Here is a 68,326-nt window from a genome sequence, read left to right on the forward strand (position 1 = left end):
GTATGCATAGTACCATCCACCAAAACAGAGTTGCCTTGAAAAACAGATCATGGTAGGGTTGGAAGGGACTTTGCAGGTCTTGTAGCCTAACTCCATGCTCAAGCAGGAGACCCTATACCAATGATGGCAAACCTTTTTTCCCTTGGGTGCCGAAAGAGCGTGCGTGTGTGCTATCGCACATGCATGAGTGCCCAAACCTATAATTCAATGCCTGGAAAGGGCAAAAACAACTTCCCCATCCACCCAGAGGCCCTCTGGAGGCCAGAAACAGCCTGTTTCCAACTTCTGGTGGGCCCAGTAGGCTGGTGCTTTGCCCTCCCTAGGCTCCAAAGGCTTCCCTGGAGCTGGGGGAAAGTAAAAATTCCTTCCCTCATCCCCCCAGAGGCTCTCTGGAAGCCAAAAACACCCTCCCTGAGCCTCTGTGTGAGCCAAAAATCAGCTGGCTACATGTTGGACTTGAGCTAAGACAACAGCTCACATGCCAGCAGATATGGCTCTGCGTGCCACCTATGGCACCCGTGCCATAGGTTTGCCATCATTGCCCTATATTATTCTGGACAAATGGCTGTGCACCCTCCTCACGTAACAAATTATCCTACTCTTCCAGACTTCAAATACTACATCTAGAAAATTTGCAACTGCGTCATCTCCGAACTGATTTAACTGTTGTTCATAAAATCATACATCATAATGTACTCCCTGTCAATAACTACTTCACATTTAACAACAACAACACAAAGAGCATGTAATAGATACAAACTGAATGTAAATCGCTCCAAACTTCACTGAAGAAAATACGATTTCAGCAATAGAGTGGTCACCGCCTGCAACTCATTACATGACTCTGTTGTTGCTTCCCCCAACCCCAAAATCTTCAACCTTACATTATCTACAATCAACCTCTCCCCTTTTCTAAGAGGTCTGTAAGGGGCATACATGTGCACTTTTGTGCCTACTGTCCCTGTCCTACTGTCTTATTATCCTTTCTATTACTACATTCTACTTATGTTATGTTAATATGTACTGTAATACTATACTTGTGTGACCAATAAATAAATAAATAAAATTGTCTTGAAAACCTCTAGTGGTGAAGCACACACTTCAAGATGCAAGCTGTTCCACTGATTACTTGTTCTGTCAGGAAGTTTCTCCTGATTGATTGATTGATTGATTGATTGATTGATTGATTGATTGATTGACTGAGTTGAAAGGGACCATGTGGGTCTTCTAGTCTAATGTCCTGCTGGTGCAGGAGACCCTATAGAATAACCTCTGCTCAAACACCTTTCAGGAACACTTACAAAAGGAGAAGACAGTTAAAAAGAGATGAATCAGAAAACAGTGGGATACTAGCATTCTGAAGTCAAAATGCATTAGATTGCCATTTCAAATTTAATTCTAAAAAACAGGCCTGACTTTTCCTTGAGAAACAGGATAGAAATACATATTCTCCCCCCACCCATCCACCCACCCACCCACCCACCCACCAGACGAAAGAGCTAAGAATAGAGGATTTGTTCGTAGCAAGGATGGTTGGAGTTTATTTATTTTTAGTTATTTATTTTGTCAAGTATGTACTGGTGGTATACAGAGATATAACAATACATTTATATACATGATACTAGTAAAAGAGAAACAATAGGACAGGGGACGGAAGACACTCGTATACTTATGCCACCCCCCTTACTGACTTCTTAGGAATCAAGTCAAGAGTGGATCGTCTAAGGGGGTAGGTGATGATACTACAAAGTCAGGTAGTGAGTTCCATGCATCAACTACTCGGTTACTAAAGTTGTATTTCCTGCAGTCGAGTTTGGAGCGATTTACTTTAAGTTTGTATCTGTTGTGTGCTCGTGTGTTGCTGTGGTTGAACTGAAGTAGTCGTTGACAGGAAGGACGTTGCAGCAGATGATTTTATTAGCTATGCTCAGGTCGTGTTTAAGGCAATGTAGTTCTAAGCTTTCTAAACCTAGGATTGTAAGTCTAGTTGCATAGGGTATTCTGTTGCGAGTGGAGGAGTGGAGGGCTCATCTAGTAAAGTATCTCTAGACACTTTCTAATGTATTTATGTCCAAAATGTGGTGTGGGTTCCAGACAGATGAGCTGTATTCAAAGATTGGTTTGGCAAAAGTTTTGTATGCTCTGGTTAGTAGTGTGAGTTTACCGGAGAAGAAACTGCATAGGATTAACAACTCTTGAAGCCTTTTTGGTGATGTTGTTGCAGTGGGCTTTGGCACTTAGGTCATTTGATATGAGTATCCAGAGGTCTTTCATGAAATGAGGGTTGTCTGTAAGGTGTTGTTTGTTCAGCTTGTATTTGGTGTTCTGATTCAGTCTCTCCTGATCTTATTACACTCAATTTGGTGGGATTTATACAAGTGTGTAAAACTTGCCATTTTGTTTTTCTTCTTCCTCTTCCTTCTCCTCAAAAAATCAGTTGAGTTGCCTTGTTCAAAAATAAAAACCACTATTGATACAACTGTGACCTGGATGACTGAGAATCTTCATAGACGTGTGATGGCGAACCTATAGCACATGTGCCAGAGGTGGCACTCAGAGCCCTCTCTGTGGGCACATGTGCCGTTGCCGGCTGGTCTTCTGGTTTTCAGTGCAGCCGGTCTTCAGATGTACCAAAGCACCAGAAAATTGCCTGGAAAAGGGCCCCCAAAAGCTGTTATGGGTCCATTTTCAGGCCATTTGTGGACTGTTTGGGGGGGGGGTGTCAGGCTGGCTTTGGCCCAAAAATGGCCCCAAAACAGCTTGAAAACAGCCAAAAAACAGACATATGTGCACCGGCCAGCTGGTCTTCAGGTATCCAGAGCTCTGGCATGTGTGAAGATCAGCTGGCTGGCACACATGTGCATGCCAGAAATCCAAAGATCAGCTGGACAGCAAGCGCATTGGCCAACTGGTCTTCAGGTTTCTGGCACTCCGCGTGTACACATCCACACAATAATGGGCTGCTGGTTATGTGGACCAGGATGCAGCTTCAGTTGGAAAAATGGGAGCTGCGTACACAGCTATGCATGCGCGGAAGCAAAAATATCAGCGAAAATCACCAAAATCTCGCTCATGCGCACATCCACACACCAAGAGTTTGCTTGCTGCATCTGCATGGAAGCCGAATCTGTCACCAATGGGCATGCACAGCACGCTGGACACACATGTGCGCGCCAGCCTCGGAGGGCGCACCAGTCGTGCCAAAGACAAGCAGTCCTTCAGTGCATCCATACGTGCATTCCTGTTTGGGCACTCAGTGCTGAAAAGGTTTGCCATCACTGTCATAAGGCCCTAGACATCCATCTCTAGACAATTGTTATAAATTAGTTTTTCAATTTTCTTCCAGGCTGGTAAAATCAGCTTAGTCAACTCAGTGAATGAATTTGATTAGTAATTGTTGAGATTTTGTGAGGCTACAATTTTCTCAGTTCCTGCAAAACCTTCTGAACTTCTGAAAATGAAGAGCAAATGCCAATAGGCGCCTAATTCTCCATCATTCCTCTGAACTTCTCAACTAAACAAGCAGATTCTTGCCTAGGAAACCTCATGCCAGAATTCATTGTTTTTTCTGGATGTGATTTCCTTACACAAGAGCAATCAAGTTGTGGCGACACACATTACATTCATGTTCCGGATAGCCGTGTATAAGCTAGGAAAAAGTGGAACTTCTTTGTTTAATAGCAGTCTACTTCGTCCGTTCTTAAGAACCAAGAAGTGGTAATGGGTTTTTTTTGTTATTTATTCATTTTTCAATATATAAATCAATAAACTTTTTTAACAGTACAGTGTCATATATAGCATACGATTATTTACATTTATTTCTAAACATCTTTATTCCTCTGCTCTAACCAACCTATTCCAAACCTCATTAAATTCTGTTTCCTCTTTGCCTTCCATTTCCAAAGTGAGCCTGTATATCTCTGCACATTGAAGTATTTTATGTATAATCTTTTCATCACTTGGTGTATTTTCAAGTTTCCAGTATTCAACGTATACGATTCTTACTGCTGTTATTATTTGTAAAATGATGTACTGGATTTGTTTCTTTATCTTGTTGTTAATGATTCCTAATAAAAATAGTTCAGGTTTAAATTCTATTTAACATTTTAATGTTTATTTACATATGATTTAACACTTTCTCACTTCCCGCAGTGCTTCAGAACTTTTAAAAGTGAAGAGTAATGCCCATATTCTCCTGAGAAGCCAACTGGGTTGATAGAGTGAAATCACAAATTGGACTCTATTTTATCTGTAAAGTTTAGGATCCCTGCCTTCGTCAAAGGAGTAAGGGGAAATGCCTATTTTCTTTTATGTACACTGAGAACAGATGCATCAAAGACAAATTCCTTGTGTGCCCAATCATACTTGGTCAATAAAGAATTCTATTCTATTCTATTCTAAACTAGGTCTCTTAAAAACCCAGTAGCATCTGCACATTAACCTGAGTTAGTTTAACCAGTGAACTCCAGGCATTTAGTTGGCTTAGGATTCAGTGGCTTGTATATACCCAGACAATGGGCCAATTCAGCAATCAAGCATGTCGTAGGAACACAGCCAATGTTTGCCAATTTCCAGAGGGATAACTGTGGTCTGTTGAGGCAAACACAATAGACAGTGGAGGCTTTGTTCACACAAGATAATTATCGAGGGAGAGTCAAACTGCGGTTTGATCAAAACTGTCCAACATCGGGGGGGGGGGGAGTTGAATATGACACTCAAGTAAAAGTTCAGAGTCTGGGTTCTCACAACTCACGAGGGTGCAATGTGATCAGATTGCTCGGCCTTCGCTGTGCAGCACTCTGCTTGCAACATCTGACAAACCTGGTTTTTTGCAAATATGGATATTTTGCGACTTACAACCATCGGTTTGTTTAGCGAGAATATCACTAAAAAGTGGGGGAGGGACTTACAACAGGGCACCTCATACTTACAAACCTTGACTTGAAGTATCCCCAGTGATGGGGTCAGAACTTGGTCCCTTGGCAATTGCCTTGTTTTGCAACAGAAATTCTGATCCTGTTGTGGCCATTACTCAAGGACTACCTATAGACTCTGCGTTCAATAACACCCAAAGTTGGCTGAGGAATTCTGGGGGTTGAAGTCCACCAGTCTTAAAGTTGCCAAGGTTGGAGATTCTTGGCTTAAGCCATTCCCAAGTGATTTGCTTTAACAACGGTGGCAAAAAAAAGGTTCCAAAATCAGGTGAAACTCACTTAATCGCCTTGCTTAGCAATAGAAATTCTGGTCCTGTTGTGGCCATAAATTGAGGACTCCCTGAGCCCTCTGCATTCAATGATGAATGTGCCCTAAGGCCTGATCCTGCACAGCATTTCCTCTTTTATTTTTATTTATTTTATTTATTTATCAAGCATGTACAAGGCAGAAGGTATTGGTATAAACATAAACATAAGCAAAGTAGGTACAGGTAAATTTGGACAATACTTATTTATTTATTCGATTTTTATGCCGCCCTTCTCCTTAGACTCAGGGCGGCTTACAACATAGCAATAGCACTTTTGAGATCATCCAAGGGCATGGGGTGAGGTATCATCAGTACGCTGATGATACCCAGCTTTACCTCTCCACCACAAGTCCAGTCAGTGAAGCAGTGGAAGTGATGTGCCGGTGCCTGGAGGCTGTTGGGGTCTGGATGGGTATCAACAGGCTCAAACTCAACCTTGACAAGATGGAGTGGCTGTGGGTATTGCCTCCCAAGGACAATCCCATCTGTCCGTCCATTACCCTGGGGGCGGGATTATTGACCCCCTCAGAGAGGGTACGCAACTTGGGCGTCCTCCTCGATCCACAGCTTACATTAGAGAAACATCTTTCAGCTGTGGCGAAGGTTTGCCTGGTGCATCAGTTGCGGCCCTATCTGGACCAGGAGTCACTGCTCACAGTCACTCATGCCCTCATCACCTCGAGGTTCGACTACTGTAACGCTCTCTACAAGGGGATACCTTTGAAAAGTGTTCGGAAACTTCAGATCGTGCAGAATGCAGCTGCGAGAGCAATCATGGGCCTCCCCCGTTATGCCCATGTCTCATCAACACTCCGCGGCCTGCACTGGCTGCCGATCAATTTCTAGTCACAATTCAAAGTGTTGGTTATGACCTATAAAGCCCTACATGGCATCGGACCAGAATACCTCCGAGTCCGCCTTCTGCTGCACGAATTCCAGCGGCCAATTAGGTCCCACAGAGGAACAATGTCATTTGGCGGGACCCAGGGGAAAAGCCTTCTCTGTGGCGTCCCTGACCCTCTGGAACCAACTCCCCGCAGAGATTAGGACTGCCCCCACCCTCCTCGCCTTTTGTAAGTTATTAAAAACTCATCTTTGCTGCCAGACCTGGAGAAATTAACACACACACCCAATTGTCAAGGTTGGTGTATGGTTTGATTGGATTGTGTGATTATTTTAGTATAAGAGTTTAAAATTGTATTTTTAAAATTGTATTTGTACACTGTTTATGTTGTTGTGAGCTGCCTCAAGTCTTCAGAGAGGGGCGGCATACGAATCTAATAAATTATTATTATTATTATTATTATTATTATTATTATTATTATTATTATTATTATTATTATTAGCAAATTGCCCTCACAACCCAGGTCCTCATTAGGACAGTAAGACAGGGACGATAGGCACAATGGTGCACTTATGCACATCCCTTACAGACCTCTTTGGGATAGGGTGAGGTCGACTGCAGAGAGGCTAAGGTTAAAGTCTTGAGGGTATTGGGGAAGAAACCACAGAGTCAGGTAAGTGCACTTCACAGACTCCCAGGTGCCTGCCTCACTGGCCCTGCTCACGGCCGGCTATTTTTCTTCTTCTTACACGCTGCTGTTTTCCCACGACCGGGCCACCCGACAGGCAACCCCACGAAAGCCCAGCCCGTCCCCACTGAGCAACCAGCCAAAAAAACGCAGGAGGCAAATTGCTGCTCGCTGCAAAAGCAGGAAACAGGAAATCCAGCAGACGAGGCGAGTGTGTGTGCGAGCGCGCGCGGGCAAGAGGCAAGAAGGGAAGCCGGCGCGTGCAATGCAGGACGTGCAGGATAGGACGCAAGAATGGGGAGGAAGGGGGTTGTGAAGACACACACACACCGCGCGCGGTTGGCGCTTTCTGCTTGCTTTTCCCGGTTTTGCAAGGGGCAGCAGCAGTCCCGGGACACCCCCCCCCCGACCTATTCTCCGCGCCCTCTGCAAACTCGATTCTGGCCCCCACCCCGTGGATTTAGCCTGCCCCTTCCCGAGCACACGCTCCCCAACGTGGATCTGTCCCCAAACTCGGTCCTTTCTTCCAGGCAGCAATGCCGAACAACCCGATTCTATGCGCCACGCTGGAGTTTTCACTTCGGTGGATCCGGGACCCCCACTTCACCCACGCGCGCGAGTCTTACGTGGGGCTGCTTCCCTCCCCACGTGAGAAAACTGCGGATCGGGGTTTCGCCGGCGGTAGATTTCTCCTCTGGTCCCGGATTTATGGCCGCTGTCTCGCTTTAGGACGGCAAGGAAAAGTCCCGGGGGAAGTTTGGGGAGACGCTGCCTCCACGGGAGTTAAGGAGCCCCCGAAAGGACTCGGGCTCGCAAAAGCAACAGGACATCCACTCCCTCCAGGACAGGGAGTCCCTGGTTAGCGACCGTTCCAAGTTAAATAACGGTGGAAAGAAGTCTCGACTGTTGTTCACATTTAACGACGGTCGCAAGCATCTCTGCAGTCGCGACTTGGATTTAGGACGGCTGCACGATCCCCTTGTGTGACCTAACAAAGTCAATGGATTCACTTAACGACAGCCGCGTTTAACCATCGGAGTGATTTGTTTAACCAATGCGGCCAGAAAAGTCATAAAACGGGGCAAAACAAATATTGGAACCAATAGGGCACTTTAACAACAGAAAAGATGAGCTTAACTGTGGTGGTAAGTCCAGGCCACATACAATAGAATAGAATTCTTTATTGGCCAAGTGTGATTGGACACACAAGGAATTTGTCTTGGTGCAGATGCTCTCAGCGTACATAAAAGAAAAAGATACATTTGCCATACATTTACATTGTAAAAAACAAACAAAGCGTGCGTGAGTTGTGCAGCGGCCATAGCCGGGATAGGGGGAAAAGGGGTTACCTTCACCCACCCACCCACAAACATACACCCATAGTGCGATGCTGGTGGCGAGCTGCGGGTAATGGGAATTGGAGTCCCAAACTTCGGAAGGGTTTTGTGCTAACGTCGGGCACCAACACGGGATGGGTGGGGGAAGAAGAATCGGGACACGCGGGGAAATAATCGTCCAGTTTTGCATCGAGAAGAAAAATTAAGTTGGAACGAGAGTCGGGAGTCTGTGCCAACAAAGCATGTGTGCAACACAGCACAACCAGTTGCAAAGAAGCGACACCACCACCCCTTTCTCCAGCGGCGCCCCGTCCAGGCTCCTTTTTTTCAGAACAACGCAATTACAAGGCTGCTTTCAAAAATGCGAGGTGAACGCGAGTCAGCAACACGTGTGAATCCCAAAGATGCTTTCCCCCCTCCAAGAGGCAACTGGACTTTCCGAATTTTCTTGGAAGCCGTTTTGCTGCTCATCCAAGAAGTTGGGGGGGGGGGGAAGCACCTTTTGGATAAACCATGAACCATGACTGAGATTCTGAGAATCTCCAGAAACACGTGTGAATACATCCATCCTCCAGGCAGCTTTCGCTGATCCGCTTTTAAGCAACGTGTAAGCTCTTCGGAAGCACCGTGAGGGGCGGGTGCTAGTTCGGCCAACACGCCTAAACTTCAACGGTCCCCTTTTTCTCGATTCCCACGACGCCTCCTCGAACGAACCAACTCAGCCAAAACTTTATAAAGTTTTTAGCACGTTGCAACCACCTTTACCCGCGGCCACCTCTCCTCCGATTGACTCGGTCGGTTACGAACCCAGACGAGGAGGTCTGTTGGCACTTAAACAAATAAAAATAACATACATAGTTACACCTTTTTATCAATTGTTCAAAAATCCATTTCTTCTTCTGCCTTTATATCAGCCTCGATGGATGTTATTTTTAAGGTATATACGAATTAACCTGTATGTGATGTAGAGGAGAAAAATAAAAAAAGGGAAATAAAGAAAATAAAAGGAAGATAAAGTGGAACTTCTCATTTCCTCCCCCCCCCCCGCCACCCCACCCCGGCTTGGAAAACCAACCCTTTCAATCTCCCAAACTTTTCCCCCATTGACAAAGGAAAAAAAGGGGGGAAACGGTTGAGAAAAGAGACCACAGCGAGATGCCGCCCGCTATCTTGGGCACGCGCTTCTCCGCCGCGCATGCGCGCTCCCCGCTCCCCACCCTTCCCCGCGGGCCAAGCCCTTCGGCGCGACTCTCCCCGTCTTGTACCTTTCTCCCCCACCCTTCCCCTTCCTTTCATGGGCGGCCGAAGGAGGAGGGAGGGGAAGAGAGGAGAGTAGGCGGGGCCGCGCAGGCGCAGCGGGGAACGCTGGCGGATTTACTCGCTCCTGTGGCGCGCGGCGCCTCCGCCCCCTCGGCTCTCCTCAGAGACGCCTCAGCGGCGGCGGCGGCAACCGTTGGCCGAGCGGGGGGTCCTCTTTCTCCCGCGCTTTCCGGCTCCTTGTCTCGCCGCCAGCCGGCTTTTTCTCGGGCGTTGAGGGAGGAGGAGGAGGCGGTGGGACGTCTTTTGCTGGTCCGCCGGCCGGCCGGCTGGCCGCGGCGCCTCCCGCGCACCATGCCGCGCGTCGTCCCGGACCAGCGGAGCAAGTTCGAGAACGAAGAGTTCTTCAGGAAGCTGAGCCGGGAGTGCGAGGTGAGGCGGCGGGGCGGAAGTGGGGCGGCGGCGCTGGCTTTCCCGCTCCCATCATCCCCAGCCGGGATTCCCCGTTCGGTTAGTGAGTTCGGGATTCCCATCCTTCCCAGCTGGACTTCCTTCTGTGATCCTTGTTTCTTGCTCTGTCCCTGGGATTCCCATCATCCCCAGCCAGATTTCCTTCCCTATGCCGGATCCCAGTTCCCTCCAGTTTCTGGGACTCCCATCATCCCCAGCCGGATCCGCGGGATCCCTACTCGCATGGTAGGCTTGGGATTCCCATTATCCCCAGCCAGCTTTCTTTCTGTGTTTCTTGATGGAATTGCCATCATCCCCAGTGTCCCGGATCCCACTGCCCTCCAGTTTCCCATCATCCCCAGCTAGCCTCTGGAGGTTCTTTGTTTCATCTTTCCCCTAACCGTTTGATTTCTGTTCCCATCATCCCCAGCCAGATTCCTCTCTCTAGCCCCTTCCTCCAGCTCCTGGGTTTAAAATCCCATCATCCTCAGCTAACCCTCCCTCTGGCCATTCATTTCCATCTATCTCCACTTCTGGTGGAGATAGTCACTGGTTTGGAATCCCATCATCCCCAGCCAGCTTTCCCTCTATCTCCACTTCAGTCGCTGGTTTGGATTCCCATCATCCCCAGCCTTCCTTCTTTGCCCCTGGATCCATGGTTGGGTTTTGACGTCTTCTCTTCCCTCGCCAGTTTTTCTTTGACGCAACAACTACAGGTAGTCCTCAATTTATGACTACAATTGAGACCAAAGTTTCTGTTGTTGAGTGAGTTTTACACCGTTTTAAACTTGATAAGTGAATCGATCCAGTTGATAAGTTAGTAACCCAGTTGTTAAGTAAATCTGGATTTCCCCACTGACTTGTCGAAAGGACACGAAAGGGGATTGCGTGACCTTAGGACGCAGCAACAGTCATAAATATGAACCAGCGGCCAAGTGCCTGAATTTTGAAAATGGGTGACAAAGGAGATGCTGCAGCGGTTGTAAATGTGGAAAAAAACGGTCTTAAGTCACTTTTTCCAGGGCTTTGTAACTTTGAACAGTCACTAAATGCACTGTTGTAATCGGAGGACTGCCTGTGCCACTTCCCCTCCACCACAGGTTTTTGGTGTTTCATGTTCTCATCATGTCCAGCCAGATTTCCGGTGCTGCTTCTGGCCGCAAGCTTCTCCTTTTCCTCCTCCAACTGGTGCTCTCTAGACTTTCATTATCTTCAGCCGGTTATCTTTGGGCAGCCCCCTCATCTTCCTCCCGCTTGATGATTTGCAGACCAGTGAGCTGTTGATTCCCCAACATCCCCAGCCAACCTTCCTCCAGAGATGCTGGGCTTCTGCTCCCATCCTTCCCAGCCCGTCTTCCACTTTGTGATCAAGACGCCAGTCCTCCTCCCATCCTCCCCTTTCATCCCCAAAGCAGTCTTAATTGTTTAGCCCTGTAAACCCAGTCAGCCTCAAGCTATTGGGCTTTGGGATTGAACTCCCATCATCCACAGCCGCCAACAAGCTCTGCTCCAGGATCACTTGCCTTAATCTTTCCCTAAACTGGTGCTTTCCCGATTTGCAGAGCTACATGAGCCATGTGCGGAGAATGGCAGGGAAATGTCCTGCCTTTGGAGGAACCCACATCAGTTCCAGGGACTGGAAAGCCCCCTTCTCTTCCCCCAAGACTTGCTTTGGAAATCAGCCCTCCCTCCTCAGGCAGGCAGCTGTCCAACAGAAGTTGTGTTCTCCTCTGCAGTGTAAAGAAGAAACTGAGTGTCAGGCTCCCCCATCCTGCCATGCTCATTGGTTGAGGTCCTTGTGGATCGCAGTTCCACTCTGTCAGATAACAAAGCAGCTAGTCGGTGAAGTACAGGAGCATGCTTTTTCTGTTGCTTGGAAAACAGCTAATACAGTATTTATTTCATTTTGTCAACTACCTATTCGTAATATACATAGATATAACACTGTTTATATACATTAGGTGGGTACTAATAAGAGGGAAATATTAGGACAGGGATGGTAGGCACGCTGGTACACTTATGCATACCCCTTATTGACCTCTTAGGAATCGGGTGAGGTCAACAGTGGATAGTCTAAAGGTAAAGTTTTGGGGGTTTGGTGACAAAACTAAAGAGTCGGGTAGTGCGTTCCAGGTGTTAACTACTTGATTGCTGAAGTCATATTTTCTACAGTCAACTTTGGAGCGATTTACTTTGAGTTTGTATCTGTTGTGTGCTCGTGTATTGTTGTGGTTGAAGCTAAAGTAGTTGTTGACAGGAAGGACGTTGTAACAGATATTTCATGAGCTATGCTTGTCGAAGGCAACCTAGTTCTAAGCTTTCTAAGTGTAGGATTTCAAGTCTGATTGCGTAAGATATTCTGTTGCGAGTAGAGGATTGGAGGGCTCTTCTCGTAAAGTATCTCTGGACACTTTCTAATGTATTTATATCTGAAATGCGGTGTGGGTTCCAGACAGATGAGCTGTATTCAAGGATTGGTCTGGCAAAAGTTTTGTATGCTCTGGTTAGTAGTATGATATTACTGGAGAAGAAGCTATGTAGGATTAGGTTAACTCTTGAGGACTTTTTGGCGATGTTGTTGCAGTGGGCTTTGGCACTTAGGTCATTTGAGCGAGGATTGTCTCCAAGGTCTTGTTTATTTAGCTTGTATTTGGTGCTCTGATTCTTTTTGCCAGTGTAAGACAGAGCATTTGTTGGTTGAGATTTGGAGTTGCCAGATGTTTGATCATTCTGACATAAAGTCAAGGTCTTTTTGGAGGGTAGCAGTGTTGAAGAGTTTTACATCATCGGCAAAGAGAACACAGTTGCTTGCAATGTGATCGCAAAGGTCATTTCTATAGAGTATGAAGAGTGTTGGTCCTAGTACGCTGCCTTGGGTACACCGCTGTTAATAGGAACAGGATTAGATAGGGTGCTCCCTATTTGACCATGTTGTCTATTTGATAGGAACGCAGTTATCCAGTCATGTATGGGTCCAGAGATGCCGTAGGATTTCAGTTTTAGAAGTAGTTTATCAAGAGTCAAAGGCTTTACAGAAGTATATAAATTGCATCTATTGATTTGCCCTGATCGAGATGTGTAGTCCATATGTTTTTGCAGTGTAGGAGTTGCAGGTTACAGGATAATAATAGATATCCTGCTGGAAATGAACTGATGAAGGGAAGCATTTATTCTTCCTTTGTATTTTGCTGGGCTTAAAGCTGTGTGCAAGTATCTGTCTATCTAAAATCTTTGAACAAGTATTTTTATCCTATTTTTCTTCAGTTGAGAAAGCTTTGAGATTATTATTATTATTATTATTATTATTATTATTATTATTATTATTTAGATTTGTATGCCGCCCCTCTCCAAAGACTTGAGGCGGCTCACAACAACAGAAACAGTACAAATCCAAAATTAAAACAATTTAAAACCCATTAATATAAAAACAATCATACATCTCATACAAACCATACATAAAGCGGAAACGGCCCAGGGGAATCAATTTCCCCATGCCTGACGACAGAGGTGAGTTTTAAGGAGTTTGCAAAAGGCAAGGAGAGTGGGGGCAGTCCTAATCTCGGGGGGGGGTGATTCCAGAGGGTCGGGGCCGCCACAGAGAAGGCTCTTCCCCTGGGTCCCGCCAGACGATATTGTTTCGTCGACGGGACCCAGAGAAGGCCAACTCTGTAGGACCTAACCGGTCGCTGGGATTCGTGTGGCAGAAGGCAGTCCCGAAGATATTCTGGTCCGATGCCATGAAGGGCATCAATGCTTTTGAATGAACAGGTTGCCATCCTGTATCTGTGCAGGAAGAAAGTCCTGGTCATCTCCCAGAAATTGATGCCCTCCAGATGTGTACAGCTTCAATTCCCATCATCCCCGAACAGTCTAGCCAATCCTGTGCAGCTTGCAGATGATGATATTTGGTGCCCTGTGGAAGGTTCTGAAGTTGGGGAAGGTTTAAATTATAAACTGAAATGAAACCCCTCATGTATAAGATTTCAGCCCCATTTCCAAGTATTTTTACTTGGAAATAACCCCACTCCCCTCCCTTCCCCCATGCAGGAGAATTCTTGAAGTTACAGTTATATGATAGCATAAACCTCAAAGAGGGGGGAGGGGGTAAAGGGGATCCTTACTGAATTTAGGGACAGGAAGCTTCTTCCTGTTCCTGTTTTGTACACACAACTATCTGCAGGGCTCCATTCAGAAAGAAAAAAAATTACTTCTCTCCCCCATTCCATTAGAAACATGCACTGCTGTTGATTAGTTGGAAAGTTGAAGAAGGGCTACCTTCCTCTTCTGTACTGATTACTTTTAATGGATAATGATGTTGAAAAAAAGATCTGCTTTACAATCAGCTGTTGTGACTCAGTATAATTGATGAGACTATTTTGTAAGATAATAACAGTAACTTTCTACAAAGGTTAATTTGAAAGCAAGCTCTGCTGATTTCATTGAGTTTTATTCTATTTTAAATGGGTTTACAATTTTAATTTAAATGAATATGATTGGACATATTCATTGGAATATGAATATTCCACTCTTTACAATGAAAGAGTGATGTAAAATCCACTTCAGTTGTCTTGATATTATATGCACTAGAGCTATGGTTGAATGCAAGGATTATGCTTTTGCCATCCTTTTATTCAAAGGCTGGATAATGATTCCTGGAGAAAGATAAAATGGGATCCAATTTTTATGTCCTGGTATATATCTTACCACTTTTTATATATAATTGGTGTTTATTGATATTAAGTGAAACAAAAGTCTGTCTGCAATGTTGGTATATTTGTTGTCTATATATGACCCAGACAACTCATATTATATTTATCACGCATATTTATCACAGATTAAGCTCAATTTGAGATGATCCTATGGATAATGGAAGTAATCAGCACTAGTAAGCACCACATATTCCAGAAAATGTGTATTCTTATACCTTAAATGTGCAAAGTGACAGTAAAAAATATCAAATCCCAAAGTTGTCAAATTTAAAGTAAAAATTCACTTTCTAGCATAAAAGAACCAGATGCTATTTTAACATTTCTAACAAGAAAAATTAGAATGGGAACTTCCCTACAATATTTTTTAAGGTGTCATGTTGTAAATATGCCACAACTTCCTTATGGACACATTTTTCTCTAGTACTGTATATTCCTTATTTTATACACCCATGCAGCTTCTGTTTCTCTTTTTTCATTTTCTATTCTTAACATCCCACTCGTCTGTGGCATTTATTGCCTCGCATCCTACCAACACTCTTTTTCTTGCTGCTCCCCAGTTGAACGCGAGACACGTGCATATTATTGCAATACTGTATTGGGGGATGCGCATTTGCACTAATAAATATATATAATGAAATCAGTAAATCTACCATCTCCTAGGTTACTAGAAAGGATATTTATTTTAATACACCAATTACTGAAAAAGGGTTTAATATATCTCTTCATTTTCTGCTGGCAGTTATGTCTTATAATCTCCCTAAGAAAATGGCTGGAATTTTGTTTTTTATGGCTATAATCCCATCCTCTGACTGAAAAATTCTGTAACTTTAGAAGGGCAAGCCTCTCTTCGTGTATTTCTTTACTTCTTGGGCAACCATGTACTATTTTTTGTTCTTGACTCCAATAATATTTCTTTCCTTCTTACGGTTTCCTGCAGCACATGAATACAAAAGTGGTAAAGTAAAAATTGAGAATTCTGTTTCAAAAAATTGTGTTAATTTAAAGTTCAGAATGGGTAGTGTTATACTGTAACGATATTTCAGAGTATTGTCCTTGCTTGCCTTCCACAAAAGTAATATTCACATTCTAACCAACATCTGCAGGCTTTCCCTTATCTCTTTGCTGGTACTGTAAAACAGGCATGATTCAATTTTTGATTTAACTCCTGCTCTTTGCAGATTAAATATACTGGCTTCAGGGATAGACCACATGAAGAAAGACAGGCCAGGTTTCAGAATGCATGCCGGGATGGACGATCTGAGATAGTAAGTTTATGCATTTATATTTTTATTTAAGGTACTTGTGTCTTCAATTTGAATTGCTTGGTGACTCAGGACAAACTGTACAATTTCACTAATCTAACCCATTTCGTATGCTTTAGTTCTGAGCTGTTAGCATTGTTCTTTCTCTATCGCTATGGCTTTCCCTATCTGCTTGCTGCACAATGTGAGGGAATTAAGATACAGATTAGATAACTAAATCTTATTTGAAATAAAATTTGAATGTAAACTAATTAAATCCAATTTTTAAATTTAAATTGCATACTATACAGTACCACAATCAACGTGTTACCTCTTTTTAGAGTTTTTTGTTACAGTTGTTACATATAAAACAATTTGAAAAATATCCTTTAATTTTCCTTCCAATTCACATAAACTAGGAAAAAATGTCTATTTGCTTTTTCCCCCCTTTTCTGTCATTCATTTATTTAAGCAAGACATGATGACATTATTTATCTGTTTACTCATACTTTAATGGCTCATATTCCGCCCGCCCCAGGTTCCAAAGGCTTCCCTGGAGCCAGGGGAAGGCTAAAAACACCCTCCCCGTCCCCTCGGAGGCTCTCTGGAAGCTAAAAACGCCCTCCCAGAGCCTCTGTGCGAGTCAAAAAATCAGCTGACCGGCATACACATACACATTGGAGCTGAGCTAGGGCAACGGCTTGCATGCCAGCAGATATGGCTCCGCATGCCACCTGTGGCACCCATGCCGTAAGTTTGCCATCACTGTTCTAGACATTTGAGGTGGCTTAGAAAAGCATGTTCTTAATTAGCACTTTTTAAAAGTTTTTAAAAAACATTGAATCTCTGTCTCGGTTCAATTCCAATAGAGTAAAAATTGTATAAGAAGTCCAAACTAAATAAATATTCATACGCTATCCAAAACACTGATAACTTTCTAACAGGAAAAACCCTCATCACTAACAATTGCTAGGCAGAAAGGACTGAAAAGGGGCTTTGAAAGAGATAAATTCAAACTGTAATCTATTTTTTGTATCCATTGTGATGTTCAGGTGTACTTTTAAAACAACAGAGGATAAACGTATATTTTATGTTGAAGGCTGACATAGATACTTGTAAATGAAATTACTGAACATTCTGATAGCATATACTCTATGGAAGCTTTTATCTTTCACAAGAATCCTAATTAAACTAACTTTTGCTGAATTGTTATTCAGTAAGTAACATGGGACTTGTTTGTTTAACAATATTTTTCCCATTATAGATTGGCCTCTTCATAAGGTCTGTTTTATATAGCAGTAAGGTTGCCCCTCTACAGATCATGGATTTTACATGCTCTAAACAGTAAATATTTGTCCTGAATGAATTAGTTGCATGCTGTCTGCACTTTATTATAATAAACCACGGCATATTATGATAGAGCCTAAAGTTTAAACACTAAATTCTCACTACTGTATTATCAAGAGCCAAACTTAAAGAAGATCTGCATGTTTTTTTTCTAATTAACTCATCCTGTTTCAGCAGAACCTGAGAAACTGTAGTTAATCTAATTGTAGTTTAGATTTTGAATACAGATAGAAAGTACAGTACTACTATTAGAACAGTATGTTAAGAGTTGGCCCAAAGTGCATAGATTTCTCATTTGGATCCATAGTTTCCTTTAGTTCCAGATCAAGTGGTATAACAAGCATGCAGTAGCATTAATCCATATTCTCAGACTGTATTTGTTGCCTTCTCTATACTTGTATAAAGTGTAGGTTTTAAAAAGTAAAAGTAAGATAGACTATGTTCAACTGTTAAAATAAACAATATATGTAGAATTTTATGATAGTGTAAAGATTAGTCCAATTCTATCAGAATAAAATTTGTTTAATTGCACATATTATATCATATGAAGTACCTTAGAACAGTGTTTTTCAACCAGTGTGCCGTGGCACACTAGTGTGCCGCGAGACATGGTCAGGTGTGCCGCGAAGCTCAGAGAGAGAAAGAAAACAAGAGAGAGAAAGAGAAAGATTGAAAGAAAGAGCAAGAAAGAAAGAAAACAAGAGAGAAAGCAAGCAAGAGAGAGAAAGCAAGCAAGAGAGAAAGAGAACAAGAGAGAAAAAAAGCAAGAGAGAGAGCAAGAAAGAAAGAAAGCAAGAGAGAGAAAGAAAGCAAGAGAGAAAGAGAACAAGAGAGAAAGAAAGAAAGAGAGAGAGCAAGAAAGAAAGAGAGAGAGGGAGGGAAGGTGGGAGAGAGAAAGACATAGAGGGAGGGAGGGAGAAAGAGAGCAAAAAAGAGGAAAGGAAGAGAGAAAAAAGAAGAAGGGAGAGAAAGAGGGAGAGAGAAATAGAGCGAAAGGGAGGAAGAGAGAATTTTTTGTCCAAACTTTTTTTAGCCCCCCCCCCCTCAATGTGCCCCATGGTTTTGTAAATGTAAATAATGTGCCGTGGCTCAAAAAAGGTTGAAAATCACTGCCTTTGAAGACTGTCCATTGTCAAGAAAGCTTTATGGTATACTGTCTGAATTCTTTTACTTGAACTGAGTTTGAATGCAAGTAGTTTTTTAAACCTTGTTAGGACCAAAAGACAAGTTCCCAACAATTACTTCATTATGTTTGATACTAATAGAAAGGACTGATTTGTTCCTATGTCAGCGCTATCTTTCCAACCAGTCACACTCTCAAATTTGAAACCTCTTAAAGTTGTTTACAGAGTTCTAAGACAACAACTGTTTTGATAAGATAATCTGGAAGAATGCCAATTGGCTGAATGATTGGTGAATATTTTAATTTATTTTATGGACAAATTTCAAGACCATATGTCTTTACTATTTATTTAGCAGCTCATTCATGTGTTTTTAATGCAAAATTGGTAATAAAGATAGTTTGTTTGCTGCAGGCCTTGTGTCTAAAAATTTACACCAACAAATCCTCTGACCGTCTTTGCAAGTTGCAAGAAAGTAACATTTGAGTCTCACTTCAAATTTGTACTGCAGGCAAATTTGAATGTATTATTTCTGAGGCATTATTTCACTCGTGCCATTCCTCCATTTTTAACAAAGATCATAAGGAGATTCATCTTTATTCCACATGTCTTACAAATGTAGTCTTCTGAATACAGTGGGATTCTCTAATCTGTATTTTGATTCTGTCACTATGCACCTATAACAAAAGGATATTGTATAAAGTCAGCCCTAAGTAGGAAATTTGGGGGGGGGGGGAGAGAGAGAATTTCCCATTTCAGGCTTTATCAGCCTAAACCATGAGGCTCGCACTGTCTGTGACCCTTTTTCTTCTCCTTTGTGTACCATGTTACATAATGCCAAAAGTTCAGGCTTGGAACTTTAAACTAGCTTTGGACATAATCACTTAATTATCATACACTTTAAAGCATGGAAGTATTACATGTAAAGTTTATGAGCTCTATGAAGTACATTACATTGTATGCCGCCCCGAGTCCGCGGAGAGGGGCTGCATACAAATCTAAATAATAAATAAATAAATAAATAAAATTACACACTCCCCAGGTTCAAATTCCCCACAAAACTTTCCACACTAATAACAACGTAATCTATTTATTTCATACCCACTGTTCATTTGTTTGTTTCATACCTATTTACTGTCCTGAATCTCCTCTATAAGTTTCCCCACCCCATTACTTGTAGCCCCTGGCCACCAAAGTGCTCCCTTTTCCTAATGCAAGGACTTTAAATAAATCTCCTATCATTTCTATATTCATCTGAGCATAGATATACAGTACTTCTGTAGCGCATGGCTTAACTACATTCGGATTTGTCTTTTGCTGCAGCTAACACAAACTGAATGATTTCTGGTTCTTTTCATCCTTGCTCCTATGTCCAAAAATGAAAAAATGAAAAAATAGAATTAAAACTGGAAACAAAACTTTTTTTTAAAAAATGCAAAAGTTCTCTCTAGGTCAGTGTTTCCCAACCTTTTTTGAGCCGCAGCACATTATTCATGTTTTCAAAATTCTGGGGAACACTGAAGGGGGGGGCGGGGGGGCTAAAGAAAAGTTTGGACAAAAAAAATATCTCTTCCTCCATTTCACTCTATTTCTCCCTCCCTCTTTCTCTCTCTTCCTTCCTTCCCTTCTTTCTCTCCATCCCTCTTTCTTTCTTCCTCTCTTTTTTTGCTCTCTTTCTCTCTCCCTCCTTCCCTCCCTCTATGTCTTTCCCTCTCCCTCCTTCCCCCCTTTCTTTCTCTCTCTCTCTTGCTTTCTTTCCCTCTCTTTCTCTTTCTTTCTTTCTCTCATTCTCTCTCCCCTCCTTTTTCTCTCTCTCTCTTTCTCTCTCGTTCACCACGCCAGCAACAGAGAGAAAAAGAAAGAGCGAGAGAGAGCCGGAGAGAGAGTGGAGTGCGCAGCAGCCATCAGCCTCCTCGCCCTCCCAGACGTCCCCAGCGCCCGGCCTCGCGCCGCCTCCCGTTAGCCCGGCCGAAAGCCACACAGTCCCGGACTCCCGGATCGCTCGCTTCTCCGGCCAGCGCGGCGCTTTCCTGGGCAGATGGCTTTGCTGACCGGAGAAGCGAGCGATCCGGGAGTCCGGGACTGTGTGGCTTTGCGCCATGAAGAGAAAACGGCATCAGGGAAAAGTCGGCCGTTTTCTCTTCATGGCGCAAAGCCACACAGTCCCGGACTCCCGGATTGCTCGCCCCAAGGCAGGAGGCGGCGGCGGAGGAGAGTGGGCGGATCGGGCGGGCAATGGGGCAGGGTGGAGAAGCCAGGGGCGCGTTTGGCCGGAGGCACCGTGGGGAGGCAGGGGCAGGGAGGTGCGGCAGTAGGTGCCTCCGGCCAAACGCGCCCCTGGCTTCTCCGCCCTGCCCCATTGCCCGCCCGATCCGCCCACTCTCCTCCGCCGCCTCTCGCCGCAGCACACCTGACGGTGTCTCGCGGCACACTAGTGTGCCGCGGCACACCGGTTGGGAAACGCTGCTCTAGGTTTCTGATTCTTTGCATGTGCACTATTCTGTATATTTTGAAAATAAAAATTGAATGGGATCTCTATTCTTCTTCTCATCCTCTCTATGATACTATTACCTAAAGAACACCTTAAGGAAGTATTGAATCTCAAGGGAGGCTACTGATTTGTTTTCTTATTTACTGGAATCATATTGATTTAAGATAGATACACAATCACCTGACTTTGCTGTTAGAAAAGGTATTCTGGAAAATGGTTTTTTTCCTTACAAAGTCTGTTTTATTTTTGAATTGATTCCTAAAACACAATTATATGCATTTAAAGACTATTTATGTTTGCTTGGTTTCCTTTGGCATATAGTTTACTTTGATCCTGGCTTTCGGTTTTTGAAGAAACACCTAGAGCTGTATTTACATACATATATACAAATTCTTGACTTCGATAGAAAGGGGTTAATTAATATTTCTGGCAGCATATTTGGAACTAATGTTTTAATGAAAATGTTACTTTCAATATCTGCGTTCATTTTCCTTTCTGCTGTGGGAGTTCCTCTAGTCAGCTTGTGCAATATACTGTACATCAGTCTTGTGTTCCTCTATTTGTGTAAGTGATGGAAATTGACAGAAGTTTTAGTAAAGAATTCTCAACCTCCTGCTTGATATACTGTACAGCTGCCACATGATTCAAAGTAGTAAAGCAGAGATAAATCTAACTAAAATTGAAGACATTTTTTAATAAAATTGCCAACAGTAGGAAAATGTACCTTCTAATTTCAGTGCTAAAAAGTCATACAGGAATTTCAGACTGTACTTTGAATTTCCAAGAACAATTTATAATGAATGTATAAGTATCTTATTTTTCCAGAAACCTGTAGCAAATATTGTCAAAATGAAATCAGATGTTTGTAACTTGGTACTTAAGAAAAATGATGAGTGCATGTTTTGGACTTTTGAGTATTCTCTATGCAGTTCAGCTTTAAGACTCAAAACTGATGTAAAAATAAATGAGTGCTTGCATAATTTATGTAATGCCTTGCTCCCTGATCCTGTTTGTATTGATTTTTCTAAAAGGCTTTTGTGGCCACAGGAACCAATCTGTCTCTCCAGTTTTTTCCGGCCAGCTGGCAGGGGGAGCAGCGGCAAACACCAACCCGCGAATACGTTGACTTTGAAAGAGAAGGAGGCAAGGTAAGGACGAAGGGGATAGATGGCAGCCCTGTAGGTCTGTCTTCCAGAGGTTTTGAAACCCCAAAACTTTAAAGCATTATGTGGAATGAATGTGCTGTGTCTTACACATATCCATTTTTATGGAGACTTATTGCCTGAAACTCTGCTGTTTTCCAGCAAATTGTGTTGTGTGCAAAATGTTCTGAAGCCCCACATTATTGTTTCAGTAACAGTTCTGTAGATAAGTTTGTATCTGTTTATAAAGAATTCCCCCTCCCCTGCTTGTTAGGAGTGTGTTATCTCCAATGGCCTTTAGATGTTTTTTTTCATTACCAGACCTCGTGGAAAATTCATATAAACAATAATATCCTGAAGAACTGCAATGGTTTCCTCTGTAATTCTCCTTATGCTGAACAGTGAAATATACTTAGCAAGCAAAGATTTTGGTTGGATGTCAACAGATAGCAATGATGTGTTTGTTAGGGTATTTCTGACAGCATTCACAACTGTTGGATTCAGCGTAGTCAGCTTAACCTATTGCAGCTCATCTCCATAGATATGGGAAATCCTTATAGAAAAGAGTACATATTAGAAAAGACAGAGAATTATATTTGTTTTTCTTTTAAAAATAATCCTGCCCTGAATTTGAAATTATATGTATATTTTTAGAACCCCAAAATTCCCTTGGTCTATTGTCTAACATTACTATGTTTCGCCTATCAAAATACTTAGTGTGGTTACAGTAGATAAAATCTCCACAGAATGTATTTGATTATCTTTACCTAAGGTGAGCTACTTTTAACCTACTATAGGAACAAAATGAATTATTGCTCTTCATTATTGAGTACTGTAAAATGTAAAAGATAAATTTGCTTACAAATTTCCAGACGTGTGTGTGCTTTTTTAATACTGTACATGTATATTGCTCTGTTTCATCAATCATTTTTTAAAAATCAGAAGAAAACTCTTAATCTGATTTTTTTTCTATACACAGACTTCTAAAAGGAATTACATTAGGACAAAAAATGCTATTTCCCTTTGCACAGTGTTCCACTATTTAGCATTTCAGCCTTTTCCTTGTGCTCTGGAAATGGTCTGTTCTTATAAATGCGCTTGAATTACTGGAACAGGTCTGAATGTTTTGCACACCCTTCCAGTTTAAAAATGTGTTCCTTTTTCTTCAAGCTTCCCATTTTAACTTCACCTCTAGAAAAGTATAAAGTGTGTGTGTGGTGGGGTGTCGTTCAGTGACATATGATGTTTAATTTGTCACCAGTGCACATAATTAAGTTTGCTGGCTTTTCTATGCAGTCCTTCATAGTGTCCCAAAACCCAGTGGAGCCTTGTGTTGGTGTTTTCATGCTGCTTTCCATATTTTGGGTCTCTTGCTGTCAGGGAACCAAAAGACTATAGTGTCAAGTCGAAATTGTGAGCTAGTAACAGAAGAACTCTTAAAACACAATCACTTCTACTTTCACTTTTCCCTGGTATATTCAATTTGGATTTAATTTTTACATGGAAAACAACAGCCTCTCAATTTCTTTGCCCCAAATTCTTCTTTGGTTGCTGGCAAAGTACAACTAGCAGGCTTTGGTTTGGTGATGGATTGCATTTTTTTGGATTCTGGAGCAAAACTCTGCGTATTATAGATTGTATTGATGAGACATCCTTGTGTACTTTCGTAAGTTACCATGCTCATCGTTGTGATTGTAATTAATACTTTGAAGAACATTTTGTTAAATAAAAGTTTTCTTTTACAAAAACTAGTCTGCTAAGTACCACTTTTGAAATAAGCTTTTAAATTGGCAGTGTTAAGATTTAGAGGTACATTGCTTGTAAACATACTGTAATTGAACTTACTTTACAATTGCCTTTTTCATTTTTAGTGTAATTCGCTTAATTTGTTGTGGGATTTTTTAACTTTGTTTTAATCTCAGCAGAATAGAATAAACTACAAAGAAGCTCTGATTACTATTACTTTTCTTCCACAGTTTGACAAATTCCTGTAATAAAATATTAAGTGTTTTTATTCTTCATAAATATCATGAGACAATCATAGTGACATATCTGTTAATTTAGATTTTGTTTTTATTATTTATACAATATTATTTACTTTGTGGAAGAAGAAAGCAGCTAAAAACACACATTACAACATAATTGCCCTTTTGATATTTCAGAGATAAATATGTGATTTATGTGATTTATGTGATTTCCAACTGACATTAAGATGTTGCTTATTTGAATTAATAATGGAAATCAGCAGATTTTTTTAAAAAAAACTATAGTAATTATGGCACTTGTAATTTCATAGAACATTAAGTATGTCTCTTGCTGGTTCTTTTGTGTTTCTTTCATAGCATATTTCTTTTACTACCTGACAATTGAATACTCAAACGTTATCTTACCCAGTTTTATATGTGAGGACTTAAAAGAGTGATCCTTATGGGGGGGGTGAGAAATAATCCAGTGAATACAATTTTCCCCATTTTTGTGCACTCTGCCTTTAGCTATGGCTCATGCAGCAAGCAATTATTCTAACATAAAGAACAGTAAAGATGTAACTGCTTGCTACATAGTTTATATCTATATTGTATCATTTAGTTCTATGCCTCGTGTTTTCTAAACTTGACACATAGTCTAATGAATGGAATTGTTCATTTTAACAAAAGTGGCACATTAAAGCACTTGTGCTTGAATAGTTAATCTTGTAGAATTTATGTATACAACTTTATAATGTCTACCTGTCTGCCTCAGAATAGAATTCCTTCTGAATTAGAAATTTGGCTTGCAATTGTAGATGCACAATTGATATATTATTCCAAGTACTTTATCATAAACAGGAATGCAGGAAATGTAACTCCCTTTTTATGAAACTTTTGATCCAGCAGTTCCTCATCCACTTTTTAAAAACAGATGCAGCAGCTAAACTATTGCATGAGAAATTTTAAATTGTGAAACTTCTAAATACATAGATGGTGTGAATTGGAGTACCGTAGATTCACTAAAAATTCTGTTGATAAGGCGAATGCTTGAAAATTGCTGCTGAGCTACATAAAAACAAATGTGAAATAAATCATTATTTTTCTTCTGACTCATCATGGCCTGAAGCTTTACTTTGTATAATATGATCCAACCATAGTTTGCTTAAGTGTTCAGGTACCAAAGATAACATCAAGAGTAACTGATCAGCTTCCTGTGGCGGGTTGTCTGTGCTAAAAGGGAAATAGCTGAAGAGAGAAAGGTGATTAGGACGGCAACAGCATTAAAACATCAATACTTCCTTTTGCTTTTTATAGTTTAGTCTGTGAAATTACCATATTGTGCATAGCTGCTTGTTACATTTGGGGAAAATAACAGCTCTGAGAGTGAGAACAATTCTATCAGATAAAAGCCTACAAGAAAGACACCTTATAAATGTTCATCTCCCGAGGCTCTGCTTTTTTTATCACGAGAACTTTATCCAAAAGATGCTTTTTTAAGAGGCAACTGGACCATCTGATTTTTTCTTTGAGGACATTTTTCTTCTCATCCAAGAAGCTTCTTCCGTTCTGACTGGATGAATGAATCCTTCCATTCCCCACCATCCAGTCAGAGCTGAAGACGTTTCTTGGATGAGAAGCGAAACGTCTTCAAAGAAAAAATGACAACTTTACGATTTGTGGACTTCCATCTCTTGGAATTCCTCAGCCAGAATATAAGGTTTATATGATTTTGGGTAATACAGGTCCTGCCTGCTACGGATAGTCCCGAACATATGACCACAAATTCTGTTGCTAAGCAAGACAGTTTTAAGTGAGTTTGACCCCATTTTACAGCCGTTCTTGCCACAGATGCTGTCAGTCACTGCAGTTGTTAAATGAATAGCAGTTGTGAAAGGACTTTGCTTGTCAAAAGGGGATCACATGATCTCAGGACGCTGCAACCATCATAATTACAAGTCAGTTGCCAAGGGTCTGAATTTTGACCACATGGCCATGGGGATGCTAGCATGGTTGCCAAGTGCTACCAAGTGTGGAAAACGGTCATAGGTCCCCATTTCAATGTAATTGTAACTTTGAACACTCACTAAATGAATGGGTGTAAGTCAAGAACTACATGTATTTGAAAAGCTGGAATGGCTCTAATCCAGTGATGGCAAACTTTTTTTCCCTTGAGTGCTAAAAGTGCACATATGTGCATGCCCACATCCATAATTCAATGCCCCCATGTGCCCCACTTGCCCCGAGTGGAAAGTCGAGAGTGGGAGCACAGTTAGACTGGGCGGGCAGTGCGCCAAATTCAGGAATGAGACCTACAACTGCAATAGGATCGGTCCTGATCCTCCTTAATAACTCCACAACTTTTCACTACTACCAATCATGAGATTCAAAACTATTTCTAAGAGTTGGAACTTCAGTCACTGTGTCAAGTTTTCCTTTCAGCAATTCCAGTCAGGATTGAGGTGTGGAGAGAATGAACTTTGCAGGGTTCCTCGGTGCTTAATATTCTTCCCAAGGAATGGTCATCATCGCAAACTCTTCCAGTTTTAAAAGATCTGAATTTAAATCTAGCTTCTGTTCTGTTTAGTCCTTATGGGGTTTGGAAAATCCAGATAAATAAACAAAGAGTTTGGCAAGTATACATCTACATATGTTTGTATCCAAACTCCGTGATGAGTTATTTTGTGATTAGGCTTCTGTATTCTTCAAATTGGAATACGTGCTTCAGACTCTGTAGGAGCACAGATGTAGCATCTATATGTGACTCATTAAAGCAGCTGCACCGTTTCCATTAGGGGGTGGCTGCTGTGAAAACCCCCCAGAAGCAACTGCAAATCTGGAAACAGAAGTGGCTGCTGCAATGAATCAGAGACAGCTGCTGCTTTTATTCTGAAGCACTTGAACTGGAATATTGCATGGCTCTGTTGAGATTTAATACTATTGTTGGAAGCCTCTTGTGCGTTTAGAGAGAAATTGAGTAACATAATCCAAAATGAGTAGGCAATTGTAGTCTAATAGCTGTACTTGGTCTTTCCTAATTTCATCCCAGCGGGAGAGAAGAAGTATTAATTCAGCAACAGCAGTCTATTTTCTCTGTTAGGGATGCAGGAAGAAAAAGAGAGGAAAATGTCAGCGGCTTCATCATCCATTGTCATTTTTGTTGTTAGTTATGAAGTGGGGTCCAAGCCATCGCAACCCCTTCCTCCAGGCCTTCCTGTCCTCTACCATCCCCCAGAGCCCATTTGAGTCACACCGACTGCTTCAGTGACACCATCCAGCCACCTCATTCTCTGTCGTCCCCTTCTTCTTTTGCCCTCCATCGTTCCCAGCATTAGGCTCCTCTCCAGTGAGTCCTTCCTTCTCATTAGGTGGCCAAAGTATTTGAGTTTCAACTTCAGGATCTGGTCTTCTAAAGAGCAGTCAGGGTTGATCTCTAGAACTGACCGGTTGGATCGCCTTGCAGTCCAAGAGATTTGCAGGAGTCTTCTCCAGCACCACAGTTCAAAGGCCTTCATTGTTTGGCACTCAGCCTTCCTTATGGTCCAACTTTCACAGCCATCCATTGCAACTGGGAAAACCACAGCCTTGACTATTTGCACTTTTATTGGCAGGGCGATGTGGCTGCTTTTTAGTATGTTGTCTAGATTTGTCATACCTTTCCACCCCAGGAGCAAGCATCTTTTAATTTCTTGGCTGCAGTCCCCATCTGTGTGATCTTGAAGCCCAGGAAAATAAAATCTGTCACTATCTCCATTTCTTCTGCATCTAATTGACAGGGCTGGATGCCATGATCTTAGTTTTCTTAATGTTGAGTTTCAAGCCATCTTTTGCACTCTCCTCTTTCTGCCTTTACATGTCCCCATTCTTCTGCTGGTAGAAAAAAAGGTCTCCTTGCTCCTGTTGCAACAGCTTCATCTTAATTGTTTTTTAAGCCTTGCTGACTTTGTAAACAATCCTTCTCAAAATGACAAGAGAGGATCCCATCTGCTGCCTCTTCCGACCATAGAATAAAAGTTGGTCTTTTACTTCTTGTAAATTGCTGTCACTTGAGTGACATTGTTCCAAAGCTGAGCAGTATATTGGTTATTCCTGTGAGGTTTGTTGTCCAGATGTATGGCAGAATGCCAAGTGGCAATCACGGTGGTCTTACCATGAATAAGTGCTTAAGGGAAAACACTCCAATTCATTTGTAGACTTTTATTCATTCATTTCCACACACACACCCTCCTCATCTCATTGGGTTATAGACTCTCATTAATTTACAGATAAAGGAAGTAATTTTAATAGGGTTTAATTACATTTCTGTGTTAAACCATTCATAGAAATTGATGTTTCTTTGCTGGTTTCCATATTGTAATAATTTGCTGTGAAGATTAACATGATGCTACACCTTCAATTTTCAGCCTTCTTCCATCAGTTTTACATGCACATTTTGAAAAGTACAATATTTGGGAGAATATTTTAAAGAGAAACAAGAGTCACAACTTTCCTTGGGTTCATTACAGGTAGTATTTACAGCAGTTCATTTAGTGACCGTTCATACTTACACTGGTACTGAATAAAGTGACACCAATATTTCAAAGAGGTAAGTAAGGAAAAAAGGGTTTTGTCCTCCCAGACCCAGAAGTACTCAGCAAGCTTCCTAAACCCTCTGCACGCCCCATTTTTTGCAAAAACAGGGACGTTTTTACCTTCTCCCAGCCCCCCAAGAACATTTTGCAAGAGTCCCAAACCCTCTGCACACCTAATTTTTGCAAAAAAAATGAGATGCAGGGGCGGAGGCCACAAATGACTGTATTTGGTGTATAAGACACACCAACATTTTCACCCTCTTTTAGACGGGAAAAAGGTGCATCTTATACTCTGAAAAATATGGTATACAAGGTAACATTGTCATCTTTTGCAACCTTCTGATGAGCAAAGCCAATGGGGAAGCCAGATTCACTTAACAGGAATGTTGGGCTCAATTGTGATCATAAGTTGAGGTCTACCTGCATTACAAACTGATATAAGGGACTTGAATTTCTGTAATTTGTCATTGCTCTTTTAAACAGCTTAACCTGGGGACCTTAAAAAGCATTTGTTTATTTGTTTGTTTGTTGGATTTATATATTTGATTTACTTATTGGGTTTATATGCCATATGACTCATGGCTAGATTCATAAAGACACTAGTAGATGCTGCAAATTTTTGTGGTTCACATGATATACACCAGGAGAAGCAGACCTCTGAAAGCCCAGCATTAAGGAAAATGTTAGGTGTCTATTGTACCTAAGTTATAGTTCTGGATTTTCTACCTTGCAAGCAACCATGTTATGGACAAGGTAGGTATTACTCAACTAGCAATATAGTTTTTACATTTTCATGCTGAGTTAATGCACAAGAGCATAATTAAAGCTCTGCTTCCTTCATGGTTTTATGAATGGAAACTGGAGTGACAGTCCTGCATATTGGTCAGGCAGATGCTGCAGGAGACAAATTGTCTAGCTAGACAATTTTGTTTCCTCTTATGGATATACATACACACGCCCTAATTTTTTGAACATGTGGTTCATTTTAATTCAAATAGTTCTCGACGTATGACCACAAGTGAGCCCAGAATTTATGTTACTGTGTGAGAAACTTGTTAAGTGAATTGTGTCCCATTTTACGACTCTTCTTGCCACATTTGCTAAGTGAATCATGGCAGTTGTTAAATTAGTAACACAATTGGTACCAAAGATTTTGCTTGTCAGACAGTCGCAAAAGATCATCATATGATTCCGGGACACTGCGACCCTCATAAATATGAACCAGTAGTCAAGCATCCGAATGTAAATCTCGTGACCATGGGGATGCTGCAAAGGTCGTAAGTGTGAAAAATAGCCACAAGTCACTTTTTTCAGTGTCATTCTAACTTCGAACTGTCACTAAACAAACGGTTGTAAGTCAAGGACTATTTGTACGTTAAACTGCTTGAAGACCAATGTATTCTGAAAAGTTTATTTCAGAACTACTGGTACTTTTTACTGCCTGTAAGTCAACAGACAGGACCTCAGTAATTTAGCACCCTATTCTTTTGAGGTATTTTATCATCTCAGTGGCAGCGTTTATATTTTAAAATCTAGACAGCTTTAGAAAGGAGTGTTTGTAATTAGAGACCTGCTAAGGTTTAGACGGTTATGCCTGTCCCTTTTAAAACACTGATGGCAAGTTGCCCTTGTGAATAATGGATGTGGAGTTTTTTTGCCTTGGAATGTTTGTGATGTAAATAGTAGAGAACAGTTTTTGACCTGTCACAAATCAAAGTGCTCCAATGTGCTCTTGCTTGGCAAAAGATTTCAGGGTGTGACTTGTCAGTAGACATCTAATATATTGTTGTTAACACTGCTACTGTTGTAATTATAACGATGAGCATTATTTATTTTCCTAATAATGTTGCTGTTTATTATCGCAAAAGAGTGCCTGTCAGTGCTTTGAAAGATTTCTTCTAAGTCTGCAGCAAAGTTTTCAGTAAAGCTGATAAAAACAAGCCATTCTTTGTTACCAACGCAACACATTTTGTTCTATGAATGGTGCTTAGTAAAACTACAACATTAGAATGCCATTTCATTTGTCTAGTTAATAAGATGATTCAGAGTCAGTTGAGTTCAACCTTCAGGGTTCATTGCCATAGCTAATAAGCAGACAGACTGTTAATTTGTGTTCTGTGAATAGGACAAGTTGTATATGACGACATTTGAGAAGTGACTCACCTGAGTGTATTCTGTGGAAATGTATGTTAGACCTAGTTGCTGGGAATATGACTGAAAACAAATTCCAGTGCAGTGGTATGTTCTTACTATTTTACAGTTTCCATGTGGTGAGACTGACTATGCCGACTCACTAACTGAAGGCTGCTGATTGGTGAATTACATGCATTCAGTTGTGTTAGAAATGAGTCAGTTGGAAAGAAAGAAGGAAGGAAAGAAAGAAAGAAAGAAAGAATTGTGACAACTTTAGAATATATACACTCTAAACTACAGGTAGCTTTCTATAGAATCTTACATTATTAATAGCAGCTTAGTAATACTGGGGCCAAGTACTAAATTGGATATCAGAATGTAAATGTTCTTTTCATGTGCATTTGTATGTAAACATCATAACATAAAATACAGTTGATAGAGTGTCACACGAATTGGGTTTAATGGAATTGAAAGGCCACTGGTGGTGGGTAGCTCAAAGATAGAGAGATGCCATCTGAGAAACATTGGGATGCTCTTGAGACACTAAAATACGCTTGTTTCCCATCATAAGCCAGGAGTATCAATAAAGATATAATTCACATTCTCGGATTTTGTTAAAATATTCTGTAGGAGTTAAAGCTTCTGTAATTTATAACATTTTCTTTATAAGTTTTATATCTTACTGTATCTTACCTTAGCACCAAAAAAAAAAATAGGCCTGAGTGGATACTTAGTGAAATTGATGTGTAATCCAAGATACTACAATTTCAAATGGCTGACTTGGCTTGCAGTAGATTTTACTTCGTGCAAAGCAGCTGCTTGTTAAACATATAAGCTTCTAACCATCACTGTCGATTGCTTACTAGGTAATGATGTTTCTTTCAACGTCGTAAAGCATCCCATTTCTATACCGCTGAATAGTTGCCTATATCTTTGTGTGATAAACTTTGTACATCTAAAATGAATGGCTGTACTATTGTATGTAAATTTGCATTAATGGTGGAAAACAATTTGATAGAGGGTTTTTTAATGTTATCTCAAAGCTAAAATAGCTTGCCCTCTTAACAATTTGAATACTAGAAAATGACCAGCTATTGCATATTTGAATGCCAGGCTTCCAGAAAAAAATAATTGGTGTAGCTCATTCTAGCTCCCTTTTTACTTGGGAAGAAAGACAGAGAGAAGATTCTAGAAACCCTTGTCCCAGATTTCTACCCCAGCTGTTCCGGACGCATGCATTTTGTAAGACACGCGGAACCTTCCTTGAAAATCTTGGCTAAAGGTGCAACAGTAAAATTGATATCAGAAAATCGGAGATCAGATTTTATGTAATAAGCTCATTTTAAGCAGTTTCACATTTGAAACTTCTTTGTATTTTACTAGAAAAACATTCTATTTAAATACATATACATATACATACATACATACATATATACAGTAGTCCCTCACTATACCGCGCTTCACCTACTGCGGCTTCACTTCATCGTGGGTTTCTGAGGAAGTCGATTGGCAGATTTAAACAGCCCGCCGAACTCGATCGGCAGGTTTTTTTTTAAAAAAAATATCTAAAATTGTAAATACTGTATTTAAATACTGTATCTAAAATAAATACTGTGTGGGAAGGGTTTATAAACACTTAAAACAATGAAAACTTACCAAACAATTACAATATAAATACTTAAATAAGTACTATCAGTCGATAAATTCCCCATCGCGGATTTCACCTATCGCGGCCAGGTCTGGAACGTAACACCAGCGATAGGTGAGGGACTACTGTATATAATATGTATTGTTTTCAAAATAGAAAGAGCTTGAAATATAAACATTATTTCTGTATACAGGGAAGAGTTAATAATGTTCCCAAGATTAATTTTTGTGAGATAAAATTCCAGTTGCTACTTTGTTGTGAAATAGCACACTATGTTTATCTATAGCCTTAATCAGGGTTCTTTGGAATTCTGAGCTATCGGACATGAGCAATTTGTCCTTGGATCTTCCTTCCAACTGGTGTAGTTTTATTTAGCATGTCCTCCACTAGGATCACAGGCTTCAAGCAACGTAGAAGAGAAGAAAATAAATGTCATTATTTGGGCATAAAGTAGCAACTCTGTAAATAGAGGCATCTTATTTGTTTCAGGGTGCCACTTGCCAGTGGTATGAGTGAAAAGCAGCAGTATGTTATTATTATTTATTAGATTTGTATGCTGCCCCTCTCCGTAGACTCGGGGCGGCATACAAATCTAAGAAATAATAATAATAAATAATAATAATAACATACTGCTGCTTTTCACTCATACCACTGGCAAGTGGCACCCTGAAACAAATAAGATGCCTCTATTTACAGAGACTGTGTTCAAATCATTTAAAAGACTCTGATCTCGATTTAGGCAATTTTATTTAGTTACTAGTTTGTTTTAAAAATTGGAACTGACTATAAAGAGGATATGACAGCTATAAAACTCAAATAGAGTTAGAAATGAAGAGGAAACCAGTTGTATCTTTAAAAAGGAAATGTGGTTAAACGGCTTCAGTAATAGTAGCAGTTTCTTCCAAGCTGTAGGCTTAGACTTCTTTCTCTGACAGGGAGGAATATTCATTTACATGGTTTAAAGAAAAACGTTAGAAGACGGAGCTACTGGCCTTGTCTGTATATTGGGAAACATTTCAGTTGGAAGGGAATATTTTTAAAAAAGGCAAGCTGCAAGATTCAGAGGCCTATTCTAAAATAAATTCAGGATTGCAGCAGGAGGAAGCCAAATATCATTAGCATTATGGAACAGCTGCCCTTTGGGTATTAAATATGCCCTTGCTGTGGTGGTTTCTTGAAAATATTGGAAACATAATTATTCTATAAACATTTAAGAGTTGAATATTGTCTATTGTTGCTACCTTGTAAACTGAACTGCAGGATGTAGTGTAACCATCATCAGATTGTGTAATAGAGATTATGTAGTGTGTGATGATAGTAAGGTGTTACTGTGCTTGTTACATTATTCTGTAGGTGTTTCATGATTTGCTGCTGATGGTTTGATTGTTTGAAGTTTTATATTTGTGTGGGATGTTTTATTGTTTAGAGTGCTGCACATGTGAGGGATATTTTCATTGCTTTAATGCTTCCTGAGCTCAGTGAAATTGGTCACATATGAATTTGTTAAATAAATAATGTATAATGTCCAACTGCTGGAGTACCAAGCATACTTGTGGGCTTTTTTTATAATTGTAATTCAGTTTGCCAGCCTGGAATATGTTGAAAAGTAAGATACACTCTCATTTAATAGTTTAAATCCCACAAAAACATATAAAAAGTATTACAGGTAATGGTTATCTATACTGAGTGTCTTTGGCTTAGAGACCTGAGTGGAAGGTGCATGAAGTAGGGGGAAAGTAATTTGTTTTGAGCAAAAGCAACTTTAGATAAGTCTTTTGCCGCATTGTTTTTTATCATGCAGTCACAGAAGTTGTGTGAAAGTCCACACTCCGCTCATTTTAATAATGAATAAAATTGAGTCCAGAATTGCAGTTACTAAACTAGCTCCCCATGTGGCCTGAAAACATAAGAACCATTTTTACAATAGTCATATTGTAACTGGAATTGTTAACTGGAACATGTGATTGTTAAGCAAATCCATTATCCCAAATAGGAATCATTTTTTAATGCCAGAAACCAGCAAAAAGTGCCAGAAACTGGGCAAAACCATTGCTAATTACAGTCACATGATGGCATGACCCTACAATCATGTGCAGAAATGGATAGCTTAACCAAAAAAATTAAAAATATAGATGAGCTAGAGTGTGCGGAGAGGGGCGGCATACAAATCTAATAAATTATTATTATTATTATTATTATTATTATTATTATTATTATTATTATACTAACTGTTGGAATAGATTCTATGATTGGATGAAAAAAAGAAAAAAGCAAAGACAGATAGATGTTAGAAAATTTGGAGAGCAAATGTCAGAGGATGGATCATTTATTTAAAAAAAGGAAGGGAAGGAAAAAGAGATACCTGAATAAGATCATTGCTATGATTTGATGTATATTATTTAAATATAATTTGTATAATAGAAAATAAGCACTATTAAGTTGTATTACAGACATGCCACAAATTGTCCAACTTTTTTTGTAATGTCTTTTGTGTTTTGTTGTTTGTGTTATGTGTGTTATAAATAAAGTGTATTTTCATTTTTTTTTTTTTTAAAAAGACCATACAATCCAACATAAGTTCAAGCCAGTTGACAAGTACCAGACATGCAAACATGTGATTGCAGGGGGTAGAATAAATGTAACTTTCAATATTGTCAAATGTAACTTTTTTGGGGGGGAGGGGTTGTCGGAACTTCCAGTGATCATTAAGCAACCTGTTGTTAAGTGAGGCCACATCTCCAAAATTAAAAAAAAAAATAAGAGAAATGCTTTTAAAAGTCCTACAGCAGGACATTCAAGCAGTAATAAAGTGATAAAATGAGGTTTTTTTACAACTTTATTGTACAAATGTCCATTGAACTGGGGGTGGGGGAGGGATGTGACAGGTTTACTTTAAGACAGCCTATAATAACTTGCCTTGGGAACATTATCATCTTGCTGCTTGTTTTTTCCTTCCACCACCCCATCCCCTTAAGGAAGGTTTTATTGATATTGAGCATAAAACCTCTGTTTGGAGAGAGGCATTTTTGAAATACAAAACTAGACCAGGGGAGTCAAACTTGATTTCATTGAGGGCTGCATCAGGGTTGTGTTTGACCTGCATGTGTGTGTGTGTGTGTGTGAGCATAGCCAGGATGGATGTGGCCAGTTTGCTGTCAGCCGTTGAGGATCTGTGTTCTGTCGCAGTGGCCTCCTGCAGCCCTTTGCCAGCGAAATGGAGCTCAGGGTGTCCATATGTGCCTGCCCATGCTCCAGTAGTGGGTTGCTACCAGTGCAGTAGCAGACTGCATAACGGTAGCGGCCACCAGACTGTGCAATTTGTGCATGACCACTCCGGTGGCAGCCCTGTGGGCACTGCCATCTTTTTTATTTTTTGCTTCTGTGCATGCAAAATTTGCCAAAACCTCATGTGCACGCGCGTCCCCTTGTGAGATTTTAGCGCATTTCTCCGTACTGAAGGAGCGGGTCCAGCAGTCACATGGGTTGCTCATGTCCAATCCGGTGGAACTGAGCCTAGTGTTAAAAAAGCTTGCCGGATCCGCCCCTTCCCCAGAATTCGCTCAGTTCGCATATCCTGCGGTTGTATTGTGATAGCTCGTTCAACATTCTAACACCTTCCCTTCGATCTTTTTCTTCAAAAGTAGTAAGAATTGTTTTAGCCCTACAAAGAATCCATGACAAATCAGCAAAACGTCTAAAAGTGCAGGCCCAAGTACTCAGTAGTCAAGACCCCCCAGAGGCTTCTAGTCTACCTCCTTCTGGGGTCCCTGTGTTATCTCTGGATGAGCCTAACCTAGACAGACCCCAACCTAACCTATGGGGCATAGGTCCAGAGGAACCAGATATTATTGAAGATTCCCCCCAGCCAGGATCCTCCCAGGCCTTTAGGGATTCTTCTGCCATTCCTGCTGATATTTCTAGTTTACCTCCTGAGTTCCAATCTATTTTTGCTGTGTTGTCTAAGGCCATTGATGCCAAACTCTCTTCCATCAATGAGCTTCCCTTACCTCCTCCTCCTTCTCGTCCCTCCCGCCCCTTGGGTTCTTCCCCAGCGGTTAGAGCTCCTATTCAGGATGATTCAGATTCCTCTCAGGACGAATATGAGGATATGGAGGATGATGAGGACCCTTTTCAAGGCCTATCAGATGATGAGGAATCCCAAATAAAGGTTCCTTCTCCAATTACCATTTTCCCTTCTCAATTATTCAAATCTCTCCTCCTCAAAGCTAGGATTTCTACGGGATTAGCGGCCCAGGAGAAACAAGCCTCCACTTCCACTGATCCCCCGGAGGAGAATTTACCTTACTTCACGGAGGAACAGGAGGATAACGAGGTAATTCCTATGCCTAAATTGTTTAAAGATGCCTTACTCAAACAGTGGGATTTCCCAGCCTCTGGCCTTAATCCCTCCACCAAAGATAGAAAGTTGTACAAACTTTCCTCTTCCTATGAAGAGCTTCTATCCTTTCCCAAACCGGATGAACCTGTCAAGATCCTTCACTCGGCAGCGGCTGTGCCAGGAGAGGCGGAGGAAGTCCTCCGCCCAGAGGACAAGCGTATTGAACAAATGCTCAAAAGAGGATTCACCGCAGATTCCTGGGCCATTAAAAGTTCTGCAGCAGCCTCCTTTTTCTCCAGAGCCACGCTGCTGTGGCTTCGCCAACTTCAACAGCATATTCCTCCAGATGACTTGAGAGGTCAACAAGACTTCAACAAGGTCTTTGCAGCTGCCCAGTACGTGGCTGATGCCACCTTGCAATCTACTAGATTTTCTGCTAAGTCTATTGCAGCTTCTACAACGGCAAGGAGACTCCTATGGATTCGCCCTTGGCAAGCGGGAGTACGCCAGAAGTGGCAGTTATCCCAGGGACCCTTAAAGCGCGACCTTCTTTTCGGTGATCTTCTGGATCCACTCCTCACGGAAACCACGGACAAGAAGAAAGTTTTGGGTCCAACCACAAAAAAGGCTACCAAAACGCAGTCCTTTCGTCGCCCGGGGCGCCAGCAAGATCAAGCGGCTTCCTATCAGAGATCTCCAGGTCAGTATTCCCCCCGCTTTCGTTCCCAAGGTAGGAACTCCAGGGGTAGAGGTTTTCGCTTCCAAAGGGGAGCTTCCTCTAACAGGGCCTCAAAAAAACCTAGATGGTAATCTTTCCTCTATTCCCATAGGGGGTCGCCTAGCTCATTTCGCCTCCAATTGGCGTCTCACCTCCAAGGACCCCTGGGTCATTGACACTGTTCAAACAGGCCTTCTTTTAGAATTTATTTCTCCTCCCCCTAAACGTTTTATTTCCTGCCCTTCTCCCAGGTCCTCCTCAGATTGTAACCGTATGGAGGAGGCCATTTCTCATCTATTGTCCATCAGAGCCATTCAACCGGTTCCTTCCGGTCAGAAGGGCCTAGGTTTTTACTCCATCCTATTTATGGTTCCAAAGTCCTCCGGAGGTTGGAGAGCTATTTTGGATTTAAAGAAACTAAACCTATTCATCAAATATAGGAAGTTTAAGATGCACTCCTTATCTTCTATTTTGGCCGCCATTCACACGGGAGATTTCATGGTTTCCTTAGACCTCACTGAGGCCTACCTTCACATTCCTATAGCCAAATGCCACAGAAAATTTTTACGTTTTTCCTTTCAAGGCAGGCATTTCCAGTATAGGGCGATGCCATTTGGCCTTTCCTCGGCCCCTCGGGTCTTTACAAAGCTCTTGGGGTCCCTGGCGGCCTATATCCGGGCGTCTCCCATCCACATTTTATGTTATCTTGATGATATTTTGATTCATGGGAACTCCCTAGAGAAAGTGAAAACAGACCTTTCTGTCACCATGTCAGTCCTTCAGGACCATGGATTTTCCATCAACTTTGAAAAAAGTCACCTCCAACCTTCCACATCCATTTCTCACCTGGGTTCCATTATCAATTCAGAATCCTCCCAGGTTTTTCTCTCTCCCGAGAGAAAACTTAGTATAGGGGAGTTAATTTCTAACATTTTATCTAATTCTTCAGTATCCATAGTAACTCTGTCTTCCCTTTTGGGGAAGATGGTGTCATGCATAGGCATCATTCCCTGGGCTCGCCTTCATGCTAGGGAACTCCAGTGGCTCCTATTACCCTTTCAGAGATCGGGGCACAGCAACTCAAATCGGCGCATTGTCATCCCACCAAGTGTTCGCAGATCCTTCAAGTGGTGGAAGTCTCCGGCCATGGACAAAGGATCCCCGTTCAGGTGCCCGGATCAATTTGTCATCACCACAGATGCCAGTCTGTCGGGATGGGGCGCCCACGCCCAGGGGATGATAGCCCAGGGCACGTGGTCCCCGGAGGAAGCTTCCAGGCCAATCAATTGGCTAGAGTTAAGAGCCGTTTCCCTGGCTCTGAAGCATTTCTCTCCTCGCATTCCCAACCGGCACGTTCTCATTCTCACCGACAACATTGCCACAAAAAGCCATATCTGCAGACAGGGGGGCACGAGATCCAAGGCTCTCATGAGGGAGGCCCTCAAGTTAGGCCTTTGGGCGGAAAAACATCTTCGGTCGCTCCTAGCCGATCACATCTCGGGGAGCCTCAACGTCCAGGCGGATTGGCTATCTCGAGCAACGATAGACCCAGGAGAGTGGAACCTCCATCAAGACCTGTTCCATCAAATCAGCCTCAGATTCGGCCTACCAATCCTGGATCTCTTCGCGACCAATGCGAACGCCCAACTCCCTCGCTTCTTTTCCAGATTTCCATCCCCGGGAGCGGAAGCAATCAATGCCCTCCGGAGTCCATGGCCTCCAGGCCTACTCTACGCATTTCCTCCAATTCCAATTCTCCCGGACGTGATTCACAAGGTCCTCACCGAGAGGGCCCGAATAATCTTAATCGCCCCTCATTGGCCCCGCCGGCCCTGGTTCGCGGATCTCCAACAGCTGTCCGTCCAGGACCCTTGGCGACTCCCCGTTTCGGGGGATATGCTGCGGCAGGGGGCCTCTTTCCATCCAGACCCGGAGTGGTTCCACCTCACCGCCTGGCTGTTATCAGGAGAGACTTAGAACTGCGTGGTCATGACCCCGATTCAGTGGAGGTCATTTTAAAGGCCAGAAGGGGTTCGACCAATCGAATCTACGACCACACGTGGTCCAAGTTTCACCAGTGGTGTCTACAGGAAGGTCTCTCCCCTCTGTGCATCCCCATACACAGAATTATTTCCTTCCTTATGCAAGGCTTCCATAAAGGACTTTCCACCAGCACCCTCCGGCGTCATCTAGCAGCCATTTCATCTGTCCTAGGGGGTCCCCGCAGACAGCCTCTCCGATCCTTCCCTGAAGTTCAGGAATTCCTCAAGGGCATAGCCAACCTCAGACCTTCCAAGGTCCACAGGTATCCATCCTGGGATTTGCCACGGGTTCTCCATTCCCTCACGCAGGCACCATACGAACCCCTAAATTCGGCGTCCCTCAGGTACCTATCTTTTAAGGTAGCATTTCTGGTGGCTATTACCTCTGCCCGACGCATTTCGGAGCTGGCTGCCCTCTCAATCAGGCAGGACCTTTGTCAATTCCATCAGGACAAGGTAGTCTTGCGACTGGACCCCACCTTCTTACCCAAGGTCAGTTCCATGTTCCACAGATCTCAGGATATTGTCCTACCTTCCTTCTGCCTCCAACGAGACCATCCCTTGGCAATTAGATGGCACACCCTGGATCTCATCAGAGCGCTGAGAATCTATATCCAACGCACAGGACCCTTTCGGAGGTCAGAAGCACTTTTTATAGCCTATCACCCCAGAGTCATGGGGGCCAAAGTGTCTTCAACAGTAATAGGCCGTTGGATCAGAGGGACTATATCTAAGGCCTATGAGTCGGCCTCCCTCTCAGTTCCAAGGAACATCACAGCGCATTCCACCAGGAGCGCAGCCACCTCGGCCGCTTGGGCGACTCAAGCCCCGTTGGAGGAGGTCTGCAAAGCAGCCACTTGGGCCTCGCCAAATTCCTTCATCAGGCACTACAAGATTGATTCTTACGCTTCAGCGGACGCTGCCTTCGGCAGAAGGGTACTCCAATCCGTTATCTCACACGATAGCAATCTAACCCCACCCTAGGGACCATCTATTGGGTATGTCCCATGTGACTGCTGGACCCGCTCCTTCAGTACGGAGAATAGGCGTTGATTGCTTACCTGAACGCCTCTTCTCGTACGGTGAGCGGGTACAGCAGTCACTTCCCGCCCTTGTATGTGTCTTCTTTACCTTTCTATATCTTTCTTCCTCTAACAATGAGAGTTGAACACTACAGAGCTTCACAGCTGAGCCTAGTCTATGGATTCGCGAATTCTGGGGAAGGGGCGGATCCGGCAAGCTTTTTTAACACTAGGCTCAGTTCCACCGGATTGGACATGAGCAACCCATGTGACTGCTGTACCCGCTCACCGTACGAGAAGAGGCGTTCAGGTAAGCAATCAACGCCTATTTTCCTTCCTCACATGCGCAGAAGCAAAAACATGCTGGGGATGCACGTGCATAGTGTGCACAGGCATGCAATGGAACTGAAGCTGCATGTGCAGTGCAACGGTAGCGGTGGTAGTATCAATCCAGCCCTGCCAGGCTCCAGTTTCTCTGACCGAGGCAGTGTGGGATGGTCATTTGCTGTTACCAGGTCTGGCCTGCAGACCCGATCTAAGCACCTTGCAGTCCAGATGTGGCCCATGGTTTGACACCCCTGTCCTAGACTTAAACAGTTCATTTAGTGACCATTCAAGGTTACAACAGCAGTGAAAAAGTTACCTATGACTTTTTTTTACATGCAGCATCCCCATGGTCACATGATCAAAATTTGGACGCTTGGCAGCTGAGTCACATTTATGACCATTGCAGTGTTTTGCAACCTACTGACAAGCAAAATCAACAGAGAAGCCAGATTTATTTAACAACTGTATTACTAACGTAAGAACTGCAGTCATTCACTTAACAACTGTGGCAAAAAAGGTTGTAAAATGGGGCAAAGTTTACGTCAACAAATGTTTTACTTCGCAACAGAAATTTGGGGCTCAGCTGTGATCGTAAGTTGAGGACTATCTGTTCTGAAATCTCCTTATTGAAGACGGAAGCGCCTACTGGTAGGTTCATCTTAAAAGGAAAAAAAAAGGCCAAGCATAGCTCCTTCTGCAAACAGTTGTTCACAACTGTTGGGAAACAATTTAATAGGAAACAGGGGTTTTATTTCCACCCACAATAAATAAGCTGTAATCAGTTCAATACCATACTGCTCTCATTTCAAACTGGTGCAATAATTCTTGCGCTGTTTCAAAAGTCATTAATGGGTTAAAGGAGGGTTTCAGAAACAAACTGTTCTTAGATTTGTAGATGTCACGTCACAACCTGATTTTGATGTGTTTCTTTGATAGAGCGCCAGAGTTTCGAGGCTTGCATCCTAGTACCTAAGATAACCTGTTTGCCACCTCCAGATTTTCATCATGTTTTTTCCGTGATAAAAATTCTAGTTATCGGTAGTGCCCTTGCTATCACAAGGATGGATCTGATGTGACACACACAGGCTCTAGACAAGATACTCTTGAATGTTTTTTGCAGTGGGTGGTCTAAAAAAAATTCAGAAAGAGAGGGGGGGGAGAGAGAGAGAGAGAAGAAAGGAAAAAGAAAGCAGAAAGGGAGGCACAGGGGTGCCGTAGGATTTCCTGCTTGAGCAGGGGGTTGGACGATGACCTGCAAGGTCCCCTTTCAATTCTAATAATAAAGAGAGAGAGAGAGAAGAGAGAAAGGAGGGAGGGAGAGAGAGGCACAAAGAGGGAGAGGGAGAGAGAGAGATGAATGAATGAATGAATGAGAGCCACCTAGACTAGTTTTGGAAAAACAAAAGTTTTATACGGGGTTAAGTAAAATTGAGCAGATGTCTAGCTTCTATAGTTATTTGCCTCTGTTTCTTCCTAAATGCTGGCAACTATAAAATGAGTTGGAGGTGGGAGAGAGATAATACTGGTTATTTTCATTCTGGATCAGCCAAATGAAATACAGCTTGTAAAAAGGAATCTTGCATCTCCAAGCCCTGAGGACGTATGTCTGAATAGAATAGAATAGAATTCTTTATTGGCCAAGTGTGATTGGACACACAAGGAATTTATCTTTGGTGCATATGCTCTCAGTGTACATAAAGGAAAATATAGATTTGTCAAGAATCATGAGATACAACACTTAATGATTGTCATAGGGGTCAAATAAGCAATGAAGAAACAATCAATACTAATAATAATCTTAGGATACAAGCAACAAGTTACAGTCATACAGTCCTAAGTGGGAGGAAATGGGTGATAGGAATGATGGCATTCGGGGGAAAACTCTTCTTGTATCTAGTTGTCTTGGTGTGCAGGGCTCTGTAGCGACATTTTGAGGGTAGGAGTTGAAACAGTTTGTGTCCAGGATGCGAGGGGTCAGCAAATATTTTCACAGCCCTCTTTTTGACTCGTGCAGTATACAAGTCCTCAATAGAAGGCAGGTTGGCAGCAATTGTTTTTTCTGCAGTTCACCCGATGAATTATTTAAAAAAGAACTCTACTTTTAAATTCCCTAAACTAAAGACCATAAAATCTATCATGATTCTGATAGATGTTACAGGCAACCTAAATAGGACCAGAATTTATGCCTCTAAGCAATGGGATTTTAAAATGCAACATCACATGACCATACTATTCAGTGACAGCAATTCTAGGAATCCCTGATTACTGTCTTTAAACATGATTGTGATTTCCTACTGGCTTCCCCATTGATTTTGCTTGTGGGAAGCTGGCAAGAATCTTCACAGATCCCATGACCGCAGGACACTGTGACAACCAGAACTTTGAGGATTTCCAGTCGCAACTTCCAGTCATACAGCACTATTGAAGTGGTTGATGATCATTAAACAAGGACCGCCTGTATTCAATGACCCAGAATTTTTTTCTCAAATAAATCCTGGAATAAGTTAATTCCGTTCTAGCATGGTTTTCCTCCTCTAGCTGGTGAAGATCTCTTAACACATTTTTTACAAAAATGTTTCCAGGAACAATGTTTATTGTACCAGCACTTTTAAAAGGATACACTTTTTCAACACAATTTTATAATCTAAACACTTTGTAACAACTTAAAGTAAAAGCTGTTCCTGTTATAAAATCTGACCAGTCCATTCTTATTTAATGGTTTGTTTTTTTGTTCATTTATTAAATGTATTAGGCAAAATAATACAGATTTTTGTTTTTTACATTGAACATAAGATTTGGGGTGAAATACAGATCACAAAATGAAATTCTTTTTATTTAACTATCTGTTTTTGTCTGTTACCATATTGTAGATATTGAAAGTAAACTTGTAGCTTGAATTTTTATTTCAAAATTTGTTTGTTTGGCTGTATCCTGCTATTATCCTGATAGAATCCTAATGAATATAGTAGCAATAGCAATAGCACTTAGACTTATATAGCACTTCACAGTGTTTTACAGCCCGCTCTAAGTGGTTTACAGAGTCAGCCATTTGCCCCCAACAATCTGGGTCCTCATTTTACCCACCTCGGAAGGATGGAAGGCTGAGTCAACCTTGATCCTGGTGAGATTTGAACTGCCAAACTGCAGGAAGCCAGCAGAAGTAGCCTGCAGTGCTGTACTCTGACCACTGTGCCACCACAGCTCTTCACTAGCTGAAGTTTTGTTCGTGTTATCATTCTGACTGCTGTAGTGGTCTGTACAAAATGAGATATAGCTCAGAAGAGCTATCAAAAGCTCCTTGTTCCAACTTTAAAACAAAGCTCAAAATGCTGGTGATTTGTTTCTTGTTATCCTAAAGTAATTTCCTATGATCTGAGAACAATACTGCCTTCGAGTCTGGACTGTGTTTTGTTTTAAAAACCATACTGCTTTGCACATCCTTAATTTCTTAGATAATGTGTGATGGGCAAAACCACGTTTGTGGATTGTGTAGAGCAGGGTTCTCCAAATTTGGCCACTTTTAAGACTTGTGGATTTCAACTCACAATATTCTCCATTGCTGGCTGAGAAAGTCTGAGAGCTGAAGTCCACAAGTCTTAAAATTGTCAAGATTGGAAATCCTTCATGTAGGGAAAGTGTCTCTGTGTGTTTGGGTTTATATTATATTTTGTCCATTTTTCTAGGATTCGCCAGAATGACTTTTTGCATTAAAAGTTGGAATCTTTCCTATTATTTTTTTTTTAATGATGTTGTAAGGTCATTGGAGGTGACATTAAAATTAAACCTACAAAAAGAGATAGCAGTTTATCCTGTAAATTGTCTGCCTAGATTCATTTTCCTAGACATCATCCTCACTATAAACATTTGCTTTCTCACTTTCCAGGTATACTTAAAAGCACCCATGATCCTGAATGGGGTTTGTGTTATTTGGAAAGGCTGGATAGATCTCCAGAGACTGGACGGCATGGGCTGCCTAGAATTTGATGAGGAGCGAGCACAGGTAAAGGAGATAGCCACAGGCTTCTCGTGTAATATTCTGTCATTTCAAAACTTCATGCATTTTTATAATTCATTTATAAATTGAGGTTGAAGGAACCCTATAATTAGGGGGTCTCCCAACTTGGCCACCTTAAGACTTGTGGACTTCAGCTCCAACTGGCTGGGGAATTATGGGAGTTGAAGTCCACAGGTTTTTTAAAAATGCCAAGTTGGTAGTCCCTTGATATAATACATTGAAAACATCAGCAGAGTCGCAATAAAAAAAATAGGTTCAGCATCTTTGGATCTGCCTGATTCTTTTTTCTTTTGACTTTAAGTGGTAGTTGCTCTTTTTTCCTCCTCCCTTTAGTATTCATTGCTCATAATTTAAATGTCCATAATTTTCTGGCTCATATGTCATTCATATATTTACAAGAAAAGGAAAGTAGAAGTTTATTCATATCTCTTCGGATGATATTTGGGTTTGGGCTGGTAAATATCGCTTGACTGTAACAGTATACGCTTTACTGGAAGTTAAATAGATAATGCTTTGTAAAAAAAAAAGACTAAAAATTCTTATTTGTAAAACTGAATACAGTAATACCTCATGATACGAACTTAATTGGTGCAAGGAGGAGGTTCGTAAGACGAAAGGTTCGTAAGACGAAACATTGTTTCCCATAGGAAACAATGTAAAGTCAATTAATCCGTGCAACCAAAAAAACCCCCGCAAAAAAACGGCTTTCGGCGACTGCTGGGAAGCCGCGCGGGTGTTTTAAAAGGTCGCAGCCGGCCTGGGGGGCTTCCCAGCAACCTCCCGAACCGAACCCGGGGTTCAGCAAAATTTTGCCTCTTCTTATGAACTTTGTTCGAGTTACGAACCGGCGTTCGGGAGGCTTCTGGGAAGCCCTGCCGCCCGGCTGTTACCTTTTAAAACAGCTGCGCGGCTTCCCAGCAGTCTCCAAACGCCGGTTCGTAACTCAAAAAAAGTTCGTAAGAGGAGGCAAAATTTTTCTGAACCCCGGGTTCGTATCACGAGTTGTTCGTAAGACGAGGGGTTCGTATCTTGAGGTACCACTGTACTGGGGTTTGCATGGCTACAGAAAGCTTTGTAGCTTTTGTACTAACATTGGTCCTCTCTCCATCCCTTTTTACATCACAAAAAGGCAGCTGTTGAGACAATGGCCAGGAACAAGATTCCCAAATGGCAATTGGTGTTAATGTTCCACTTGGCACATTGAAAAGAGATTGCGTTGTTTTGTACCCAGATAAAAATTGACCCAAAGGGCCCGATCAGCTAATGTGTTTCCCCCAAAATAAGACCCCGTGTTATATGTTTTTTGAACTCCAAAATAAGCACTTCACCTTATTTTTGGGGAGGTATTATTTTGGGGCGTGTGGAGCAAGATGGGGCTCCTCTTACTGTCTTGCCTGATTTCCAACTGTGTCCCTAACCTTAACCAGAGGAAATGGTATATTCAGGGGGGAGGGATTCTTTTCGGGGAAACATGGTACATGAAAGCAGAATCCAGTATCCAGTGGGTGTTGCATTTCAGTGCAGCTAGCTGAGGCCTTCACTGATGTTTATTGATTAATAGAAGTTGGTATTAAATTAGGCAAAGCCCCGCTGATGCTCTTTTACATCATTTCTCAAAATAGCTTAAGGGCTCCAAAAATGCCTTAGGCATAAAAGGCAATTTAAAGTGGGGGGGGGGGGTTTGGGTATAGTCATTTGATTTTTAGATTTAAATTTTAATGCACTCAGAGCATATTAAAAAAAAAAGTTGGATTCTCTGGAGCCAAAGCAAATATCAGCTGCAAACAGCTGTAAAATCTGATTGCGAATGGGATATGAGCAAATGTTATATGTTTATATTAACAATTATACATGTAGCCTTTGATTATTAGCAGGGCAAAATGTACTAAACAGAGAAGGTAAATACTATAGATTTTTAGAAATATTGCATCAGAATTACATGTTGCCGTGTATGGTTGGATATGTAGTTCCTCGGCACAGAATAGTTAATTAAGAAATTATTTTTTTTAAAAAAACTATACTAGACTTATGCAGCAAAAAGCTTTCCAGATTATAAAACCTATGGCGGAAGATTCTCATGGTTTGAAAATGTCAGACTGAAATTATACACGCTGATATTCAATAAAGCTTCTGGCAATTGAATAATATCAAGAATTTTACACAGCTGCACTACATTTTTTCTTCAGATAACAGCCAGGTTTATTACTGTATTACCTGGTGCAATACACAAGGGTCATAAAGAGATGATGCCAAGATAAAGCCTTTTAAAAATGCCATATCAATACTTAGAGCAAGTATATTTCTTAATTTTGCTAAGATGCAAATCAACAGAGATTCCCCCCCACACGCAGATTGTAAATCATTTCCTATTCTTCATTGCCTGCATGACAGAGACAGGCACCTTGTGGGAATCCACACTGGCCACTGTAAGAATAGAGTAATTAAGCTGCCATGAATGGAGGGAAATACATGAATATATAATGTTGCAGGAACCAATGTGAGTCAGTCACCAGGACCAGAGGTTGGTTCTTCCAAAGCTTTGAGATTCGGGCTGGGGCCCATTCTCAGGGAACATCTCAATCTCCAACCTGTGTGCATCGGGCTGTTCTGTGCTGAGAAGTTCTGAGGATGGTCTCCAGTGCAAGTCCGAAAGCTTGGAAGAACACACTTCTGGTCTGACTCAGAATTAAACTGAGTTACGCCCAGACCATTTTACAAACACCCATTTTGAACTTGAGAAGAAATGGGGATGATTAAAGATGGGGTGAATGCACTATTTTAAAATGCCTCATTTGTTTATCAAGGCAACACTTGAGTCTGAAAGTGTGTGTGTGTGTGTAGCCTTAGGGCTGTATTAACAGTATCTGTTGCAGGCTGGATTTGATTTAAATCAAGTTGATCTAAATCAGTAATAAAAAGGCTTGATTTAAATGAACTTGATTTAAATTATAATTTTTAACGAGCAGCTGTCATCTCTGTCCCACAGCGGCTCCTCCTCTGACCCGCTGTTGACTCATGGACAGTCCCAATGTTGCAGAATATACAGCCTCGTGCTACATAACTTAGCTCCATTTCATGCTGAATAAACTAAATTATCTATGTATCTTAAATAGAAAAGTATCTTTAGATAGATTTTTACTCCAAAAGCATTTTATTAAAATAAATTTGATTTAAAAAAATTTAAAATCCATTTTTTCTATATATTTTTTAAATCATCCATTTTTATCCACCCTCATCCTTTGTAATGCTCTGCTTCATGATGCATCATTCAGTTCGCTCTCAAAAGGTAGAATTCAGCCCTCTGGCTTTGTCAGTCAGGCAAACTTTTCATTCCAATGCAAGTAAGATTACTTTTTTTTTCTGACTCTGATTTCTGGTTGGTAGCAGGAAGATGCATTAGCGCAGCAGGCTTTCGAAGAAGCTCGGAGAAGAACTCGAGAATTTGAAGACCGAGATAGGTCACATCGGGAGGAAATGGAGGTGAGAGTCTCACAGCTGCTGTCAGTTACTGGTTAGTACTTTACCAAACATCTAGATTTTTCTTTTTTTACAATGTTTGATATTTCAATGTTGTAATTTTGAGAACTATTGTTTAAGTGAAGATTAGAACATATATTTATAAAAAATGTTAATCCTTCTGTTAAAGCAAAAATGTTTAACATGACAATGCTGGTCTCATAGTAGCTAGATTAGTTAATTGTTTGAATTCATCTATTTTGAATTATTTGTGGCATGGTTAATTCCTATTGTCTGCTTAAGTTAGTGTCCTATAATATTCTGTGGCTCACAAGAAGCAGCATCCTGTGGAATTTCTGTTGAATTTTATATGTCTATTATTTAATGACCAAACTAGATTAGGTGACACTTTGAGCAAATACTGAGTATGATAATGCACTGGTAGTCCTCAACTTATAACCACAGTTGAACCCAACATTTCTAAAACAATTCTTAAGTGACTTTTGCCCCACTGTAGCTTTGAACAGTCACTAAACAAAGTCTAAGTCAAGAACTACATACAGTATATTTACAGTTCTTTGATTTTTCTGCTGGCACAAGCAAGTTAAAAAGGCAGCTGGGATGTGGGTTAATATTTGTAGTAAGCACAGTATGTAAGAGAAAAATGTAAGATAGGGGTATGTATAAAATGGGGAAAAGTTTGTATCATCCCCAGAATGAAACTGTTGTGCTCTAGATCAGAGGTGTCAACTCAAGGCCCAGGGGCCAGATCCGGCCCATGGAGTGCTTAGATCTGGCCCATGGAGCTCAGAGGTCAGTTCCTCCCGGTTCGGACCAGTTCTATAGAACTGTTACTAACTTGGCGGCCTGGGTCACTAGAACCAGCAGCGATCCAGGCCTGCCATGCCCCCAAGCCAGTTCTCTTGGTGGTGCCATCTTGTTGTTTGCTTCTGCATATGTGCAGAACCTTTTTTTAAATAGTACTATGCATGCTCAGAGGGTCATTTTCAGGAAGTGACATGCACACTTCCGTTGCGATGCAAACTGGTGGGGAAGGTAAGTAGAATTCACCCCTGACCAGACTGTCCTAGAAATAACCAATGACTGGCCTGCAGTGCCTCTGGAGGCCGTCGCAGCCAAAAACAGAGCTCCCGAGGACCACGTGTAGCCCTCCCGGCCACCGTTTTCACTGGCAGAGGGTTGCAGGAAGCCGTCGCAGCTGAAATTGGAGCTTGGGAGCTTGTTTTCGCTGGCAGAGCACTCGCCGCCAGATGCACCCCTGACATGAGTGACATTGAGCTGGCCAAACAAACTACAGCCCCCAAGGTCAAATACAACCCTGATGCAGCCCTCAATGAAATTGAGTCTGATAGCCCTGCCCTAGATTTAGGACAAAACTAAGCCCCAGTGCTTTGCTTCTTCTGGGTCTCCAGATGGGGGAGCATTTTATGTGCAGTCGTCTCACTTCATGCTTCCAGCACGATTCCTTCCATCAGCACACTCAGCCCATTTTCTCAGAACTACTACTTTCCCCCCTACCCTCACTGCTGGCCTGCCTTCCCCTGTCCTCAATTATTTTTCCTTTTCTCCTCCTCACAAGTAGTCCCGTTTTATTGCACGTACACATCGGAAAATCTGAAATGTACATGTTTCAGTTTGAGCATGAAACTATCCGAAACCAGCTCATTTGGCAAAAGACAATTTGTGCATATTTGTACTTTCAAGCAGCTTTTCTCAACCGTGGTAACTTTAAGATAAGTGGACTACAATTCCCAGAAATCCCCTGCCAGAATGTTGGCTGAGGAATTCCAAAAGTTGACATCCACATATCAATAGAATTTCTAAGGTTGAGAATCATTGCTCTAAAATACCCAGTTTTCAAACCAAGTTCCTTTCTTAAAATCAACTCGGGTGTTTAGATTCTTGAACCCCAGCAATTTTTTCATAGTTAATGTCATAAACATCAGGATATTTTGTTGTTGCAAATATAAAGGGGAAAAAATGTAACCATCCTCCAAAAAGTAGATTTGTTCTCCAAACAAATCTACCCTCCCCCCCAAAAAATAGAAGAGAACTGATTGTTCTCCCCCACTGAGAACAAAAAGGCTTAAATCTTGAAGTTTATATATAGGGTTTGGTTTCAGAGACCATAAAACACCATTATTCCTTTCTTGCTGCAATGAAAAATGGGACCAGGATGGAGACACGCAGTAGAATAATAATTAATGATTCAGGGCAGTGGTGAAAATCTTTGCAGAACGTATGGAAGATCTGTGTACAATTCCATCATCCCCAAAATTTTTGCTAAACTGTTTAAAAAATCCCTTCAAGTACCCTGCTTTCCCCCAAATAAGGCATCCCCTGATAATAAGCCCAATCAGGCTTTTGAGTGCATGGCAATAAAGGGTTCACAAAAATATAAGAAAGGGTCTTATTTTCGGGGAAACGTGGTATGTAGTTCAGTTCACCCGTTTTTTACCGATATGCATCGTCACCCTCATCTGTCAGCAAAACCTGAGAACCAGTAGTGGAAAGTTTGAGTAGTGCAGAGAACCGGCAAATGCCACCTCTGGCTGTCCTCAGAGAGGGTGGGAATAGGGATTTTGCAGTATCCTTCCCCTGGAGTTGGGAGGGAATGGGGATTTTGCAGTGGCCTCCTGCCACACCCACCAAGCCAATGCACACAGAACCGGTAGTTTTAAAAAAATTGGATCTCACCACTTGCCCAAATTTTATAGCTAAGAGTCTGTAGAGAGTATCCTGTCAGAGCTGAATAATTTCTTGGATGAAAAGTGAAACATCTTCAGAGAAAAACAAGAACGTTCAGTTGCCTTCTGAAAAAGCACATTTGGGACAACCGTGACCTGAATGGCTGAGAATCTCTACAGACTTTTGGTGAAGGATTTGCTTGTCTTTCTCTTGGGGATGCTTATTTAAAGAGGGGGAACCACTGTCAAAGACCATCTGTACACCACAAGTGGAAGCCCTGCACTAAATGCCATTTGTTTGCTCCAGGATTAAAACCCGTCATTTAGGAAGCAAGACTGATTAGCAATTTCATCGTTTTCATATTCCTCAGTTTATGCATTTCAAACTGCTGCCTTGAATTTTAGCCCTGTTCTCACGGATCATGCAGAAAATAGGGCTGTTTTACAAAAGTCATCTATTTTTCAGATTGCGAGGTTACTGAGCACGTACAATCAGAATGCTCAAAGATTTTTTTTTTAAGTCTCATTGTTACAAATGTACATAGAGGATTGCTGCAAAGTCTTCACAAAAGTTTCTTTTATTTGAAAAAAACCACACGTAGCTTAAATTACTTTAATAGATACCACATTTGAGCTCAATAAAAAGGGAAATCCCTGCGCTCCTTGGTCTGCCACTCCTCAAAAGAGGCGCCAGCTCTTCGGAAGTCTTCCTCCAGCTCTTAGCAGCATATGAAAATGATCACAGATTGTATTCTTTATTTATACAATTTCTCTCTTATAAAAAATTTTTATTTGCTTTAGTCTCCTGCATGTGCAAAAACTTAAGAAGTCTTCTTTCCTAAAACATCCGCAGGGTCCTTATTCAGGGGTGGGTTCTAACTTACCTCGCCGCCAGTCCGCTTACTCTGCGCTGTGTGCCCAGCTTCTGTGCATGCACAGAAGCAAAAAACCCCAAGATGGCGGTGCCTATGGCGCTGCTGAGAGAGCCAGTTTGGGGGTGTGGCCAACTGGCATCGCTCACGTTTTGGCGAGCAGGGGAAAATTCCCGCTACCGGTTCAAACCAAGAGCAACCCACCACTGTCCTTATTTTAGATTAGCTTCTGACAATTTTGAAGGCTAGGAATGAATATTGACACTTGCTTAAATGGAGGACTACATTAATATTCCCATAAACAAAGTTTCTATGCACATCAAATGCATCTTTTTAGCATAGTAAAGTAGAGAATAAGCTATAAAATACAGAAAGAGAATATTTAACCAATTCAAACTTAATTTGGGAGGGAGAAGCCTTTTCTAATTTCAGCTCAGCAATTAAAACAGCTTCATTGGACAGCTAAATGTCTTATGGAAAACTCAATAACATTTTTTAGAGGAAAAGAAGAGATGCTCTTTTTTTAGCACAAGAAGTTGCAGTTAAACATACCACTGAATTTTAAGGGAAGACATCTTCTGGAGATAACTCTTATTAAATCAGAATTGGGTGACATATAAATCCAAATAAATAAATGAGAGAAAGTTCCAAAAGCTTTACAACACAAGCAGTAGCTGATTTTGAAATTAAAAGGACGGGGCAGTTGGAAGACGGGACCTAGAGTTGTAGTCACAGCCAGGAGACAAAAGATTCATGTGGATTGATGCTGCATACCATGTGGCAACATCTGGAAAATATTACCTATAAAATTTCCTTTTATGTATGGAAAGTAAAGTGTGTCTTCCTGTCTGACAACTTTAAAGTCTTAATAATGTTTCAAAGTAAAGAAATGTATGCGATGTAACATTTAATGAATGCCTTTTTACAAGGGTGATTGCCTTAATTTCCACGCATCTCGGAAACTAACGTTTTTATTAGAATTTAAAGTATACTTTCCCTAGCTTATTACTCTTCCCTATTGAGGAGAGAAGCAAAGCAAACATTCCAAACCTAGGCATTGGAGCATATATCTTCTTAAGGCCAGTCCTTGTACTATTTGTTCTTATCTCCCCATGGGCAGTGCTGCTGCAAAGCTAAGATAGATAGGCAAAGCCGGCTGCTTGGCTTATCCCATTTGTACAACACAGCAAGATATATAAATCAGTTCAAACAAGAACATTACAATGATTTTGTTTGCTGGATATATGTTAATGCCCCCGACAAGAGATTGCCAGTGTGCCATTGTTGCTGCTATTCTTGCGGTAGCTTTGTCTCACCACAAGTCCTACCACATAATGGGGATTTTACAAAAGATGCTGTTTTGCCTTGTGGGGAGACAGTAAATATACTTGCATTAAACTTCCAAAAGATATATGTAGCAGCCTTTTAGAATTCCGCTTAGTTTCAAGCAGTTCTTTTATTGACATGAGATCCTCTGTTTGAATTGTGTAGTCTAGAGGCAAGAAAAATGTTGCCTTGAGAATAAATATAAGAAAAATATTATGTCTTATCCTTTGGTTGATGGGTTTCTATAGAAAACAGAGAAGGGGAAGTGACATTTAAGCTAAACGGTCATGGAAAAATTACTTTGCATGTTTTGAAATACTGAAACATTTAATTGAGGCTCTGATAGCCTTTGTTTGTTTAAAAGATGTTTAGCCTGTTTTTCAGGACACACAAGTCTTACCAAAGAAGCTTGTAAGATTATTAAACATAAGAAAATACAATTACAGTAAAAACCAAAAGATTTTCCTTGAAAAAGTAACATGAAACTGTAAGCTATGGGCAATTTCTTAACTGAAAACTGAATCCTTGGCACATTCATTCATTTTTCTCAGCTGGACAAATCTTTATATGGCTTTTTGAAAGTCTATTGCAGGTCTTAGCTTCTTTGGGATTTTTTTTTCTATTAGGAAAAATGCTTTTATTTGAAAAAGAAAATTTGTGTTAATAGTGGTGTTATAAATATATAATCACTATTGATCATTGTCAGTCATGGTTTCACTATTGCTCAGCCCTTTTTAACCTGCATTGACTAAAAGAAAAGCATAAATTACAGGTTTGCCTGAGTTGCAAAGCTTATCTGCTCTCTGCTACATACAAGGCAAATTCTAAGCAAAAAGAAAGCAGTTTTCAGAACAGCTTAATTTTATAGCTGCCTTGCTACTGGTTTATTTTGCTGGCTTTTTTTACACAGTAGTCTAGCCTCTTATTTAATATTTCCATGAATATATTTATTCCATAAATATTTCTGTGGACATTAAATGGCCCTTCAGGTTGTTGTGGGGTTTTTTTCCTCCCTCTTTGAAACTCGCAAATCAGAATATAATTCTGAAATATAAGAAAGAAGGCACTTTCAACAGTCAGTATTGAGAATGCATAGATGTGCGGAGGGTATATCTTATTTTGTTCACCTTGAAAAGGGGGGAAATTTTATGTCAACATTTAACATCAAGTTTATTATTTGCTTGTTTGCTTGCATTGTCTGCACCGGATATAAAAAAGACAACCAGTCTGCCATCTGCTAATTTCATAGTACTTGCTTGGCCATTTTTTAACATACAATCAAAAATATTCATGTGCAAACTGAGAAAATATTTCTGCCTTTCCTGGGTTGAGCTAGTGAATTTGAGAACCCACTTTAGAATGTGGTTTTACATGAAAAGATTAGAACCCCTTAGGGTTTCCTGGTCTTTTCAGTTCTAAGCTGAATTTCAACCAGCCAGACCATGAGAGAAACATTGTCTGGAAAGATGATTATGGGGCAACTCCTTAACCATTAACTTGGTTAATTGAAAATGGTGAACTATTGGCACATTTTAGGGTATTCTTGAGTAAGCAAGGAGCTTTATATAGGTTGAGGTTTAATGATGATGATGATGGTAATGATGATGATGATGACACAATAACTTTTAAAAAGTAAACTTTAAGATATAGGCTTGTAATTGTTTTTGCCATCAAAACTGATGTAGTAATAGATTGCCTAGGTTTACTTTAATTGAGGGAGGGAGGAGGACAGACAGACAGACAGACAGATATATGGATGGATGACAGAAAACAAAAGAAAGAAAAAAGAAAGAAAATTTAAATTTGATTTTATTTTTATTTTACATCTCCTTAGCCTTACTCAATTTTTGGATTAGCAAAATTCTAATATCTCAAAATTGTGTAAAATATATGGTACTTGAATACCTGAATTTCAGTATTGTTGGACCTCAGCTGTCTATCTGAAAGAAAACTTTTGGTATATGAACAGAACTCTTTTTAGCACAGAGACTGGTTAAAATTAAATTATCTTATTATATGGCTAAATAAAGTGGCTTCTAATCTCTCCTCCCAAAAGCCCCAAAATGAAATACATCTGGAATCTGTTTATCGGGATTTATGGTGATATTGAGCAAGGAGAGTGAGTAAAAGAATCATATCAAGAAAATACAGATGTGATATCCCAAATATGAAGGAATGATTGTCAGAAATGTATGGTCTTAGCTGTTTTGGAAAAGATTCTATCAAAGAATGTAACTATATGTGTTATAAAAGAAATCTTGCAATATCTTGCAATAATATCAAATATTATTCATATTACACTAGTGAATTTTTTAGTAACCAATAACTATTGCTCCTTATAAAATAAAAGATTATTTTTCTTACTTTTGTTTCTTAACCTGCATTTTGAATTCATTTGGGGTTGTCTCTTCTATTTTTTAAATTTCTTTTTAGTTTAAAGCTTGTTTGGTTAATTGTATATGTTAAGAATACTAAATAAAAAATATAACTTTAAAAAAAGTGAAAGAAAATAAAACCTTTATGCAGCTAATTCTAATGTCACTTTTTTCTGTGCATGTATATGCACATTATGTTAATTTGTTTAGATATTTAATGAAATTGTTTGAGTTGCTTTAACTAACAATGGATTTGACAATTTTGTGGCATTTCAATAAACAGAGCAATATCTAGAATGATATGTTGTTTGCTCCCAGAAATAGGTAAGAGTGAATGTGTATTTATTTTTAATTTTTGCCTATCCTTCTATGTTACTGAGTTTATACATTAGCTATAATGGCTTTCGTATTGTGTCTGTCATGCAAAGATTTGATTTAAATGTATATGGTTTGAAGCTCTTGAAAGAGGTTGTTGGTCATATTGTTTAATTTTTAATGCAACTATACAAGTAGAAATTTTGAGTTTAACTTCTCTCATAAAATTATTTCCAGGATAATGGTAATGGCAGTGAACTTTTTTTAAATGTAAAGATTCAGAGTTTGTAGTTAAAATAGACCTTGGCTTATGACCACAACTGGGGCCAAAATTTCTGTAGCTAGGCAAGAAAATTGTTAAGTGAGTTTTGCTCCATTTTACGACTTTTGCCAGGTTGTTAAATGAATCATTGCAGTAACAAGGTTCTTAAGGGTAATCTGGCTTTCCCATTGACTTTACTTGTCAGAAGGATCTCAGAAGAGGATCTCATGATCCCAGGACACAGCAACTATCATAAATATGATCCAGTTGCCAAGCATCTAAATTTTGATCACACGACCACGGGAATGGCTTCCTTGGTCGTAAATGTGAAAAATGGTTATAAGTCACTTGTTTCAGTGCCGTTGTAACTTCATTAAATATTCTTTATTCAAATAAAATAATATGATTATAGCCTTTCATCATGGCTAACACAGAAAGATGGAAGCTTTTAAGTGGAAAATCCAGATGTTAGGAATGTCTGAAGTTAGTGAAAAAGCAGACCTCTGACGCTGAAGTTTTCTTGCCCAGAGTATCTGACTCTGTGAAATATAGGAACAATCTCTGCAGAAGAAGAGACAAGATGCCTAGATAAACATGTAAATCTAGAACTGGATATTTTAAAACCTTCCAATTTGGGCACCAACGCAGCGTTGTGAGGCCAAGACCATCCATCATTCTGTTTTCAGTTTGTTAATTGTCCTGGTAGTAGTTTCAGATGTCGTCTAAAGCAGCGGTCACCAACTGGTGGTCCGTGGACCACTGGTGGTCCCTAAGAATATTTTGGTGGTCCGCAGAAAAATTATTTGCATTTTTTATATTGCACTAAATCAGGGGTTCTCAAACTACAGCCCCTGGGCCGGATAACTGCAATGAACACTTGTGGTGCTGCAGAGAATCTCCCCCTTCAGTGTCTTTTTGTGCGGGTCGGAGGGGGGCAAAAATTCCAACTTGGGGCCTGCTTCCGCCTCCTGCTGAGGGGCTTTGGGCAAAGGCTGGAAGGAAGTGCTGCTTGTGGCAAAGAGCCAGAGATCCTTGCTCCAGTGGGAAAGCATCATGGCCTGGAGCTGGCTGATCATCTCAGTCCTCTGAGCCTCCAGGCGCCGACACCTGGCCTTGCACTTCCCTCTGCTTGGAAAGCCTATGGTTGTAGTCCTCAGTGAGGTGCTTCTGCTGAGCAGATCCAATTTGAATTGAGGTGTTTTGCCAACTCTTTCTTGTGGTGGCTGCTTAGCTCCAACAACTGCTTCCTGTTGGGGCCCTAAGGAGCCTGGAGATGAGGAACGGCTGGGAGGGGAGGGGCAAGTAGAGGCTGGCCAGGTGCCCCTCTACATGAGTGACATTGAGTTGGCTAGGCCCACACAGTCACATGACCACCTAGCCTGTCATTAGGCAGATCATATTAATGGTCCACAGGATTTAAAATTATGAATCTAGTGGTCCCTGAGGCCCGAAAGGTTGGAGACCTTTTTGAATTGATTTTATTGTCTCTAATTTGTGTTGCATCCTTTCTTTTTGTCCCCTTTGTCTCACCTAGGCAAGAAGACAACAAGACCCTAGTCCTGGATCAAACCTGGGAAGTGGCGATGATCTCAAACTGCGCTGAGAGTCAGTGCTGCGCTTTTTAAACTTGGCAAATTATGGAATTAAAAGACCAGAAACTGTGATGACTGGATATATATATATAAGGATATATAACCTTTCCCCTGATCTGCGGCAGCCAAACTATCATGTCCTGCCATGGTTTGCACTATGTTTGTGTTGCATTACCTGTATTTCTGTTCTTTAAGCATGTCACCAGTGGGGATTTGAGATTCTTGTTTTTTCTATGCAAACTTATGATTTCTTGGCACTATTTTAGCAAAGAGAGAACTTTATGCAGCCATAAAAATGTCCCTCAGCCGACACTTGTTCATTTCAGGATGGGTCCGAATAAATTTTTGTGAGTTCTTTAAAAAAAAAAAACTTTCTAAACTAATTTTATATGAGATGTTGGAAGTTTGTCATAGTGGTCTTGCGTTTGGCGCATGCTCTTTGTGGTTGTCTCTTTTTGCACTTTTTTATCAATTTGCAAAAGACTTTACCCTTTTACATTATGCAACCTGAAGCAAGTAACACAAGTGTTGTCTGTTGATTTACTGAATTACATGATTTTATTTTTAAAAGTACCGTAGCATCCTATTATTTTAGTTTACATTTCCAGTGGCAATATGTTTAAAGGAATCTTAACCTGTCAGCACATTCTGCTCTAAATTGAATTCTGAAATTGTTCTTCTGAAGTCAAGACATTTAAGTAATGGTTCCGTGTGTACAAAATCTCACACCGGTTGCAAGATTCCTTTTTGTGTGTCTGTGTGTGTTTACTTGCTGTTGATTCAATATTTTCCAATGGGATTAAGCTTTGGAGTAACAATCAATATTCACCTTGCCCTCCTTCCATTTATTATTCAAGAAGTACTCTCTGCTTTATGTTGTACCTAGTAGTTTTGCTTTGTTTATGTAAGCCATCCACTTGAAATACCTACCTGAAATAGTCATTTAGACTTTTAGAGTGAGTAGATAATGGTCATTGGCAGAAGAGTGGATACTCCTTTTAGGTTGAATCATGGTTATCTGATTTTCAGGGTTTTTTCAGTCTGCCAAAGCTAGAGACAAAATGCAAGGGTAGGATTCTGCCTGCTTACATTTTGCACAATTAACATACCTCCTTGGTCTTTCAATATTTTAGTCAACAAATAAAGGGCTTGTTTTGTTTATAATTGGGTAATGCGGCATTATGTTTCTCATTCATTTTGGAACCCCATCCCCTCCTCGTGAAGCAGAGTTGCTGCTGGCCCATCAAACACCCTCCAAGGGCTTTAGAGTGTGAATGAGCAGGCAAGAAGGTAAGCTAGCCAAGGTGACAATTGGCCACAAACCAGGAATGTGAGGTCTTCCTACTTCAGGTCTTCGTGCTTTTTAAAAATTGACATGGCACCATTCCAAATCATATATGTTGGTGTGGAAACTGACCAGCTATGGTTTAAACCAGTAACCCAGCATACGAATGCCACTTGCTGGGGAAGGCCAAGGTCAAACACACACACTCGTGGTGCCTCTTCTGAAAAGATTTCTTACAGGGTTCAGAGGATGAGGTGGTCACTAGGGAAATGGACCCCAAATAAACTCACAAGATGGATGGCAACAGGACCCGAGTCAGAAAGGCTAGCGTCTTTTGCACCAAGGAAAGGAATCGACTCCAAATAAATTGCCTTTACAACTACTACCAACCCCATAGTAGTAGTTTCTTCAATCTGGAAGTTAAGGCTCCACATCATTTGAACCTCAGGATTTTTAAGTTCTACTTGCTAATTTTGAGGATGTAATAATGATATAACTGCAATCATCTCATCTAATTGTTTCCTATCAGTTATTTTTGCATTTATATTTCTACTGTTTTGTATATAATCCTCTTCCCCCAAAATATTCTACTGATTCCAGAAGAATAACTAAGATGCATTATTATTTTTAATAACGGGAGCTGAATTAGAAACAACCACAGATTTATGTTAATAGCTGATGAAATTCCCAAGACGTGGCAATCCTGGATTTTTTCTTTACCGTAACGGTTGATTGTTGGTACTGTTCCCATATAGATCTCTAAACAGATCATTGTCACACTTCATTTTATTAGTTTTGATACTTTTTTTTCAGTGTGTTTTTTTTAGTTTCCGTAAGAAATAATGCTTCAAAGAGTTTCTAGCTGCTGTTATCATCCATAATGTTCTGCTCCCTTTTAATCACAAAATAGCATGATGTTACCTGGTGTTTTCCAATATGATTTGACGGATGAAATAAAACCTTAAGTACACAAACTATATTATTGCATATCAACCTTTGTTGTGTAAATATTTTTATCCTATTCCTTAGAACCATGCTACTTATGGTCAATTCCATTGACCACATTGGTTTAATAAGGTGGGCTCTATAAAGGGGATTTGCCATATTTTCAGGCAGTTCATGATAGACTCAATTAAATTAAGATACCTAAAATTGATTGTAGTTTTCAAATTTCCAATTGTTTAGAGAATAAAGTGGAGTATGAAAATCATCACAATTTTGCAGTCTAGTTTCTCCTTGTTCATTTTTTAAAATTCCAATTACACATGAAGCTATGGTTAATTAGGAATTTCCTGATTTAATGCCTTGCGATGCAAAGGTTTATTAAACCACGATATGATTGTCAAAAGAGGCCGCTATATCTTAATGCTGGCATTAAGATCAACAAGTGTTTTCCGTTGCTATTTTGTGCAAACCTATTGAACTTAAACATTAAGTTATTGATGCAATTTGATATTTTCATAATTTCTATTTAAACAGATGTTGCATCATCTTCATAGAACATCTTTTAAGAGTTGCCTTAAAGCATCAACATTGCTTTTGCTGTCTTTTTCTCTGTCATGTTCATAATAAACTTCTGTGTAGTGAAACCGAGTGGCTGTTTATTTCTTTGTAACCATATTCTGAAGCAATGCAGGAACAGAAAAACTCACTTTTAAAGAATAAACATTGGGCAAATTATTATTTTTCTAAGCAATATTCCTGAAGCATGATCATTATTTTGTTTCTTTTTGAATAAATTCTCAGAATACAGTTGAAAATTAGAAAAAGTAAGTTTTGCTTAAAACATCAAATTTCATAGTGTATATACAATTAGGCAAAAAAACAAACAAACCCAAAGTGGATATATAGACTTGGTGAAACTAGGCTTAATAGCAGGAACTGTGAGATGGATCTTGAAGTCTTAGCAGACAACCAAATAAATATGAGCCAGCAGCCAAAAAAGCCAATCCTATGTTGCATTAACAGAAGGATGCAATCAAGATCAAGCTCTCTAAACCCTTAGTAAGACCACACCTAGAGTCCTGCATCCAGTTTTGGTCACCACCATAAAGAAGATGTTGAGACTCCAGACCAGTGATGGTGAATCTTTTGGTTCACGTGTCAAAAGGGGCTGTGTGTTTGTGCTAGCATGAGTGCACATATCACACCCCTCCCTCCACGCATGTGTACTGATCCCATGATGCGCACAATCCCGCCCCATCCAGTGAAGGGCTGCCGGCTTCAGTGCTACCAGTGCGCCTTCTGAGGCCGTCATGGGCGCATGTGTGTTTGGTGGCACAAGACTTGGCTTCTGCGCATGTGCAGCAAGCTAAATCCTGGGTGAGGACAAGCTCGAGAGGGAGATTTTGGAGATTTTGGCCGATATTTTTGCTTCCACAGAAGCAAAAAATCAGCCAGAAATGGTGAAATCTTGCATGAGCGTCTTCATACAAGGTTTCACTTGCTGGGCATGCGCAGAAGCCAATCTCATGTGCAGATCGGTGAAGTGCAGCTGCTTGCGCATCCCAAAAATTGCTACCGGAGTGTAGCACCTGACCATTCTAGTAGCAGGCCGTCTCTGCCCCCATCCCCGCACATGTGATTAGGGGTCATTGAAGTCCGTGATGTAAAAAAACAGGCAAACTGGACGTTCGAAAAAACACACTTCCTATTTGCTTATTGTGCTGTTTTTTTGCACTGCCCGAGAGACAAACCAAAAGTCCAGAAAACATACTTCCGGTTTATCCATTGTGCTGTTTTTTGCATTCCAGGAGTGTTCAGGCAAGCACTGCTTCAGGAAACTTCCCTGAACCCTCCAGAATGCAAAAAAAACCCTCAGCACAATGGATGAACTGGAAGTATATTTAATAATAATAATTTATTAGATTTGTATGCCGCCCCTCTCCGGAGACTCTGAGCAGGGCGGGACTTTATGGACTTCCAGTTTGTCTTGGGTGGGTTTTTTTGCACTCCGGGACTTCCCTGAAGCACCCAGAGGGAGAAACGGTCATTCCCAAGGCCAAAAATCGGCTGTCTAGAGCAGTGTTTCCCAACCTTTTTTGAGCCGCGGCACATTATTCATATTTTCAAAATTCTGGGGAACACTGAAGGGGGGGGGCAGGGGGGGCAAAAGAAAAGTTTGGACAAAAAAAATTCTCTTCCTCCATTTCACTCTATTTCTCCCTCCCTCTTTCTCTTCCTTCCTTCCCTTCTTTCTCTCTCTCCATCCCTCTTTCTTTCTCTCTTTTTTGCTCTTTCTCTCTCCCTCCTTCCCTCCCTCTGTCTTTCCCTCTCCCTCCTTCCCCCCTCTCTTTCTCTCTCTCTCTTGCTTTCTTTCCCTCTCTTTCTCTTGCTTTCTTTCTCTCTCATTCTCTCTCCCCTCCTTTTTCTCTCTCTTTCTCTCTCGTTCACTATGCCGGCAACAAAGAGAGAGAGAGAGCCGGAGCCCCTCGCCGTCCCAGACCTCCCCAGCGCCCGGCCACGCGTCGCCTCCCGTTAGCCCGGCCGACTTTTCCCTGCTGCCGTTTTCTCTTCATGGCGCAAAGCCACACAGTCCCGGACTCCCGGATCGCTCGCTTCTCCGGCCAGCAAGCCGGCTGCCCGGAAAAGCATCACGCTTTTTCAATGCGCGGTGCTTTCTTGGGCAGATGGCTTTGCTGACCGGAGAAGCGAGCGATCCGGGAGTCCGGGACTGTGTGGCTTTGCGCCATGAAGAGAAAACGGCAGCAGGGAAAAGTCAGCCGTTTTCTCTTCATGGCGCAAAGCCACACAGTCCCGGACTCCCGGATTGCTCGCCCCAAGGTAGGAGGAGGAGGCGGAGGAGAGGGGGCAGATCGCGCCCCAAGACAAGAGGCGACGGCGGCGGAGGAGAGTGGGCGGATCGGGCGAGCAATGGGGCAGGGCGGAGAAGCCAGGGGCGCGTTTGGCCGGAGGCACCGTGGGGAGGCAGGGGCGGCCGCGGCTCCCTTTACTCCTACTGCCGCACCTCCCCGCCCCTGCCTCCTTTTTCCCGCCTTCCTTCTTTGGGGCCCAGCAGGAAAACGCCGGATGCGGCGGTCCGGCACCGGCAGCGCCCCGCCCAGCTGGAGCTTCTCTAGGTTCTAGCTTCGCGGCACACCTGACAGTGTCTCGCGGCACACTAGTGTGCCGCGGCACACCGGTTGGGAAACGCTGGTCTAGAGCATGCATGCACACTGGAGCTGACATAGGGTAGTGCCTCGCGTGCCCTCCAATATGGCTCCCCATGCCACCTATGGCACGCGTGCTGTAGGTTCACCATCGCAGCTCTAGAAAAAGTGCAGAGAAGAGCAATCAGGATGATTAAGGGACTAGAGGCTTAAATATAACGATGAATGGTTGCAGGAACTGAGCCTGGCTAGTCTAGTGAAGAGAAGGACCAGGGGAGACATGATAGCGGTGTTCCAATATTTGAGGGACTGCCACATAGAGGAAGGCAGTGGTGGGCTCCTACCGGAACAACTAATTGCACGCAGCTCTGCGGCTCTGGTGTGCATGTGCAGGATCGAGCAAAATTTTGCTGCCCGCACCTGTGCCAGTAGCAAAATCTCGCACGGCTACTCATGCGGGGAAGCAAGAAACCTCACCAAAATACGCACACACGTGCATTCCCGTGCAAGATTTTGCTATCTGCACATGTGCGGGAAGCAAACTTACGCTCGATCCCGCACTCGGGCACCAGAGCAATTAGCCATTCCAGTCGGAACCCACCCTTGATGGAGGGTCAAGCTATTTTAAAGCCAGACAAGGAATAACCTAGAAATTAGATGAATTTCTTTTGGATTGTGATCCAACGCTTTCATATTTGAGATTTCAATGTCTTCAGCTTTCAAGCAGGTCACACTGACGCCCTTTCATCCCAAAACAGCTGGGGTAAAATCCATGATCATTGGGAATAATAAAACCAGGTGGGGTGGATTGCATTGATGAAGCAGGTGCAGAGTTTTTAAACCTCTCAGAAAGGGTTTGAGTGGGAAGGAACCTTCTTGGAGAATTGTACAAACGGCTGCTTTTGTTTTTTAAATTTCCTTGCAGTAGAATACAGTTTGCATCCCAATAACGTAAACTATTCCACTATTCATGTCCCCTCTCTCTCTTTTTTTAATGGCAATAACTCAAAAGCAGGCGGGCAAGTATTTAAAAATGCATTTAGCAAGAGCAAAGGACCAAACTTTTAATTAATCGACACAGAACTGCAGGAGGTTAAAAAATAACGGCCAATCCTCAAGTTACAGCCATTTGTTTACCCACCATTCAAACTTCAAACGGCACTGGAAAAAGGGGGACTTACCATCATTTTTTCACACTTAACAACGGTTGCAACAACTGCCATGTGTTTGTAACAATTGCAGTGTCACCTTTTGTAACCTACCTGACAAGCGGAGTCCAGGGGGAAGCTAGATTGACTTTACAACCAACTTGCTAACTTCTGTGATTCACTTAACTCTTTTCAAGAAACGTAAAATGCGGCAAAGCTCACTTAACTATCAGTGGAAATTTTAAGGGCCAATTATGGTCATAATTGTGGACTACTTGTAATGCCGGTAATGTTTCAGGGATGACAGGAGCCACAACTCTGTGCAACTTAATGAATTTCCCTCTTTTGTTTGAAAACATGGTAAAAACGTTAACCGGCAATCTTGCTAACCAATCTGTAATTTATTTTCCTTCGCTCTACAAATCAAAACTGTTCATTTATTGTTGGCATGTTCTACCACCTCCGTCAAGTCTCCGCTCTTTGCACTTACAAAAAAACCCCCAGCAATACATAAGGTACATGCTAAAAGAATATCAGCAATCTTAAGCAATTAAAAGATCATAGAAATGCGCAGAGGTAGGGGAAAGACAATGGTGGCCTTCCAATATGAAGTTAGATAACTGAAAAGCATTGTTGGACCCGCTTTGCCAACTTCTGGAAAAAGTAAGAGAACCAAAGATTTGATGGGGAGTATGGACAAAATGGGGTGAATTAGCCACTATATGAGTCAAGATACCTCTATAACTGTCTGGTTTGGCTCTACAATCCAACAAGACTGACACAGACTTCAGAGGATAATCAGAACTGCAGAAAAAACAATTGCTACCAACCTGCCTTCCATTGAGGACCTGTACAGGGTGCGTTCCAAAACGAATGCAATTTTTTAAAAAAGTAATTTATTGAACAGATTTGCACAAACACTTAAAATTCTGCAAAGTACTGTCCTTGGGCCTCTACACATTTTATCCAACGACGCTGCCATGACCAGTACGTGCCCTGGAAGGCATCTCTGGGGACCTCTTGCAGGGTCTTCGTCATGGCTGATACGAGTCCGCGAGTTCCTGGCCAAACACCAGGTGCCAAAGCTGCCCCCCCTATAGTCCTGATGTCACCCCAGCACATTTCTTTTTGTTCCCAGCCCTGAAAGGAACCCGTTTTTCATCCATAGAAGAGATCCAATCAGACGTAACTAAGACCTTGAGAGAGGTCCTGGAAGACACCTTCCAGGGTGCCTACCGGTCATGGCAGAGTCGCTGGAAAAAATGTGTAGAGGCCCAAGGACAGTACTTTGAAGAATTTTAAGTGTTTGCGCAAATCTGTTCAATAAATTACTTTTTTTTAAAAATCGCATTACTTTTGGAGCGCACCCTGTATACTGCACAAGTCAAAGAGGGCAGTGAAAATACTTACAGACCCCTCACATCCTAGACGCATTCCTCTTCCATCTCCTGATCCTCGAAACCTGTGACCAGCTGAGCCGGACGTGGACTTCTCCCAACACCGATGGTGTGTGTTGCCTGGTTCCTTAGAGCATGGGTCCCCAAACTTGGCAAGTTTAAGGCGTGTGGACTTCAACTCCCAGAATTCTCCAGCCAGCTATGCTTACTGGCTAGAGAATTCTGGGAGTTGAAGTCCACATGTCTTAAAGTTGCCAAGTTTGAAGACCTCTGCCTTAGAGGATTTGCATGAAGTAGCGCCAGAGGCATTTCCCTGGATACCTGAACTGGATGTACAGTTACCATGGAAGTTACGTGGATTGTGCGTATGTGTTTACTTCTCTTCTGCCACGTTCCCATCATATGCCAAATAATAAAGTATAACTAGTTCTTGTTTAACAACTGCCTCCTTTAGCAACTGTGGAGAGCTCATCCTAACAACTTCTTCCAATGTTTTGTAGCCACTTTTTGTGAAGTCTCCCATGGACTCTTAATAGCAATAGCACTTAAAATTATATACCACTTTATAGTGCTTTCCAGCCCTTTCTAAGCAGTTTAGAGAGTCAGCCTATTGCCATCAACAAACTGGGTCCACATTTTACCAACCTAGGAAAGAGAGAAGGCTGAGTTACCTTGAGCCAGTCAAAATCAAACTGCTGGCAGTGGGCAGAGTCAGCCTTCAATACTGCATTTTAACCGCTGCATACCACTGATGGATGGGTGGATGGATGGATGGATGGATGGGTCGATGGATGATAGCAACAGCCCTTAGACATATACCGCTTCATGGTGCTTTACAGCCCTCTCTAAACAGTTTACAGAATCAGTCTATTGCCCCCAACAATCTAAGTCCTCATTTTACCCGCCTCGCTCGGAAGGATGGAAGGCTGAGTCAACTTTGAGCCTGGTTAGATTTGAATTATTGGCAATACTGCATTCTAAACATTGTTCACAGGAAGGAAGGAAGGAAGGAAGGAAGGAAGGAAGGAAGGAAGGAAGGAAGGAAGGAAGGAAGGAAGGAAGGAAGGAAGATATTCCCTTCCCCCTAGGCTTATAAAAATTATGCTTGGTATGTCTGTATGTATGATTGGTTTCTTAAATTAGGGTTTTTTAATTTAATTTAAACTTAAATATTAGATTCGTTTATATTGTCTTATTGTTGCTGTTAGCCGCCCCGAGTCTACGGAGAGGAGTGGCATGCAAATCTAATAAAAAATAAATAAAATAAAAAAGGAAGGAAGGACAATGGCACTTAGACTTATGTACCGCTTCACAGTGCTTTACAACCCTCTCTAAATGGTTTACAGAGTCAGCCTCTTGCCCCCAATCTGGCTCCTCATTTTACCCACCTCAGAAGGATGGAAAGCTGAGCCAACCTTGAGCCAGTCAGGCGAGTCAAGAGAAAACCCATATACTTTGCTTATGGGGAAGACTTCCACACCATCACACCCAGCTTCAAAGACACTGTCGATTCCCACAACCCTACCCAATTAGTATTGCGTAGAATTTTGAAAATACTTTTGAAGAACGTTCTCACTCTCTACAAATGCCTTTCCCTTCAACCCAGAGGTTTTTCATAAAAAATTGGAAGCTTTTCTTCCAAAACTAGCAAAAGGCAACATAAAATTGTAATCTACAAAGCCCAGGCCTTGATGCTAAAAACACCTCCAGGCATTCCCACGAAGCTTTGTTCCTTCAACTTTAAAGCAAGATAGCTTCAAGGATTGGTCAGATGACCATATGAGGTTGGGTGTGATCCCAAGATAGTTGCAAGAATAAAAGATGCTATGTGGGGAAAAATGCATTTTTCACAAGCATTCCTTGTTTGCTCAGGAGCATTTCCTGAGGGATTCCTTTGATCCCCCACAGAAGGATGTTTGCAGTTAGTTAGTTAGTTAGTTAGTTAGTTAGTTAGTTAGTTAGTTAGTTAGTTAGTTAGTTAGTTACATGATTAGATAGATAGATAGATAGATAGATAGATAGATAGATAGATAGATAGATAGATAGATAGATAGATTGATTGATTGATAGATGATGGATGAGATAGATAGATAGATAGATAGATAGATAGATAGATAGATAGATAGATAGATAGATAGATGATGGATGAGATAGATAGATAGATAGATAGATAGATAGATAGATAGATAGATAGATAGATAGATAGATAGATAGATAGATAGATGATGGATGAGATAGATAGATAGATAGATAGATAGATAGATAGATAGATAGATAGATAGATAGATAGATAGATAGATAGTTGTATTTCTATGCCGCCCAACTTCTGAAGGACTCTGGGCAGCTTACAACAGGATATAAAATACATTTAAAAACATCATAAAAGATTAATCGGTAAGAAACATTATGATTAACAAAAGCTCAATATCTAATAATACATATAATAACCGCAACCCGGATCTGTTACACACAGTTTTGGAAGAATAAAATAATACCACCTGAAGACACAGTCGCAGACAAAATATACAGATGTGCAGAAATGGATAGGCTGACGACGCAGGTCAAAGGATTATACAACTCAGAATATTATGATACCTGGCAAAGATGGTATAACTGAATGGAAAATAAATTTTTAAAACTGTGATATAATGTGAAAATTCTTACAAATATAAGAACTACGTAAATATAAATAACTTTAAATAACAACAGTAAGTTATAGAATAGATACAATATAAGAGATCGGTTCTGATCTGTGCAAAATTATTATGATGGTTTTTAAAATTGGAAAATTGAATAAACAAAGCTTCCAAAAAAGATTAAGAAAAAACAGTTA

At 41.3% G+C, this 68,326-nt stretch overlaps 1 protein-coding gene across 4 annotated transcripts; it reads left to right on the forward strand.

The window, feature by feature from the left end:
- The first annotated feature begins 9,430 nt into the window (after positions 1-9,430).
- CBFB (core-binding factor subunit beta) lies at positions 9,431-60,428 on the forward strand. Of its 4 annotated transcripts, none has more exons than XM_070760509.1 (6): positions 9,431-9,800; positions 15,706-15,792; positions 21,759-21,875; positions 44,517-44,633; positions 48,036-48,128; positions 57,497-60,428. In XM_070760509.1, the coding sequence occupies exons 1-6, from the start codon at positions 9,723-9,725 to the stop codon at positions 57,563-57,565; spliced, it is 561 nt and encodes a 186-aa protein (XP_070616610.1). In that variant the 5' UTR covers positions 9,431-9,722; the 3' UTR covers positions 57,566-60,428. The 4 variants fall into 4 exon arrangements, with proteins under 4 accessions (XP_070616610.1, XP_070616611.1, XP_070616613.1 ...); XM_070760510.1 differs by having other exon boundaries at positions 9,436-9,800; positions 48,033-48,159; XM_070760512.1 differs by having other exon boundaries at positions 9,455-9,800; positions 48,033-48,128.
- The last annotated feature ends 7,898 nt before the right edge of the window (positions 60,429-68,326 follow it).

Source organism: Erythrolamprus reginae, chromosome 9 (genome assembly GCF_031021105.1).
Source record: "Erythrolamprus reginae isolate rEryReg1 chromosome 9, rEryReg1.hap1, whole genome shotgun sequence".
Classification (NCBI taxonomy): domain Eukaryota; kingdom Metazoa; phylum Chordata; class Lepidosauria; order Squamata; family Dipsadidae; genus Erythrolamprus; species Erythrolamprus reginae.

Excerpts from the sequence above, each read along its gene's own strand:
- CBFB (XM_070760512.1), top strand. The coding sequence starts at position 9,723 with ATGCCGCGCGTCGTCCCGGACCAGCGGAGCAAGTTCGAGAACGAAGAG. Across the intron at positions 9,801-15,705 it reads AGCTGAGCCGGGAGTGCGAG|ATTAAATATACTGGCTTCAG; the intron begins GTGAGGCGGCGG and ends TGCTCTTTGCAG. Across the intron at positions 21,876-44,516 it reads TTGAAAGAGAAGGAGGCAAG|GTATACTTAAAAGCACCCAT; the intron begins GTAAGGACGAAG and ends CTCACTTTCCAG.